Source organism: Piliocolobus tephrosceles, chromosome 3, assembly GCF_002776525.5.
Source record: "Piliocolobus tephrosceles isolate RC106 chromosome 3, ASM277652v3, whole genome shotgun sequence".
NCBI classification, from domain to species: Eukaryota; Metazoa; Chordata; class Mammalia; order Primates; family Cercopithecidae; genus Piliocolobus; species Piliocolobus tephrosceles.
In genome coordinates this window covers 20,665,049-20,737,137 of record NC_045436.1, presented here as the reverse complement: position 1 = coordinate 20,737,137, position 72,089 = coordinate 20,665,049, and the positions used below count along the sequence as shown (strand labels likewise).

General features: G+C 39.3%; 1 protein-coding gene across 3 annotated transcripts; it reads right to left on the bottom strand.

The window, feature by feature from the left end:
- Nucleotides 1–40,640: 40,640 nt before the first annotated feature.
- On the bottom strand, nucleotides 40,641–61,045 carry CBR4 (carbonyl reductase 4). Of its 3 annotated transcripts, none has more exons than XM_026446692.1 (5): nucleotides 60,741–61,045; nucleotides 58,103–58,223; nucleotides 56,893–57,029; nucleotides 52,708–52,842; nucleotides 40,641–40,974 (listed from the first exon to the last, which is right to left on the bottom strand). In XM_026446692.1, the coding sequence occupies exons 1-5, from the start codon at nucleotides 60,880–60,882 to the stop codon at nucleotides 40,796–40,798; spliced, it is 714 nt and encodes a 237-aa protein (XP_026302477.1). In that variant the 5' UTR covers nucleotides 60,883–61,045; the 3' UTR covers nucleotides 40,641–40,795. The 3 variants fall into 3 exon arrangements, with proteins under 3 accessions (XP_026302477.1, XP_026302478.1, XP_026302479.1); XM_026446693.2 differs by lacking the exon at nucleotides 60,741–61,045 and adding an exon at nucleotides 60,157–60,703; XM_026446694.1 differs by lacking the exon at nucleotides 52,708–52,842 and having other exon boundaries at nucleotides 40,649–40,974.
- Nucleotides 61,046–72,089: the final 11,044 nt, after the last annotated feature.

Genomic DNA, 72,089 nt, shown 5'->3' with positions numbered 1-72,089 from the left:
AGCAGTTTTGTCCAATTCTGTGAAGAAACTCATTGGTAGCTTGATGGGGATGGCATTGAATCTACAAATTACCTTGGGCAGTATGGCCATTTTCACGATATTGATTCTTCCTATCCATGAGGATGGTATGTTCTTCCATTTGTTTGTGTCCTCTTTTATTTCACTGAGCAGTAGTTTGTAGTTCTCCTTGAAGAGGTCCTTTACATCCCTTGTAAGTTGAATTCCTAGGTATTTTATTCTCTTTAAAGCAATTATGAATGGAAGTTCATTCCTGATTTGGTTCTCTGTTTGTCTGTTACTGGTATATAAGAATGCTTGTGATTTTTGCACATTAATTTTGTATCCTGAGACTTTGCTGAAGTTGCTTATCAGCTTAAGGAGATTTTGGGCTAAGATGATGGGGTTTTCTAAATATACAATCATGTCATCTGCAAACAGGGACAATTTGACTTCTTCTTTTCCTAACTGAATACCCTTGATTTCTTTCTCTTGCCTGATTGCCCTAGCCAGAACTTCCAACACTATGTTGAATAGGAGTAGTGAGAGAGGGCATCCCTGTCTTGTGCCAGTTTTCAAAGGGAATGCTTCCAGTTTTTGCCCATTCAGTATGATATTGGCTGAGGGTTTGTTATAAATAGCTCTTATTATTTTGAGATACGTTCCATCAATACTGAATTTATTGAGCATTTTTAGCATGAAGGGCTGTTGAATTTTGTCAAAGGTCTTTTCTGCATCTATTGAGATAATCATGTGGTTTTTGTCTCTGGTTCTGTTTATATGCTGGATTACGTTTATTGATTTGTGTATGTTGAACCAGCCTTGCATCCCAGGGATGAAGCCCACTTGATCATGGTGGATAAGCTTTTTGATGTGCTGCTGGATTCGGTTTGCCAGTATTTTATTGAGGATTTTTGCATCGATGTTCATCAGGGATATTGGTCTAAAATTCTCTTTTTTTGTTGTGTCTCTGCCAGGCTTTGGTATCAAGATGATGTTGGCCTCATAAAATGAGTTAGGGAGGATTCCCTCTTTTTTTCTATTGATTGTAATAGTTTCAGAAGGAATGGTACCAGCTCCTCCTTGTACCTCTGGTAGAATTTAGCTATGAATCCATCTGGTCTTGGACTTTTTTTTGGTTGGGAGGCAATTAATTATTGCCTGCTATTGATCTATTCAGGGATTCAGCTTCTTCCTGGTTTAGTCTTGGAAGAGTGTAAGTGTCCAGGAAATTATCCATTTCTTCTAGATTTTCTAGTTTTTTTGCGTAGAGGTGTTTATAGTATTCTCTGATGGTAGTTTGTATTTCTGTGGGGTCGGTTGTGATATCCCCTTTATCATTTTTTATTGCGTCTATTTGATTCTTCTCTCTTTTCTTCTCTATTAGTCTTACTAGCAGTCTATCAATTTTGTTGATCTTTTCAAAAAACCAACTCCTGGATTCATTGATTTTTTGGAGGGTTTTTTGTATCTCTGTCTCCTTCAGTTCTGCTCTGATCTTAGTTATTTCTTGCCTTCTGCTAGCTTTTGAATGTGTTTGCTCTTGCTTCTCTAGTTCTTTTAATTGTGATGTTAGAGTGTCCATTTTAGATCTTTCCAGCTTTCTCTTGTGGGCATTTAGTGCTATAAATTTCCCTCTACACACTGCTTTAAATGTGTCCCAGAGATTCTGGTATGTTGTATCTTTGTTCTCATTGGTTTCAAAGAACATCTTTATTTCTGCCTTCATTTTGTTTTGTACCCAGTAGTCATTCAGGAGTAGGTTGTTCAGTTTCCATGTAGTTGAGCGGTTTTGATTTTCTTAGTCCTGAGTTCTAGTTTGATTGCACGGTGGTCTGAGAGACAGTTTGTTATAATTTCTGTTCTTGTACATTTGCTGAGGAGTGCTTTACTTCCAAGTATGTGGTCAATTTTGAAATAAGTGCGATGTGGTGCTGAGAAGAATGTATATTCTGTTGATATGGGGTGGAGAGTTCTGTAGATGTCTATTAGGTCTGCTTGGTGAAGAGATGAGTTCAATTCCTGGATATCCTTGTTAACTTTCTGTCTCATTGATCTGTCTAATGTTGACAGTGGGGTGTTGAAGTCTCCCATTATTATTGTATGGGAGTCTAAGTCTCTTTGCAAGTCTCTAAGAACTTGCTTTATGAATCTGGGTGCTCCTGTATTGGGTGCATATATATTTAGGATAGTTAGCTCTTCCTGTTGAATTGATCCCTTTACCATTATGTAATGGACTTCTTTGTCTCTTTTGATCTTTGATGGTTTAAAGTCTGTTTTATCAGAGACTAGGATTGCAACCCCTGCTTCTTTTTGTTCTCCATTTGCTTGGTAGATCTTCCTCCATCCCTTTATTTTGAGCCTACGTGTGTCTCTGCATGTGAGATGGGTCTCCTGAATACAGCAAACTGATGGGTCTTGACTCTTTATCCAGTTTGCCAGTCTGTGTCTTTTAATTGGACCATTTAGTCCATTTACATTTAAGGCTAATATTGTTATGTGTGAACTTGATCCTGCCATTATGATATTAACTGGTTATTTTGCTCGTTAGTTGATGCAGTTTCTTCCTAGCCTCGATGGTCTTTACATTTTGGCATGTTTTTGCAATGGCTGGTACCGGTTGTTTCTTTCCATATTTAGGGCTTCCTTCAGGGTCTCTTGTAAGGCAGGCCTGGTGGTGAGAAAATCTCTAAGCATTTGCTTATCTGTAAAGGATTTTATTTCTCCTTCACTTATGAAACTTAGTTTGGCTGGATATGAAATTCTGGGTTGAAAGTTCTTTTCTTTAAGAATGTTGAATATTGGCCCCCACTCTCTTCTAGCTTGTAGTGTTTCTGCCAAGAGATCTGCTGTTAGTCTGATGGGCTTCCCTTTGTGAGTAACCTGACCTTTCTCTCTGGCTGCCCTTAAGATTTTTTCCTTCATTTCAACTTTGGTGAATCTGGCAATTATGTGTCTTGGAGTTGCTCTTCTCGAGGAGTATCTTTGTGGCGTTCTCTGTATTTCCTGAATTTGAATGTTGGCCTGCCTTACCAGGTTGGAGAAGCTCTCCTGGATGATATCCTGAAGAGTGTTTTCCAACTTGGTTCCATTTTCCCCTTCACTTTCAGGCACCTCAATCAGACGTAGATTTGGTCTTTTCACATAATCCCATACTTCTTGAAGGCTTTGTTCATTTCTTTTTCCTCTTTTTTCTTTAGACTTCTCTTCTCCCTTCATTTCATTCATTTGATCCTCAATCGTTGATACTCTTTCTTCCAGTTGATGGAGTCGGTTACTGAAGCTTGTGCATTTGTCACGTATTTCTCGTGTCATGGTTTTTATCTCTGTCAGTTCATTTATGGCCTTCTCTGCATTGACTATTCTAGTTATCCATTCTTCCATTCTTTTTTCAAGATTTTTAGTTTCTTCGCACTGGGTACATAATTCCTCGTTTAGCTCTGAGAAGTTTCATGGACTGAAGCCATCTTCTCTCAACTCATCAAAGTCAATCTCCGTCCAGCTTTGATCCGTTGCTGGCGATGAGCTGTGTTCCTTTGCAGGGTGAGATGCGCTCTGATTTTTTGAATTTCCAGCTTTTCTGCCTTGCTTTTTCCCCATCTTTGTGGTTTTATCTGCCTCTGGTCTTTGATGATGGTGACGTACTGATGGGGTTTTGGTGTGGGTATCCTTCCTGTTTGTTAGTTTTCCTTCTAACAGTCAGGACCCTCAGCTGTAGGTCTGTTGTAGATTGCTTGAGGTCCACTCCAGACCCTGTTTGCCTGGGTATCAGCAGCAGAGGCTGAAAAAGATAGAATATTGCTGAACAGCGAGTGTACCTGTCTGATTCTTGCTTTGGAAGCTTCGTCTCAGGGGTGTACCCTGCAGTGTGAGGTGTGGCGTGTCGGTCTGCCCCTAGTGGGGGATGTCTCCCAGTTAGGCTACTCAGGGGTCAGGGACCCACTTGAGCAGGCAGTCTGTCCGTTCTCAGATCTCAACCTCCATGTTGGGAGATCCACTGCTCTCTTCAAACCTGTCAGACAGGGTCATTTGCGTCTGCAGAGGTTTCTGCTGCTTTTTTGTTTGTTTGTTTAGCTGTGCCCTGTCCCCAGAGGTGGAGTCTACAGAGACAGGCAGGCCTCCTTGAGATGCTGTGGGCTCCACCCAGTTCGAACTTCCCAGGGGCTTTGTTTAACTACTTAAGCCTCAGCAATGGCGGGCGCCCCTCCCCCAACCTCGCTGCTGCCTTGCCGTTAGATCACAGACTGCTGTGCTAGCAATGAGGGAGGCTCCGTGGGTGTGGGACTCTCCCGGCCAGGTGTGGGATATAATCTCCTGGTGTGCCCTTTGCTAAGACCCTTGGTAAAGCGCAGTATTAGGGTGGGAGTTACCCGATTTTCCAGGTGTGTGTCTCAGTTCCCCTGGCTAGGAAAAGGGATTCCCTTCTCCCTTGCGCTTCCCAGGTAAGCCGATGCCTCGCCCTGCTTCAACTCTCGCTAGTCGGGCTGCAGCAGCTGACCAGCACCGATAGTCCGGCACTTCCTAGTGAGATGAACCGGGTACTTCAGTTGAAAATGCAGAAATCACCCGTCTTCTGTGTCGCTCTCGCTGGGAGCTGGAGACTGGAGCTGTTCCTATTCGGCCATCTTGCTCTGCCCCCACAAATATTTACTTCTAATTGACCCCTTAACTAAGGGGATTAAAGTCTCTGATGTATATAAAATACAATCTGCACAGCAGCACTGCTTTTAGAAAAAGTATTCACTCTCTGAGATATGTTCAGCAATATAGATCAGAGTTAACATTTTGTGAACAAACCAGAAATCATACTATTCAGAACCCATATGTTTCAGATCAAAATGAATAGATAAATTTGAAAATAGGACTTGAAAAACAAGGCTCAGAATGTATATCAGCAAAGTGGAAAAGACTGGAATATAAAACATAATGCTTCCAGCACTGGGAGGACACCAGATACAATGCACTGGCATTCCTTATCAAGAGTAAGGGAAATAGGCTGGGCACGGTGGCTCACACCTGTAATCCTAGCACTTTGGGAGGCCAAGGCAGGAGCCCAGAAGTTCAAGACCAGCCTGGGCAACATGGCAGAACTCTGACTCTACAAAAAAAACAAACAAAAATTAGTTGGGCATGGTGGCATGTGCCTATAGTCCCAGCTATGTAGAAGGCTGAGGGGAGAAGATTGCTTGAGCCCAGAGGGTAGAGGTTGTGGTGAGCTGAGATTACACCACTGCATTCCAACCTGGGCGACACAGCCAGACCCTGTCTCAAAAAAAAAAAAAAAGCGGGGGGGGGGGGGGGGGGGGGAATGGAAAAAATATTTACTAAGTACATGCTACATGCCAGGTTTATACCAGTACCTTAATGCTATTTCATTTAATCCTTACAATAAGTGTAGGAAGAGTTATTCTCTTTTCCAGGTGAAGAACAGGCTTAGAGAAAAGATATAATTTACCAAAACCACAATTAGTTACAGAACTGGAACTTGAAACCGGAACTATCTGGCTCCAAAGGCCTTATCTTTCCATTAACCTCCCTGCAAAATATGTGAAACCCTATACTGAGATGTTTGACATCTATGAAAGGACACTAAGAATTAGTGACTTAATCACCTTATAGTAGATGAGTAGTATGAGACATCACTCAAAATTCCAGTAAAAATATACATGAACAAGATTCCTATCTTCCCCCTGGCAAAAGCAGTAGGTATTAATTTCAAATATGCCCACAGATACTTAAATAATATGTGAGTTAGCTAAAATGATTTAAAGATGAGGCATGGATTTCCATCACTCCCAGGAATAAGAAATTGTCTCTTCAGAACATATTCTGAACACCACATCGCCACCATTCATTTGAAGCCTTTATCACTCAAAAGCTTTCAGAGGAGGAAACCAATGTTAAACGTTCTTATTTAGACTAAACTAAAAATGATGTACTTACTCTTAAAGAGGCTTCTAATTAAAAGAGTAAAAAATCACTTTGACAAACATCACACCAGATGACATATGACTAGTCACTACAAGACTATTTAAACATTGTGCCCTTTAGTGTAGGTAGGGGGAAATTTTGTTCTCCAAATGCTGTGTGCCCGAGGTTGTTTCCTCAACCAAAATTCAGAAACCTTCTCCCATCACCACTATCCTCCCTTTCTTTTTACCAGCTTAACTGAGATGTAACTCATTCATTTAAAGTGTATCTGAATTTTGAAAACATATACACCCACGAAGCTGCTACCAGAATCAAGACACAAACTACTTCCACTACCTATAAAAGTTTTCTCACGCATCTTGAAGTCCACCCCTCCCTTCACTCCCAGGCCTACACAATTATTGTTCTGCTTTCTGCCATGATAGGTTAGTTTGCATCTTCTAGAATTTTACATGACTGGAATCATACAATATGTATTCTGATATGGTTCAGCTGTGTTCCCACTCAAATGTCATCTTGAACTACAGTTCCCATAATCCCCACGTGTTGTGGGAGGTACCCAGTGGGAGGTAATTAAATCATGGGGGGTAGTTACCTCCATGCTGTTCTTGTGATAGTGAGTTCTCACGAGATTTGATGGTTTTATAAGGGGTTTTCCCCACCTACACTCTGCACTTCTTACTGCCACCATGTGAAGAAGGACATGTTTGCTTCCCCTCTGCCATGCTTCCCCTCTGTAAGTATCCTGAGGCCTCCCAAGCCCTGCGGAACTATGAGTAATTAAACCTCTTTCCTTTATAAATTACCCATGAGGTCAGTAGTTCAAGACCAGCCTGGCCAAAATGGTGAAACCCTGTCTCTACTAAAAATATAAAAACTAGCCGGTGTGGTGGCAGGCACCTGTAATCCCAGCTACTCGGGAGGCTGAGACAGGAGAATTGCTTGAACCCCAGGAGGTGGAGGCTGCAGTGAGCGGAGATCATGCCACTGCACTCCAGCCTGGGTGACAGAGCAAGACTCCATCTCAAGAAAAAAAAAAAAAAAATTACCCACTGTCAAGTATGTCCTTATAGTAGCAGGAGAACGGACAAGTACATACTCTTTTTGAATCTGGCTTCTTTCACTCAGCATAATTATTTTGTAATTTATCTATGTGTATAATAGTTATTTTGTATTCCTAAGTAATATTTTATTGTATGGATAGATTACATTGTGTTTATTCATTCTCTTATTAATGAATATGTGAACTGCTTACAATTTTGGCTATTACGAAGAAAACTGCTATGAATAATAATATACAAATCTTTGTGTGAACACGTATTTTTATTTATATTGGGAAAATATCTAGGAGTAGAATGGCTGAATTTTATGATAAGTGTATGTTCAACTCTTTAAGACAATGCCAGTTTTGCAGAGTTTGTAACATTTTACATTCCCGCCGGCAACAAAGTTCTAGTTACTCCATATCCCCAATTGGTATTGCCAGCCTTTTTCATTTCAGCCATTCTAATGGGTATCTGGTGGTATCTCATTGTGGTTTTACTTTGCATTTCCCTGGTGACTAAAGCTACTGCGCATCTTTTCATATACCTACAATTACTCAGATATCTTTTGTGAAAGGTGTATTCAAATCATTTGGCCATGTTTTATTTTGTTGTCTTATCATTTGTTTTAAGAGTCTGTTATATATTCTGGTTAAAAGTCCTTTTTCATGTATGTATGTATATATATAGTTTCACCTAGTCTGTGACTTTCTTTTTCATTTCCATTTCTTAATGGTATCTTCCAAAGAGCAAAATTTATTGATTTTGATAAAACCCAATTTACCATTTTTTTTCCTGTATGGTTTATGTTTTTTGTGTCTTATCTAAAGAATCACACTGCCTACCCCAAAGTCACTTTTTTCCTATATTTTCTTCCAGAAGTTCTATAGTTTTAGTTTTTAGATTTATATCTTATCCATTTCAAATTAATTTTTTTGTATAGTGTGAAGTAGGGATTAAGGTCAATTTTTTTCACATGGCTATCCAGTTGTTCCAACCCCATTTGCTCAAAGTCTTTCCTTTTCTTCTTTGAAATTACCTTGGCACCTTTGTCAAAAATCAATTGACCATACTTGTGTGGATCCACTTCTGAGTTCTCTCTTTAGCTCCACTGATCTATATATATATCTATCCTTTCACCAGTACGACACTGTCTTGATTACTGTCACATCATAGTTTGTCTTAAAATCAGGTGATATAATTTCTCCAATTTTGTTCACCTTTTATAAAATTGCTTTGGCTAATCTATGTGGTTTAGTCCCACGAATTTTTAAATCAGCTTATCAATTTTTTTTTTTTTTTTGAGACAGAGTCTCACTCTGTTGCCCAGGCTAGAATGCAGTGGCGCGACCTCGGCTCACTGCAATCTCCACCTCCAGGGTTCAAGCAATTCTCCTGCCTCAGCCTCCTGAGTAGCTGTGATTACAAGCACGCACCACCACGCTTGGCTAATTTTTGTATTTTTAGTAGAGATGGGGTTTCACCTTGTTGGTCAGGCTGGTCTCAAACTCCTGACCTCGTTATCCACCCGCCTCGGCCTCCCAAAATTCTGGGATTTATAGGCATGAGCCACCACGCCCAGCCTCAATTTCTGTTTAAAAAAAAACCTTCTGAAATTTGTATTTGAATTGTACTGAATTTATATACAGATCAAATTACAGAAAACTAACATATTAACAATATTGAGTCTTTCAACCCAAGAACATGATAAATTTGTCTATTTATTTAGATCTTTAACTTCTATCCATCAATATTACCTAAGTTTCAACATACAGGTTTTATACTTCTGTTAAATGCATTCCTAAATGTTACGGCTTTTGATGCTACTGTATAAGGAATTTCTTCCCATTTTTCTATTGTTTGCTGCCATTCCAGAAGCAAACTCTCTGTCTTTGGTACAATTTATCTGGTAAAAGAGGGTAATTTCTACATGGAATTATTATTTCATAAACACATTATAGCCACATATCTCAAAGTTAACCACTTTTGTTTTTGCTTTTAATGCAGTAAACATTTCTCCAGTGTCTACTATTATTTCAAAGTACCAAAACAAGGGAGGAGAAACATGGACCCATATAACAAATACTATATGAGCTCACAATCTAGTGGAAAATATGGGTAAATCATTTTAATATATGCAGTATGTGCTATAACTAGAGAATGTATGAAATATTCAGGAAGTCTTGAAGGATCCAGAGAAGCTCACCAGAGGCATTCAGATAGCAGAAACAAGTTTTTCCACTATTGGATACTATCAGTTGTACTGAAAAGATACACACATCAATTAACAATATTGAGTCTTCCAACCCAAGAACACAGTAAATGCTGTATAGATGCTATTTACTATTTCCTTTTTAAAAACACCTTTATTAGAATAAGTACTACATGAAACTACTCTTGAATATAGTGTAAGCGATCATATTAATATTTACTTTCTTAAATCTATGTACTTTCTAAAAACAAGATTGCCACAAGAAAGAAATATGTTTGCTGAGATTTAAAAGTCTTTATGTTAGAAGAGAGAGTACCTCTTACCAAAATGAGCATGTTTCCTGTTGCTAGATTATGCTGGTAGGGATGTGGTGGCATCTATTTCAACTTAGATAATAACACAACTCTACAAGCACAAGCTCTCTCCAGTCAAAATTATTAGTCATGAACACCAAAATCTGAATGAGCTCTATCCAATCTCAAACTGCTTTCTGAGCAATTCCACAAGAGACTTTCATGGGGACAGGCAACTTTAGAGCCTAGAAAGTCAAGTCTGATTGTATATTACAAGACGGTGGTTATGAGTACTAGGTAACAGGCCGGGCGCGGTGGCTCAAGCCTGTAATCCCAGCACTTTGGGAGGCCGAGACGGGCGGATCACGAGGTCAGGAGATCGAGACCCTCCTGGCTAACACGGTGAAACCCCGTCTCTACTAAAAATACAAAAAATTAGCCGGGCGAGATGGTGGGCGCCTGTGGTCCCAGCCACTCGGGAGGCTGAGGCAGGAGAATGGCGTGAACCCAGGAGGCAGAGGTTGCGGTGAGCTGAGATCCGGCCACTGCACTCTAGCCTGGGCGACAGAGCAAGACTCCGTCTCAAAAAAAAAAAAAAAATGAGTACTAGGTAACAGTATAAAAGCAGCACTGACCAACTGAAAGGCAAGAGATAACACTGACGCTTTTACTGTCCTATCGACATTTTTTTCTATGATTGGCACTAACTCTGAGACATAAATCATATGAATACCTTGTTCAGTTGCAGATTCAGATTTAAACAAGGAGCTAAGTGCCAAGTTTTCATCCCTATGCCAAGTGTATGAAAAGTAAGTTGGAAACTGTAAATCTTACATCTTTTCTACATATATATATAAATTTATTGTCTTGTATGTAAAGAGTTGTCTCAATATCTATAGAATATTATATTATGAACAAAAAAGAATTTCTAGACAGTTCAGAGATGCTTTAGCCAAAAAGAATCTAAAACATCCGTGGTTTCTGGTTGTCTACTATGAATCCCCTAAAAGTGTAAAATTCAATATGTGTACTTTTCTAGGTGGAAAGTCCACAGTTTCCAGTTTCTCCATGAGATCCATGAACTAAAATAGCTTTAAAAACACTATATTAAAAAAAGAAAAGAAGGCCAGGTGCGGTGGCTCATGCCTATAATCCCAGCACTTTGGGAAGCCAAGGCAGGTGGGTAACCTGAAGTCGGGAGTTCGAGACCAGCCAGGCCAACATGGTGAAACTCCGTCTCTACTAAAAATACAAAAATTAGCTGGGCGTGGCGACAGGCGCCTGTAATCCCAGCTACTCATGAAGCTGAGGCAGGAGAATTGCTTGAACCCAGGAGGCGGAGGTTACAGTGAGCCAAGATTGTGCCACTGAGCTCCAGCCTGGGCAACAGAGTGAAACTCTGTCAAAGAAAGAAACGAAGGGAGAGGAGAGGGGAGGGGAAGGGAGGGGAAGGGAGAAGGAAAGGAACGAAGGAGAGGAGAGGAGAGGAGAGGAGGCAGGCAAAAAAGAAAAAGCACTATATTAAAGTGTTAAATGTTTTTAAAGAGAAAAAAGATGTGAACAATTAAAAATTAGGTAATCTCTGAAAGAGTACAGCAATGAAAGAAAACACAAAGGAAAACCATTTTACTATGTATTTCAAATAAAATCCAAAAATTAAAAGATAAGTCAAAAACTGAGGGTTTTTTTTTTTTTCTTTCTTTCTTTTTTGCTACTCTCTCCCCTTCTTGAAAGGGAAATACTTTATGGAAAATACATAACCATATATTACATTCACAGCAAAGTGTTTTTATAAGTCAAGACAGGTGAAGATGTTAAAAAGTAGGTATTCTGACTTACTGCTGATATAATTTTCCAAGTCTAGACCACGTCAATGGATATCAGGATGGAAGGAGTTAGAAGAACTCAAGGTTGCCTGGAAATTAGGCTTAATAAGATATGATTAATAAGTAAATGTGTGGGATGGAAGAGAAGAAAGACTTGAGGATAATACTCAGGTCTCTGGCTTGATCCACTAAATAACTGAGAGTGAATATTAAGATTAAGAACATAGAGGAATTGCTGGTTGGTAGTAAAAGATGATGAGTTCCATTTTGTACATGTTGGATTTGAGGAATCTGTAGGATACTCAAGAAAAATACAGTTAAATATATGAATCCAAACTATAAAAACAAGCTACAGTGAAGATATACTTGGATATTATACGCATTTTTATAAAAACTATCTAGATTGCTAATGGAAATGTGCTGAATAAGACAGCCCAGGACAGAACTTTGAGAAATCAACAGCAAAAAGACCAGCAGAGTAAAGGATCACATAAAGGAAATCAATAAAGAAAATAAGAAAGAGAAAGAAAATAAGGAATGAGATGTCACAGAACCTAAGGGGCAAAAAAACTTTTAGAATTCTTAAAAACAGAGAAGGGCGACTAACCTGTATTAAATGTTTACTAGATACAAAGTATTTCAAACACTTACTTTAACAAGTATAGTCCTCATTTTGAGCATTAGGAACCTATCATTCAGGTAGTTTAAATAATTGTCCAAGTAAAACTATAAGTGCTAAAACAGAATTTTAATTCCAATATTTCAAAATCCATGTTTGTTCCACTAAAACTAATGGAACGGACTGAGGAAGCACTCAGAAAGATGTGGATGGTCAAGCCCTCACTTAAATTATGCTTGGTTTCAGCACAACTGACTGCCAAAAGCCAGTTTTATCCTGAGGTTATCATAGCACCTCAGCTAGGAAAAATTAAAATGCTAATAATTTTTAAAATCCAGATACTTCATAAATTACTCTAGTCAGATGTTCTTTAAAAAGGTAGGTAACTGTTGAAAGCAGAGTTACTTACTCATTCAGAGAAGATAACAGAACACAGATGTCTTATGCCACAGACAATGGATTGACAATTAGAGCACCTGAGTTCCCAAGAACATTAGCAAATTCAGAAACTTCTGTATAAACTTTTTTTTTTTTTTTTTTTTTTGGAGTTGGAGTCTCACTCTTGTCACCCAGCCTGGAGTACAAAGGTGTGATCTCAGCTCACTGCAACCTCCGCCTACTGGGTTCAAGCAATCCTCCTACCTCAGCCTCCCAAATAGCTGGGATTACAGGTGCCCACTACCACGCCCGGCTATTTTTGTATTTTTAGTAGAGTCAGGGTTTCACTATGTTGGCCAGGCTGGTCTCAAACTCCTTACCTCTGGTGATCTGTCCACCTCAGCCTCCCAAAGTGGTGGGAGGCCTAAGTCACCATGCCTGGCCTCCTGTATAAACTATTAATAGCTACTGTACCATCAGCCACAGAATAGGTTGCAGAGGGATACTCCAAGACCAAAGAAACAAAAAGCGCCAATGGGAGTATAATTACTGTGTCTCCATGCACAGTAAAGATTAGCTAGTTATTCAAAAATCTTTTTTTTTTTTTATTGTCATGCCCAAGAACAGTTGGGGAACATCCAAACCCAATCACAGTGAATGGCAGTACTCCCAGGATGGAATGACTAAAATGCAACTGGCAGGAAATATAGTTCATCAGTAGTATAGTAACCCATTAAGCTAAATGCATAAATGGGATCCAGCAGGTGGGAAAGTTTGCTCTGACCAGCATGATCAAGCAAGTAGGTATATTTCTGTGGAAATGGCATCTGAGCCATCACAAACAGTACTCTGACAATTAATATCATTCAACTACATTCCCCTTGCTTGTGTTCCATGATTAGACAACTGTCTGGTTAAAATTTAGGCTGTTATAGAAAACAAAGATCTGAGTATGCATATGTTCTCTCAAACTCTCTTTCCTTTAACCTCAGCTTTCTTGAGGCCATTAAGTTTTGTCAAAATCAATTGATTTTCTTATGCATAATGCCAGACACACAGCAAGGCAAGGAAAATAAAAAATAAAGATGACCTTCAATTGAAGCACACAATCCAATGGAAACAAGTAAAGCCTAAAAACAACATATTTTTCTCCCCACAAGCCAATGTACTGTCTCTCTTTTGGTAAGCAGTGGTAAAAATGTCACAGAATAGTATGCAATACTCTTCCTATCAAAGAAACCCAGCCACTGTTAACAACCACACAGAGGTCACTATCAAGAGAATGGGTATCAGCTGTAACTCCCCAAACTAAGTATAAACATTAATATAAGAAATAACTCTAATGGAGGAGAGGACAAGGAAAACTTCTTGGATGACATGGTATTTGAGAGTAGCCTTGAAAAGTAAGATTTCAATAAGCAAGAAAAACTCTTGTCAGGAAAGAAGGGTCTCCAAGGCTGAGGGAACATTGATTTAGTAAGTCAACAAATATTTATTGTGCACGTATGTGTAGATCACTGTGTTCAGCACTTTGAGTTACCATGAGCCAGATTCTAAGGCTTATATTTCATCGGTCAGCATTCAGTCACATGGCCACACTTAACTTTAAGGCAGTTTGGGACATGTTTTTTGTTTGTGTTTTTGGTATCCATGTATGAAACTAAAAATTTGCAGATTACATGATCGTATATTTAGAAAACCCCATCATCTCAGCCCCAAATCTCCTTAAGCTGACTTCAGCAACTTCAGCAAAGTCTCAGAATACAACATCAATGTGCAAAAATCACAAGCATTCCTATATACCAATAACAGACAAACAGAGAGCCAAATCATGAGTGAACTCCCATTCACAATTATTACAAAGGGAATAAAATACCTAGGAATACAACTCACAAGGGCTGTGAAGGACCTCTTCAAGGAGAACTACAAACCACTGCTCAACAAAATAAAAGAAGATACAAACAAATAGAAGAACATTCCATGCTCATGGATAGGAAGAATCAATATTGTGAAAATGGCCATACTGCCCAAGGTAATTTATACATTTAATGCTATTCCCATCAAGCTACCACTGACTTTATTCACAGAATTAGAAAAAAACTACTTTAAACTTCATATGGAACCAAAAAAAGAGCTTGCATAGACAAGACAAACCTAAGCAAAAAGAACAAAGCTGGAGGCATCACACGTCCTGACTTCAAACTATACTACAAGACTACAGTAACCAAAACAGCATGGTACTGGTACCAAAACAGATATATAGACCAATGGAACAGAACAGAGTCCTCAGAAATAACACCACATGTCTACAACCATCTGATCTTTGACAAACCTGACAAAAACAAGCAATGGGGAAAGGATTCCCTATTTAATAAATGGTGCTGGGAAAACTGGCTAGCCACATGTAGAAGGCTGAAACTGGATCCTTTCCTTACACTGTATACAAAAATTAACTCAAGATGGATAAAAGACTTAAATGTAAAACCTAACACCATAAAAACCCTAGAAGAAAACCTAGGCAATACCATTCAGGACATAGGCATGGGCAAAGACTTCATGACCAGAACACCAAAGCAATGGCAACAAAAGCCAAAATAGACAAATGGGATCTAATTAAAGAGCTTCTACACAGCAAAAGAAACTATCATCAGAGTGAATAGGCAACCTACAGAATGGGAGAAAATCTTTGCACTCTACCCATCAGACAAAGGGTTAATATCCAAAATCTTGTAACTTAAATTTTTTTACAAGAAAAAAACAACCACATCAGAAAGTGGGCAAAGGATATGAACAGACACTTCCCAAAAGAAGACATTTATGCAGCCAACAGACATATGAAAAAATGTTCATCATCACTGGTCATCAGAGAAATGCAAATCAAAACCACAATGAGATACCATCTCACACCAGTTAGAATGGCGATCATTAAAAAGTCAGGAAACGTGGTTCATGCCTGTAATCCTAGCACTTTGGGAGGCCGAGGTGGGCAGATCACGAGGTCAGGAGATAGAGACCATCCTGGCTAACACGGTGAAACCCTGTCTCTACTAAAGATACAAAATATATATATATGCATATATATACACCAATATATAGACCAACAGAGAGCCATCTGTCACCACGCCCGGCATATATATATATATATATATATATATATATGATCTTTGACAAACCTGACAAAAACAATCAATGGGGAAAGGATTCCCTATTTAATAAATGGTGCTGGGAAAACTGGCTAGCCACATGTAGAAAGCTGAAACTGGATCCTTTCCTTACACTGTATACAAAAATTAATTTCCTTACACTATATATATATATATGCGCCAGGCGTGGTGTCAGATGCCTGTAGTCCCAGCTACTCGGGAGGCTGAGGCTGGGGAATCGCGTGAACCCGGGAGGCAGAGCTTGCAGTAAGCCGAGATCACACCACTGCGCTCCATCCTGGGCAACAGAGCGAGACTCTGTCTCAAAAAAAAAAGAAAAAGAAAAAAGGTCAGGAAACAACAGATGCTGGAGAGGATGTAGAAAAATAAGAACTCTTCTACACTGTTGGTGGGAATGTAAATTACTTCAACCATTGTGGAAGACAATGTGGCGACCCCTCAAGGATCTAGAACCAGAAATTCCATTTGACCCAGCAATCCCATTACTGGGTATATAACCAAAGGATTATAAATCATGCTACTATAGGGCTGGGCACAGTGGCTCACGCCTATAATCCCAGCACTTTGGGAGGCCGAGGTGGGTGGATCACGAGGTCAGGAGATTGAGACCATCCCAGCTAACACAGTGAAACCCCATCTCTACTAAAAATACAAAAAATTAGCCGGGCGTGGTGATGGGTACCTGTAGTCACAGCTACTCAGGAGGCTCAGGCAGGACAATGGTGTGAACCTGGGAGGTGGAGCTTGCAGTGAGCCGAGATCATGCCACTGCACTCCAGCCTGGGCGATGGAGCGAAACTCCGTCTGAAAAAAAAAAAAATAATGCTACTATAAAGACACAAGCACATATATGTTTACTACAGCACTACTCACAGTAGCAAAGACTTGGAGCCAACCCAAATGTCCATCAATGATAGAGTGGATTAAGAAAATGTGGCACATATACACCATGGAATACTATGCAGTCATAAAAAAGGAAGAGGATGAGTTCATGTCCTTTGCAGGGACATGGATGAAACTGGAAACCATCATTCTAAGCAAACTACCACAACGACAGCAAACCAAACACAGCATGTTCTCACTCATAGGTTGGAGTTGAACAATGAGAACACATGGACACAGGGCGGTGAACATTACACATCAGGGCCTGTTGCGGGGTGGGGGCTGCAGAAGGGATAGCATTAGGAGAAATACCTAATGTAAATGACAAGTTGATGGGTGCAGTAAACCAACACGGCACATGTATACCTATGTAACAAACCTTTATGTGCCCTAGAACTTAAAGTATAATTTTTAAAAAATAGAGAGTTCTATTATTATGAAGGAAAGGGATCTTGGAAAACACCCAGTAGTCTCTTCAACTTAGGAAATAGGTCACTGAAAACAGAAATAAGCCAAAAGAAATTTCTAGGATGGTGGTGAAGGAAAGTCCCACTTTAAAAATTGTGCAGCACACAAAAAACCATTCAGTCCATACTGGAGCACGTGGATGGACAGTGGGCGAGAAGGGGTACTAAAAAGTATAACTCAAATAAACAAAAACTGATAGACCACGGTATTGAGAGAAATTCTAGAGTTCTGTTGAGTTTGAAGACAGAATAATAATAGACACATTTCAAACTACACCAATATAAAACAAAGCAATTATTAATCCCAGAAAATCTCCAAAAATGAGTATGGGAGGAAACATGATTACAGGATACTCCATGCCTCAACTGTTGTGTTAGCTCATCTCCAAAGATGGCCCTCAATACTACCTGATCTTTATACTGTCTTCTTCTAACCACCTCACTCTCTCACTTTCCATAATGACAAATTCAAACATCTGCTACTCTCCTCAAACACCAGTGCCCTTCCTTTGCCACACCAAAAGCCAGCAAGTAATTTCTCAGAGAAAATAAAAGTCACCATTTGAGGTTGGTAATCGTGAATTCAGCATAAAACCAATCTGCCCTTTTTTATGACTTTATTATTATTATTATTATTATTATTATTATTATTATTATTATTATACTTTAAGTTCTAGGGTACATGTGCATAACGTGCAGGTTTGTTACATATGTATACTTGTGCCATGTTGGTGTGCTGCACCCATCAACTCGTCAGCACCCATCAATTCGTCATTTATATCAGGTATAACTCCCCAATGCAATCCCTCCCCCCTCCCCCCCCACCATGATAGGCCCCGATGGGTGATGTTCCCCTTCCCAAGTCCAAGTGATGTCATTGTTCAGTTCCCACCTATGAGTGAGAACATGCGGTGTTTGGTTTTCTGTTCTTGTGATAGTTTGCTAAGAATGATGGTTTCCAGCTGCATCCATGTCCCTACAAAGGACGCAAACTCATCCTTTTTTTATAGCTCTTACATTTTCCACAGGAAAAAAAATCCAAAGTTTACCATGTAAATTTATGATTTTACCAAACAAATGTGATAAAAATGCAAGGGAGAAAAGGATTGTAGGGCATTGCCAAAGTGTGTTACTGACTAACATGATATCATCAGTAGAGTGGATCATGATGTTTCACTGAACGTCCAGGCAATCAAGGTCCCTTTGGACTATACTGTGACAGAGGGCAGAAGAGTTGACACAGTCCTAAGGCATGACTATAAATGTGTACTTTTGTCAATTCCAAGTGAATGTGAACTCCTTCTGATTCTCTTTCCTGACAGGCAAGAACTGAAAGAAGGCATTCGCCATGTCAATAGCTGCTTATGAAGTATCATAGGCTGTGTTCATCTCATTTAATTAAGATACCATTTCTGGTACAGCAGCTGTGGCCAGGAAATTGCTTGATTAAATGTACTGTAATAGTTCGCCATCACCTAGCACATTCCATCAGTCCTTTACAAGGACAGTCTGATTAAGTAGGAATATGATAGGAATCACCACACTTCAACCATTGAGTCATTGAGACTGACATGAATCTCTGCCATTCTACCAGGATATAGTATTATTTTTGATTTACTATCTTGCACAGAAAGAGAAGGTTCAGTGGTTTCTATTGGTATTTTCCTACCATGATAATTCTCTCTCCATAAGTCAAAGAACCAGTGTGATGGTTCTGCCTGTTATTAAATATGTCCATGCTGATTATGCATTCAGGAAGTGGGAAAATGACCACAGAGTATGTCTAGGGACACAGTAGACCCAACTGTAAACAGACTTGGGCCAGCACTCCATTCATTACCCCATCTCCATATGCTCCCATTAACATGGGAGCCACTATGGTGTTTTGGGTACCCGGGTAACAACGTTAGCTTGACTGTATTCCCAATAATCTTTGAAATATCTGGTTAGATTCCTTTCTCCAGCATACTGTTACTTGTACAAGTGAGCACAGATTCCTTTGAGAAAGCCTGGACAGCCGCTCTGTGTACATTTGCTGTATTATTGCAGGGTTCTTCATCAAGGAGACCCTTTAACTGATTAGGTCTGGATCAGAGAACTTGTCCAAGTCTAGAAACTGAGCGAAAGATCATAATTTTTCATTGTGGTAAACAGAATGATCCCCTAGAGATGCCTATTCCTTAATCCTTGGATCATGTGAATGTTACATGACATGGCTCATGGGATTTTGCAAATACAACCAAGGTTATACACCTCAAAATATAGATTATCCTGGATAATCTGACTAGACCCAATATAATCACATGAACGCTTAAAAGCAAATACATTTTTTCTAGTTGGAATCAGAAAACAGCAGCAGAAGGAGGGAGTTTGACAGATTCAAAGCATGAGTGGGGCTCAACCTGCCACTGCTGGTGGACTGAGCCTCCATGTTGCCCATGGAAACTTGAGAAGGAATGCAGGCAGCCTCTAGAAGCAAAGACTGGCCGCCAGTTGACAGCAACAACAACAAAAATGGACCTGTCATATTTAAGAGATCTTGCTGATCCACATACTCTCCAACTTTGCAACTGAAATTGCAGTCCACAGACCAGTGGAATCAGCATCACTTGGAAACCTGTTAGAAATACAGCATCTCAGGCCCTGCTCCAAATCCTCTAAATCAAATGATGCATTTAAAAAAAGATCCAGAGATAATTCCTGCTGAAGCTAGAGAAGCCCTGCCCTATATCAATTGATATTATCAGACTTATTAATTTTTGTCACTCAAATGTCAACTGAAATCTCACGTGGTCTTGATTTGCATATCTCTAGCGTAAACACAGGTTCAACATATGTTGGCTATGTGTTTCCTCTTCTGTGAAATGCCTGTTTTTTATCTTTTGCCCATTTTCCTATCAGGTTATTCTTAATGATTTATTGTGCATTATATATTCTTGATACTGTTAGTTATCTATATTGCATAACACATTTATCTGTTTGTAATCGGTCTTTGCCATCTTCAAGGGATTTTTTTGATAAATAGGACTTAATTTTAATATAGTCAATTTGACCAAACTTTTCTTAAAAGTTTAAGAACTCCCACCACACCCCAGAATCAGAAAAATATTCACTTCCATATGTTCTACTAAACATCTTATTTTGATATTTAAGTCCTTTTTTCCATCTGGAATTTCTCTTTGTCTATCATGTGAAGAACCAATTTCAATTTCTTCCCTACTTGATTTGTGCTTTATGTCCTCATCAATTCACAAAAGAAAACTTTTTTGAGTAAGCTACTTTTTTTTTCAAATTATTATTTCAAGTTTTTAAGGAACAGGTGTTATCTGGTTACATGGATAAGTTCTTTAGGTGTGATTTGAGATTTTGCCCATCACCTGAGCAGTGTACACTGCACCCAATGTGTAGTCTTTTGTCCCTCATCCCCCTCCCACTCTTCCCTGCAAGTCCCCAGAGTCCATTATGTCATTCTTAATGCCTTTGCATCCTCATAGCTTAGCCCCCACTCATAAGTGAGAACATACGATGTTCAGTTTTCCGTTCCTGAGTTACTTCACTTAGAATAACTGTCTCCAACTTTATCCAGGTTGCTGTGAATGCTGTTATTTCATTCCTTTATATGGCTGAGTAGTATTCCATTTTATATATATACATATCACATTTTCTTTCTCTACTTTTGGTTGATGGGCATTTAGGTTGGTTCCATATTTTTGCAATTGTGCTGCTATAAACATGTGTATGCATGTGTCTCTTTCATATAATGACTTCTTTTCCTCTGCATAGATACTCAGTAGTGGGACTGCTGGATCAAATGGTAGTTCTACTTTTAGTTCTTTAAAGAATCTCCATACTGTTTTCCATAGTGGTTGTACTAGTTTACATTCCCACAAGTGTAAAACTGTTTCCTTTTTACCGTGTCTATAGCAACATCTATTATTTTTTATTTTTTAATTATGGCCATTCTTGTAGGAATAAGGTGGTATCACACTGTGGTTTTGATTTACATTTCCGTGATTAGTGATGTTGAGCATTTTTTCATATGTTTGTTGGCCATTTGTATATCCTTTTTATTTTTTATCTTTCCTGAGACAGGGTCTCACTCTGTCACCCAGGCTGGAGTGCAGTGGTACAATCTTGGCTCACTGCAACCTCTGCCTCCTGGGTTCAAGCAATCCTCCCACCTCAGCCTCCTGAGTAGCTGGGATTACAGGCACACACCACTATGCACAGTAATTTTTTTTTTATTTTTTTTTGTATTTTTAGTAGAGATGTGGTTTCACCATGTTGGCCAGGCTGGTCTTGAACTCCTGACCTCAAGCAATCCACCTGCCTTGGCCTCCCAAAGTGCTGGGATTAGAGGCACGGGCCACTGCACCTGGCCCGTTTGTATATCTTCTTGTAAGAATTGTCTACTCATGTCCTCAGCCCACTTATGATAGGATTATTTGTTTCTTCTTGCTGATTTGAGTTCTTTGTAGATTCTAAATATTAGTCCTTTGTCAGATGGATAGTTTCTGAATATTTTCTCCCACTTTATGAGTTGTTTATGCTGCTGATTATTTCTTTTGCTGTGCAGAAGCTTTTTCGTTTAATTAAGTCCCATCTATTTGTCTTTGTTTTTGTTGCATTTGCTTTTCAGTTCTTGGTCATGAACTCTTTAGGCCAAGGTCTACATGAGTTTTTCCGATGTTATCTTCTAGAACTTTTAGGGTTTTGGGTCTTAGATTTAAGTCTTTGATTCATCTTGAATTGATTTTTGTATAAGGTGAGAGATGAGAACCCAGTTTCATTCTTCCACATGTGGCTTGCCAATTATCTCAGCACTATTTGTTGAATAGGGTGTGCTTTCCCCCACTTTATGGTTTCATTTGCTTTGTCAAAGATCAGTTGGCGATACGTATCTGGCTTTATTTCTGGGTTCTCTGTTCTGTTCCATTGGTCTACCTGCCTATATTTATACCAGTACCATGCTATTTTGGTAAGTATAGCCTGTAGTATAGTTCGAAGTTGGGTAATGTGATGCCTTCAGATTTGTTCTTTTTGCTTAATCTTGTTTTGACTATGCAGGCTCTTTTTCGGTTCCACATGAATTTTACAATTGTTTTTTCTTGTTCTGTGAAGAATGGTGATGATATTATGGCGGGAATTGCACTGAACTTATAGATTGCTTTTGGCAGCATGGTCATTTTCACAATATTGATTCTACTCAGCCGTGAGTATGGGATATGTTTCCATTCGTTTGTGTCATCTGTGATTTCTTTCAGCAGTGTTTTGTAGTTTTCCTTGTAGAGATCTTTTACCTCCTTGGTTAGGTATATTCCTAAATATTTTATTTTCTTTGCAGCTGTTGTAAAAGGGGTTGAATTCTTAATTTGATTCTCAGCTTGATCGCTGTTGGTGTATAGCAGTGATATTTATTTGTATACACTGATTTTGTATCCTGAAACCTTACTGAGTTCATTATCAGATCTAGAAGCTTTCTGAATGAGTCTTTAGGGTTTTCTAGGTATACGATCATATCATCAGCAAACAATGACAGTTTGACTTCCTCTTTACCAATTTGAATGCCATTTCTTTCTCTTGTCTGATTGCTCTGGCTAGGACTTCTAGTAGTGTTGAATAGAAGTAGTGAAAGTGGGCATCCTTGTCTTGTTCCAGTTCTTAGAGGAAATACTTTAAACATTTCCCCGTTCAGTATAATGTTGGCTGTGGGTTTGTCATAGATGGCTTTTATTACCTTAAGCTATGTTCCTTCTTTACCAATTTTGCTGAGGGTTTTACTCATAAAAAGCTGTTGAATTTTGTCAAATGCTTGTTCTGCAACCATTGGGAAAATCATTATTTTTGCTTTTACTTCTGTTTATGTGGTGTATTTCATCTATTGGCTTCTGTATGTTAAACCAACACTGCATCCCCATCATGAAATATACTTGATCATGGTTCATTATCTTTAATATGTTGCTGAATTCAGTTAGCTAGTATTTTGTTGTGGAGTTTTGCATCTATATTCATCGGGGATATTGGTATGTAGTTTGTTGTTGTTGTTGTTGTTGTTATGTTCCTTCCTGGTTTTAGTATAAGGATAGTACTGGCTTCATAGAATGATTTAGGGAGGATTCTCTCTTTATCTTTTGGAATAGTTTCAGCAGGACTGGTACCAATTCTTTTCTTTTCATTTTTTTTCTTTATTCTTTTTTTTTTTTTTTTTTTTTTCCGAGATGGAGTTTCGCTCTTGTAGCCCCAGATGGAAAGCAATAGTGCGAACTTAGCTCACTGCAACCTCCACCCCCTGGATTCAAGCAATTCTCCTGCCTCAGCCTCCCGAGTTGCTGCGATTACAGGCACCTGCCACCACACCCAGCTAATTTTTGTATGTTTAGTAGAGATGGGGTTTCACCATGTTGGCCAGATTGGTCTCAAACTCCTGACCTCAGGTGATCCATCTGTCTTGGCCTCCCAAAGTGCTGGGATTACTGGCGTGAGCCACCACATCCAGCCCCAATTCTTCTTTGAATGTCTGACCAAATTCAGTTCTGAATCCATCTGATCCTAGCCTTTCATTGTTGGCAATTTTTTCATTACTCTTTTAATCTCGCTACTTGTTATTGGTCTGTTCAGAATGTCTATTTCTTCCTGGTTTAATCTAGGAGGGTTGTATATTTTCAGGAATGTGTCCATCTCCTCTAGGTTTTCTAGTTTGTGCCCATAAAGGTATTCATAGTAGTCTTGAATCATCTTTATCCATTCTGAATATTCCGTATCTTTTAAGTGGGCCATTTACACCATTTATAGTCAACGTTAGTAATGAGATGTGAGGTACTATTCTATTCATCATGCTAGTTGCTGCCTGAATACCTTGGGGTTTTTTTCATTGTGTTATTGTTTTATAGATCCTGTGAGATTTATGCTTTAAGGAGGTTCTATTTTTGTGTATTTCAAGATTTTGTTTCAAGATCTAGGACTTCTTGTAATGCTAGCTTGGTAGTGTTGAATTCTCTCAGCATTTCTTTGTCTGAAAAAGACTTTATCTCTCCTTCATTTATGAAGCTTAGTTTCACTAGATAGAAAATTCTTGGCTGATAATTATTTTAAGGAGGCTAAAGATAGGACCCCAATTGCTTCTCGCTTGCAGGGTTTCTGCTGAGAAAACTGCTGGAAATCTGATAGGTTTTCCTTTATAGATTACCTGATGCTTTTGCTTCACAGCTCTTAAGATTCTTTCCTTCATCTTGACTTTCGATAACCTGATGACCATGTGCCTAGGTGATGACCTTTTTGCGATGAATTTCCCAGGTGTTCTTTGAGCTTCTTGTATTTAGATGTCTAGATCTCTGGCAAGACCAGGGAAGTTTTCCTTGATTGTTCCCTCAAATAAGTTTTCCAAACTTTTAGATTTCTCTTCTTCCTCAGAACACCAACTATTCTTAGATTTGGTTGTTTAAATAATTCCCAAATTTTTGGAGGCTTTGTTCATTTTTTAATTCTCTTTTGTCTGTTGGATTGGGTTGATTCAAAAGCCTTGTCTTTGAGCTCTTATGTTTTCTTCTACTTGTGCAATTCTATTGCCAAAACTTTCCAGCGTATTTTTCATTTTGCTAAGTGTCTGTTTCATTTCTGGATTATGATTGTCTTTTCTTTATGATATCTATTTCTCTGGAGACTGTTTCATCCATATCCTGTATTTCTTTTTTTTTTTTTCTTTAAGTTGGTTTTCACCTTTCTCTGGTGTCTCCTTGAGTAGCTTAAATAATCAACCTTTTGAATTCTTTTTCTGGCAATTCAGAGATTTATTTTTGGTTTACATCCATTACTGGAGAGCTAATGTGATCTCCTGGAGATGTTATTATAGAATCTTGCTTTATCATATTACCAGAGTTATGGTCCCTTCTCATTTGCGTAGATTGTTTCAGTGGAAAGATCTGGAACTCAATGGCTGCTGTTCAGGTTCTGTCCTATGGGTGATCCCTTGATGTGGTTCTCTCCCCCTTCCTCTAGGAATGGGGCTTCCTTAGAGCCAGACTGCAGTGATTGTTACTGCCCTTCTGGGTCTAGCCACCCTTCAGAGCTACCAGGCTCCACGCTGGTACTGGGGAATGTCTACAAAGAGTACTGTGATGTGATCCATCTTCAGTTCTCCCAGCCATGGATACCAGCACCTGCTCCATTGGAGGTGACAGGGGAGTGAAGTGGACTCTGTGGGAGTCCTTGGTTGTAATTTAGTGCACTGGTTTTCTTGAATGCTGGTTATGTTAGCAGTGAAGTTGTCACATGGACAGACGCAGGACCTCTAGTTAGCTAGGGTGTGGCAGGTGGTAGAATTACCTGTTGTTTTCTCCTTCTCTGGAGCAGAGTTGTTCTGAGTCGCTGTAGTGGCTTGAGTTCACTGGCCTCTAGCCAAGAGGTGATGCTTTCAAGACCGTGCCAGCTGCAGTAGTAGAAGGGTAATCTTGCCCTACTTTGGCCAGGATGAGTACTCAGGTTTCTCGGGTAATGGGCAGGGCCACAGAGCTCCCTAGAGATTACATCTTTTGATTTTGGCTACCACGGTGGGGAGAGAAAAACCATCAGGTGGGGGCAGGGTTAGGTGGGTCTGAACTCAGACTCTCCTTGGGCAGGGCTTGCTGTGGCCACTATGTAGTGGGGGAAGGGTGGCTCCCAGGCCAATTAAGTTATGTTCCCAGGGGAATTATGGCTGCCTCTGCTGCATCATATAGGTTGCCAGGGAAGTAGGGGAAAGCTGACAGTGACAGGCCTTACTCAACTCCCCCACAGTCAGCAAGACCAGCCTCACTCCCGCCATGCCTCCCTAACTGCACTAGGGTTACACCCAGGCAGCCAGCAAGCAGGACTGAGATCTTGCCGCATGCTACAAGTCTGCCTGCTGAGAAAGCAAGCAGGGTTCTCAGGCCTTGCCTCCCCACCTGCCCACACATTCAGCCACAGCTTCCATGCTCATATATGCACTTCCCATTTGCCCCTCACCCCAGATTCTACTCAGGAAAGTTCATGCTCAGTCAAAATTATTACAAAGTTCAGCTAGGAGCTTCCTTCACCCTGCAGCCCTCCCCAGTTCTGTTGGCTACCTTCCCTTCCCCAAGCACCTCTGTGAGATAAGGCCAGGAATAGCTTCCCTGGGCTCAAGCTGAGGACTGGGAGTGCCTACGGGGCTCTTCCTGCTGCTTCTTCTACTTTTATATTTCACTTGGCTCCTAAATCCATTTTGTCACACGCATCCATGCAAAGAGAGTCCACCAAACAGGCTTTGTGTAAGCAACAAGGCTGTTTATTTCACCTGGGTACAGGCGAGCTGAGTCTGAAAAAGGAGTCAGCAAAGGGTGGTGGGATTATCATTAGTTCTTACAGGTTTGGGACAGGTGGTGGAGTTAGAAGTAATTTTTTTGTGGGCAGGGGGTGGATCTTACAAAGTACATTCTCAAGGGTGGGGAGAATATTACAAAGTACCTTATTAAGGGCAGGGGAGGATATTACAAAGTACCTTCTCAAGGGTGTGGAGGGTGTATCATACAAAGTACATTCACAAGGGTGGGGGAATATCGCAAAGTACATTACCACAAGGGTGGGGAGAGTGTATTGTCACAAAGTCAATTGATCAGTTAGGGTGGGGCAGGAACAAATCACATGGTGGAATGTCATCAGTTAAGCCAGGAACTGGCTATTTTCACTTCTTTTGTGGATCTTCCGTTGCTTCAGGCCATCTGGATGTATACATGAGGGTCACAGGGGATATGATGGCTTAGCTTGGGCTCAGAGGCCTGACACATTTTCCCATTGGGTATGTGTGTTCGGAGGCCAACTTTTCCCCCTCCACACTTCGGGAACTCAAAGTTTTTTGCTGTCTCACAGCATTTGCAGTGACAGGTCACTTCTTACATAGGGTCTGTGAATTCTTGCAGTTTTCCTGATTATGTTCCTGTGGTGGTTCTTGGAGTAAAGGTTCACAGTGTGAGTCTCCAGACCCTGTTCTGTCCATCTAAGCAGGAGCTGCACATTAGTCCTGTCTCCTATCGGCCAACTTTTCCAGCATCTCCCCCACAAAAACAATTACTATTGAAGTTACCAATGATTTTCATGTTAGCAATCCATCTTATATGCCTAGCAGTATTGATACCAAGAACTCCTTCCTTCAAGAAAAGTTTCTTTCATCAGCTTCTAGCACTCAGCTTTCTCCTGATTTTCTACTTACTGCTCCAACTAGTCCTTCTTAGACTCCTTTGCAGGCTCATCTATCTCTAACTTGTCAGTAAATGCTGCTGGTATTCCTCGAGGTTCCATCCTATGCTCACACATAGAACAGTGCCTGATGCATAGTAAATACTGAGTATCTGCGATTATCATCATCTAAACTCTCACTCTAAACTCTCTACCTAAGCCATCTCTTCCATTCCTTAATGCTCAAAACTTTAATAACTGTTTCTACACAGATGATATATTTCTTGCCCAGATTTCCCCCTTCTATCTCCAAAGCCCCTAAAATCAGCATATTTTAAATTGAACTCATGATCTCCCTGCCAAGTATCAACAAACCTGCTCTTACGCAGTGTTTTTTGTGAATGGCACCACCACTCATCCAGATTTATACATCAGAAACACATTTCCTCGATTCAATTCATCAAGGAAGTATTGTTGATTTCCTAAATCTCGTTTGACTACTTGTCTCCATTTCTATTCTCACTATCCTAGACTCAATTTTCCATTACCTCTCACCTGAACTACTACACACATGGGTCTTCCTGCACTAGTTGAGCCCCTTTCAACCTCTTCTCCATACTATAGCCAGAATCATCTTTCCAAATACATCATGTATCCTCCTACTTGAAATCTTTCAAGACTTCTTAGGATAAAGTTCAAAACTCTTAACATGACCTCCAAAGATCTGCATCGTCTAGACCTACAGCCTCATCTCATACCATGCTCTCCTCTGCATGCCAGGCATCATGGCAGTTCAATTCCTGACTCACAATGTTCCTTGCCACCAAAAGATCTTTACCCATGCTGTTCCTTCTGAATGAAAGGCTTTACAGTCAGCCCTCCGTGTCTGTATGATCACTTCCTTGGAGTCAACTAACTACAGATCAAAAATATTAGGGGGAGGGGAGTGGCAAGATGGCTGACTAGAAGCAGCTAGTGTGTGCTGCTCTCACAGAAAGAAGACAGAGTGGCCAGTAGACACTAGCTATTTAACTAAACAGTCCAAGAGGACATGTTGGGATTCATCGAGGAAGCAATGCAACCCACATAGAACAGAAAAAAGCAAGACAAGACAGCTGCCCACCTGGGATTGGTACAGTGCCAAGGGAGGCTCCCCACTGCAGGAAAATGATGAATAAGAGCCCCAGGAACCCACGTTTCTGCCACAAACCTTTGCAATTTCAGGCTCTGGAGACCTCCCCTGACCCCCTTCCCCTGCGGCCTCCAGGCTGACACAGAAAGCGTGTGGAGTGTGCCACTCAGGCACAAATGGAGTGCCAAGGGTCTTGGAACCCTGAGCACTCCTACACCAGCAGCTATAGCTCTGCCAACAAAGGAGGCCAGGTTCTCACACATATCCCCAGGAGAGAGGCTGCATCTACAGTATTGAGAAGCAGACGAACTGCAAGCCTTGACCCAACTACACCTCCCTAGGCAAAGCCCACTGGCCTGGGATCCCAGTGCAGCCACCCGACCCCTGCCTGAGCTCTCAAGCTGGTAGCAGCTCTACAATTCCCTGAAACAGAGCTCCCAGAAGTAAAAGACAGGCCTGCCACTTTTGCTGCTGCACAGCCCCCACCCCAACTGCTATCAGAATCAGAAGGGAACAAAGAAGTTAAAGACTATCTTGAGCCTCCAGCACACCATAGTTGCCTTGCGGAAAAATTGGCCAGACTATTTTCCACTCAGGTTCCTCCTCCTGTTACTCCTCCTTGGGCAGGGCCTTCCAACTTGCCCCCAACAAGCCCCCCTCCCTGTCCCCCACACCCCAAGTACAGCCACCCCACACCCACTGAGCTCTCAGCTGGTAGCAGCTCTGCACTTCCCTAGGATGGAACTCCCAGTGGTAGGAGGCAGGTCTACCATTTTTTGCCACTACTGCAGCCCCTGCCCCTACTGCCCTCTGACTCGGAATGGAAGGAAGAGCTTCAGGACTATCACAGGCCCCCAGCACAGCACAGCTCCCTTACAGAAAAGCAACCAGACTGTTTTCCACACAGGTCCCTGTCCATGTTACTCCTCACTACACAGGGCCTCCTGGACTGGGCCCCCAGCACAGCCACCCAGCCCCTGACTGATCAGTCAGTGGCAGCTCTGTGTTTGCCTAGTGAGGAAATACCAGAGACACTCTTCTGCCATTGCAGCTTCAGCGGTACTGCCCTAGCTGCCCTTGGGCTGAAGAAGGAACAAAGAGCCTGGTTGCTTCACTGGTACCTCTAGCACATCATAGCCACCACAGGGAGAGGAATCAGTCTCTCTTCCCTGTGAGCCCCCGCCACCTACTCTTCACCTGAGAAGGCCTCTGGCTTTGGCCCCCAGAGCAGTTGCCCCACCCCCAGCTGAATATTCCCATTCGCAGTGGCTCTACATTTCCCAGGGACGGAGCTCCCACAGGCAACTGACAGCCCTTCTGCCACTGCCACTGCAGTGGTACTGCCCTTGCCACCTACCCTCAGACTGGGGAAGAAACAAAGATCCTGAGTGCCTTACTCTCACCTCCAGCATGCAGCAGCCGCCCTATGAAGAGGCCAGTCTGTCTTCCCTGTGAGCCTCCAATTCCCCTGCTCATCATCAGGCAGGGCCTCCCTAGCTTGGGCCCGCAACACACTGGGATGATTATTCTGACTGACAACGGCTATGTATATCCCTGTGGTGCAACCGAAAGAGACAAATGAAAAGCCTTCTACCACTGACACTGCCAAGGTCCCCCTCTCTGCTGCCCTCAAGACGGAGAGAGAACAAAAAGTCTGGCTTGCCCCAGGACTGCAGTGCCAAGCCTGGGAATGACAAGCTGAGGTCTGCAGCACCCAAGTGGGAGAGGAGCCCACACCCTCCTCTCCCACTTGAGAAGGGGTTCACTTGGAGCGCTGAGAAGGCACATGACTGCAAATGGAAGGAGACGCAAAAAAAGGAGACGCAGGGCTCAGCAAGAACCTACCTACTGGCCAGTATGCTTCAACACATCACAGCCCTAACTTCAACAACAAAAATACTTTGCTAATCTACCCACCTATGAAAACACAGACAAGAATTCAGCCACAAATAGGTCAGGTATGGTGGCTCATGCCTGTAATCCCAGCACTTTGGGAGACAGAGGTGGGCAGATCACTCGAGGTCAGGAGTTCAAGACCAGCCTGGCCACCATGGTGAAACCCTGTCTCTACCAAAAATGCAAAAATTACCCAGGTGTGGTGGCACATGTCTGTAATCCCAGCTATTCAGGAGGCTGAGACAGAAGAATCACTTGAACCTGGGAGGCAGAGGTTGTGGTGAGCTGAGATCATGCCACCGCACTCCAGCCTAAGCAACAGAGCAAGACTCTGTCTCAAAAAAAAAAAAAAAAAAAAGGAAGAGAAAAAGAAAAAAGAATTCAACCACAAATAAAGACCCTGCACAGACCTGGCCCTCTGAAAACATCCAGAAATGAAAGCAACTGACTATAGTCAAGTTACACCACAGTTAAAGGAACATTAGCACCCACACAGAAGAGAAAGAGCCAGTGCAATAACTCTGGCAACTCTAAAAGCCAGAGAGTCTCCTTATTTACAAATGACCACACTAGCTCCCCAGCATTGATTCTTAACCAGAAGGCAACGGCTGAAATGACAGACACATAATTCAGAATCTATATGGCAATTCAGATTATCAAGATTTAGGAGACAACTGAAACCCATTCCAAGGAATCTAAGGAATCCAGTAGAACAATTCAAAAGATAAAAATATGAAAATAGCTCTTTTAAGAAAGAACTAGGCCAGTTGTGGTGGCTCACACCTGTAATCCCAGCACTTTGGGAGGCCGAGGTGGGTGGACTGCTTGAGGTCAGGAGTTCAAGACCAGCCTGGCCAACATGGTAAAACCCAGTCTGTACTAAAAATACAAAAATTAGCCAGGCTTGGTGGTGCATGCCTATAATCCCAGCTACTTGGGAGGTTGAGGCAGGAGAATTGCTCGAACCCAAGAGGCAGAGGTAGCAGTGAGCCGAGATTGCGCCACTGCACTCCTAGGCAACACAGTGAATGAGACTCAGTCTCAAAAAAATAAGATAAAGAAAAAAAAAGAACCAAACTGAGCTGATGGAGCTGAAAACCTCCCTATAAGAATTTCATAACAATCAGAAGTATTAATAGCAGAACAGATCAAGCTGAGGAAAGAATCTCAGATCTCAAAGAACAGTTTTTCAAATTAACTCAGTCAGATAATAAAAAGAATTTTTAAAAATGAACAAAACCTCCAAGAAATATGGAATTATGTCAAGATGCCAAATCTATGACTCATTAGCATCCCTGAAAGAGAGGGGCAGGTCCCGCACAAAGGAAACTCCATCAGGCTAACAACAGACCTTTCAGCAGAAACACTACAAGCCGGAAGAGATTTGGGACTTATACTCAGCATCCTTAAAGAAAAGAAATTCCAACCAAGAATTTCACATACAGCCAAACTAAGCTTCATAAGTGAAGGAAAAATAAAATCCTTTTCAGACAAGCAAATGCTAAGGGCATTTGTTACCACCAGGTCTGCCTTACAAGAGGTCCATAAGAGAGTACTAAATTTGAAAATGAAAGACCATTACTGACTACCACAAAATGCACTCAAGTACATAGACTATTAACACTATAAAGCAAATATATTAATACAATCAAGTCTACATAACAATCAGCTAAAAACATGACGACAGGATAAAACCCACACATATCAATATTAATCTCGAATGTAAACAGGTTAAATGCCCCTCTTAAAAGGCACAGCATGGCAAACTGGATAAAGAAGCAAGACCCAAGACTGTATGCTGTCTTCAAGAGACCATCTCACATGGAAGGACACTCACATGCTCAAAGTTAAGGGATGGAAGAAGATCTATCAAGCAAATGGAAAACAAAAAGGGGCAGGGGTTGCTATTCTTATTTTAGATAAAACCAACTTTAAACCAACAATGATCAAAAAGAACAAAGAAAGGCATCACATAATGATAAAAAGGTTCAATTCAACAAGACTTAACTATCCTAAATATATATATACACACACTCAACACTGGAGCACCCAGATTCATAAAACAAGTTCATAGAGACTTACAAAGAGATGTAGATAACCACAAACTAACAGTAGGAGACTTCAACATCCCACCGAAAGTACTAGACAGATCACTGAGGCAGAATACTAACAAAGATATTCAGGATCTAAACTTGATACTTGACCAAATGAACCTAACAGACATCTACAGAACACTCCATTCAAAAACAACAGAATATACATTCTTCTCATCTGCACAAGGAACATACTCTAAAACTGACTACACACTCATTCATAAAGCAATTCTCAACAAATTCAAAAAACCAAAATCATACCAACCACACTCTCATACTACAGCACAGTAAAAACAGGAATCAATACCAACAAGATCTCTCAAAACATACAATTAAATGGACATGAAACAATCTACTCCTGAATGACTTTTAGGTAAACAATGAAATTAAGGCAGAATTCAAGAAATTATTTGAAACTAATTAAAACAAAGATGCAACATATGAAAATCTCTGGGACACAGCTAAAGCAATGTCAAAAGCAAAGTTTACAGTACTAAATGCCCACATCAAAAAGTTAGAAAGACCTCAAATTAACAACCTAACATCACACCTAGGGAACTTGAAAAACAAGAACAAACCAACTCCAAAGCTAGCAGAAGAACCAAAATCAGAGCTAAACTGAATGAAATAGATGAGAAAAGCCACTCAAGAGATTAATAAAACCAAAAGTTGGTTCTTTGAAAGAATAAATAAGATTGATAGACTGCTAGCTACACTAATTTGTTTAAAAAGGGAAAAGATTCAAAGAAACACAATCAGAAATGACAAACGGGACATTACACCAACCCCGAAGAAATTTTTTTTAATCCTCAGAGACTATTACAAACCCCTCTATGCACATAAACTGGAAAACCTAGAATAAATGGATAAATTCTTAAATATACTATCTTCCAAGATTGAACCAGGAAGAAACTGACACCCTGAACAGACAAATAACAAACAGTGAGTAAATCAGTAATAAAAATCTTACCAGCTAGAAAAAGCCCTGGACAAGAAAGATTCACAGCTGAATTCTACCAGATGTAAAAATAACTGGTACCAATTCTACTGAAACTGTTCCAAAAAGTCAAGGAGGGACTCCTTCCTTACACATTCTATGAGGCCAACATCCTTCTGATACCAAAACCTGGCAGAGACATAATGAAAAAAAGAAAACTTTAGGCCAGTGTCTCTGATGAACATAGATGCAAAAATCCTCAACAAAATACTGGCAAACCAAATCCAGCAGCACATGAAAAAGTTAATCCACCATGATCAAGTAAGCTTTATTCCTGGGATGCAAGGTTAATTCAACATACACAAATCAATAAATGTGATTATCACATGAACAGAACTAAAAACAAAAACCACGTAATCTTCACAAGAGACAGATAAAAGGCTTTAGGTACAATTCAACATCTCTTCATCTTAAAAACCCTCAACAAACTAGGCATTGAAGGTACATACCTCAAAATAAGAAGCCATCTAAATAAACCCATAACCAATATCATATTGAACAGGCAAAAGCTGGAAGCATTCCCTTTGAGAACTGCAACAAGACAAGGATGCCCACTCTCACCACTCCTATTCAACATAATATTAGAAGTCCTAGCGAGAGCAATCAGGCAAGAGAAATAAATAAAGTGCATTTAAATAGGAAGAGGGGAAATAAAACGATCTCTCTTCACAGATGATGTAATGCTATACTAGAAAACCCTATCGTCTATGCCCAAATGCTCCTAGGTCTGATAAACATCTTCTGGAAAGTTTCAGGATACAAAATCAATGTACAAAAGTCAGCAGTATTTCTCTATACAAATAACATCCGAGCTGAGAGTCAAATAAAGAATGCAATTCCATTCACAGCAGCCACAAAAATAAAATACTTAGCAAAACAACTAACCAGAGAGGTAAAATAACTCTACAATGAGAATTATAACACACTGCTAAAAGAAATCAGAAGCAACACAAACAAATGAAAAAAAAAAAAAAAAACTCCATGCTCATGGATAGGAAGAATCAATATTGTTAAAATGGCCATACTGCCCAAAGCAATTTACAGATTCAATGCTATTCCTATGAAACTACCAATGACATTTTTAACATAATTACAAAAAATCATTCTAAAATTCATTTGGAACCAAGAAAGAGCCCAAAGAGTCATAGCAACAGCAATCCTAAGCAAAAAGAACAAAGCTAGAGGCATCACACCACTCAACTTCAAAATATACTAAAAGGCTACAGTAACTAAAACAGCATTGTACTGGCACAAAAACAGACACACAGACCAATGGAACAGGTTAGAGAACCCAAAAATAAAGCCACACACTTAAAACTATCAAATCTTCAACAAAGTCAACAAAAAAAGGCAATGGGGAAAAGACTTCCTATTCAATAAATGGTGCTGGGATAACTGGCTAGACATATGCAGAAAAATTGAAACGGAACCCCTGCCTTTCACCATATACAAAAATCAACTCAGGATGCATTAAAGACTTAAATGTAAAACCTAAAGCTACAAAAACCCTAGAAGAAAACCTAAGAAATACCATTCTGGACATGGACCCAGGTGAAAACTTGATGAAGATTCCAAAAGCAAATGTAATAAAAACAAAAACTGACAAGTGGAACATAATTAAAGAGTTTCTGCATAGCAAAAGAAACTATCAACAGAATAAACAGACAATCTACAAAATGGGAGAATATATTTGCAAACTATGCATCCAACAAAGGTCTAACAAGCAGGATCTATCAGGAACTCAAATCAACAAGCAAAATACAACAACATTAAAAAATGGGCAAGGACATGAACAGACATTTCTCAAAAGAAGACATAAGTGCAGCCAATAAGCATATGAAAAAATGCTCAACATCACTAAGCATTAGGGAAATGCAAATCAAAACCACCACGAGATACCATCTCACACCACTCAGATTGGCTATTATTTAAAAAGCCAAGAAACAACAGATGCTGGTGGTTGTGGAAAAAAGAGAACATCTATACACTGCTGGTGGAATATAAATTAGTTCAGCCACTGTGGGAAACAGTCTTGAGATTTCTCAAAGAACTTAAAATGGAACAGCCATTTGACTCAGCAATCCCATTACTGCATATATCCCCAAAGGAATATAAATCATTACACCATGAAGACTCATGCCCTCATTGCAGCACTGTTCACAACAGCAAAGACATGGAACCAACCTAGATCCCCATCAATAGTGGACTGGATAAAGAAAATGTGGTACATATGCACCATGGAATACCACACAGCTACAAAAAAAAAATTAGACCATGAGATCATGACGTTTGCAGCAACATGAATGGAGCTGGAGGCCATTATCCTAAGTATCCTAATACCACACATGAAAATGTGGCATTTGGTTTTCTGTTCTTGCATTAATTCATTTAGAATAAGTTGGAGCTAAACACTGAGTATACATGGACACAAAAAAGGGAACAATACACACTGAGGCCTACTTGAAAGTGGAGGGTGGGAGGAGGGAGAAGATTGAAAAACTACCTATCAGGTATTATGCTGATGACCTGGGTGACAAAACTATCTGTACACCAAACCCCTGTGACATGTAATTTACCCATATAACAAACCTACACATGTACCCCTTAAATCTAAAATAAAAGTTGGAAAGCAAAAAACGAAAATATCCAAAAACAATATTTTGGGGGGAAAAAAACAATAACAACAAAAATAATGCAAATAAAAAACAATATAACAGCTATTTTCATTGCATTAGATATTGTAAGTAATCTAGAGATGACGTAAAGTATACGGGAGGATGTGCATAAGCTATATGCAAATACTACATTTTATGTAAGGGACTTGAGCATCCACAGATTTTGGTATCCTCAGAGGATCCTGGAACCAATCCCCAAACATACTGAGAGCCAACTGTAGTCTAACTTTAGTTCAACAATCCTTGCCTCAGAGAAGTCATTCCTGACCTTTTAGAATAGGTCAAATTCCCCTAATTACTTAACAGCAACAAGAGCTTCTCATTTTTGTAATGCCTATTTTGGTTGCAATTTTACATGTATGTGATTAAGTCTGCTTGACCCCACCATACTGTATTACTCTGTGAGCTCCAGAAACTTAAGAATTCATTTTTTTGTTGTTTTTTTTTTCTCACCATTTTACCTCCTATGACAAGGAGTGTTACATATGTAGTATGAATGAATAAGTATTTTGTGAATGAATAAACAATCTGAATCCTTAAGAACTTTTCCTGGCCAGGCCATGGTGGCTCATGCCTGTAATCCAGCACTTTCGGGGGCCAAGGCAGGGGGACCACTGGAGGCCAGGAGTTCAAGACCAGCCTAGGCAACACAGTGAGACCTTGTCTCTACAAAAATAAAATTTAAAAATTAGCCAGGCATGGTTTACTAAATGCTTTAATGCTTGCTTTCACTTTATAACTGAATTTGCAAAGTGAATCAACTATTTTCTCCTAGGCAGTAGGCTTTTAGTTTGAGTAATTGTTAATACCAGCAATTTAATTAGAAACCTTTGGCCTAATAATCCAAATGGATTCCTAAATCCATGGCTTACTAAATATTTTACTAAATATTTTTTTCTCACCATTCTAACCTCCTATGACAAGGAGTGTTACATATGTAGTATGAATAAATAAATATTTTGTGAATGAATGAAGAATCTGAATCCTTAAGAAATTTTCGGCCGGGCGCGGTGGCTCAAGCCTGTAATCCCAGCACTTTGGGAGGCCGAGACGGGCGGATCACGAGGTCAGGAGATCGAGACCCTCCTGGCTAACACGGTGAAACCCCGTCTCTACTAAAAAAATACAAAAAATTAGCCGGGCGAGGTGGTGGGCGCCTGTGGTCCCAGCCACTCGGGAGGCTGAGGCAGGAGAATGGCGTGAACCCAGGAGGCAGAGGTTGCGGTGAGCTGAGATCTGGCCACTGCACTCTAGCCTGGGCGACAGAGCAAGACTCCGTCTCAAAAAAAAAAAAAAAAAAAGAAATTTTCCTGGCCAGGCCATGGTGGCTCATGCCTGTAATCCAGCACTTACTAAAATATTTAGTAAGCACTCAATGCCTGTTGTCTCAGCTACTTGGGAGGCGAAAGCAGGAAGATCATTGGAGCCCAGGAGCTGGAGACAGCAGTGAGCTGTGATCATGCCACTGTACTCCAGCTGGGGCAACATAGCAAAACCCTATCTCAAAATAAATCAATTTAATTAAATAAATTAAAAAGATCTTAAATGTATCTCTACATTTCCCTCACCCTATCACTTATTAAAATTTCCAGGGAGGGGGCTTCTGACATATGTTTAAAATTTATTTTAAAAAATATTCTCCAGGTAATACTGATACCATCTCCATTTGGATTATTAGGCCAAAGGTTTCTAATTAAATTGCTGGTATTAACAATTACTCAAACTGAAAGCACACTGTCTAAGAGAAAATAGTTGATTCACTTTGCAAATTCAGTTATAAAGTGAAAGCAAGCATTAAAGTCGCATAAAAAGCCAGAGGAATGTGACCAAGAAATATTCCAAGATACGAACTGAGAGTCAGAACAGAATTATCTCAATGATTTCCCCAACCATGGCACAATGTAATGACTAATGAATATTTTACTGCATATATCCAATATATTCAGAGATAAGTAGGCAAGGTGTGGGTATCAAAACAAATACAAAATATTTAGTAAGCACGCAATATCTGTTGAATTACTTAATTAATTAAATGAAGGAAAACAGTACGGTCACCTCCGTCAAAAGTTTTACAATGTAATTGAAAGACAAATTTTTAAACTCTTATAGTTGCAGACAAAGATAAAATTAACATTAGAAAGTTTAAAATCATTAAACACTTTATTTAAGAACAGTATGTTTATCAAGTTAGGACAGTGGCATCATTTCTCAATTTATACATTCCTTTTGAAAATCTTAGAAAAAATGTTTCACCAATGTAAGGCACAACTCTTGAATATGCAGCGTAGTCTTCTCTCTTTATTTTGAATAACAGAAGCATGTAAATTAAATTATCCTCTTTGCACAATTATTCCCCCAAAACTAATTTATAACATATAATTATCTCCCTAAAAAGCAGTTATAAACCATAAATTGAATATGAATAAAATATGAAAAAGGGCACAAATTTTAAAGCCCTCCATGCAAAAAAAAATTAATTCATTGGCTTTACCTATAAACCTTATTTTGTTAATGCTAAGCACAGAACCCTTATGGGCTTATAAGAGTCTGCAAACAGCTACAGATGAGTCTTCTTGTTAAGAATTCATTCAATGCTTCTCAGAATAGCAGATTTTAAAAAACGAATTCACTGAGGTTTTCTCAAACCTCTGAAAATAAGGCAATAGTTCACAACTGATTTCAGAAATAGAATGTAAGTATTAAATTACAAATTCTACTAGGTCAGTGGGAGTGGATGGATTCACCTGGAGTGGAGCAGTGAAGGTTTATTTCACCTCTTTCAAGATCTCTCCATATACTCCACCAGTTTGAGATAGGCTGGGGGAGGAGGTGGAATAGCGTAAAAGTTTATATTTCTTATTTTAAAGTATAAAAACATACACTTAAAGGCTAAACCTATCTATAATCTACATCTTAATGTCAGCAGAAGATACTGCTTTCTACCCCAATCACCAGTTGAATCAGCCTTGCTCGTGATTTCAGAGCATAAGGTGTCCAGAGAAGAAAACTCAAGACTGAATGGACTGCCATAATGGGGAAGTACAGGTAGACAAAGGCCAGTAGGTGAGACAGCATTAGGGAAACTATCTACTATGTCTGAATAAGCTCTCCTACCTTACAAGCACTAGCTACTACGTTTGAAACCATCCTGAGTGCTGCATTTCCTATATGTGCCCAGACTTGGTAATGCCCAATAAATTCTGTATGTTACCACGTCTTGCATTTAATAGACAATTTGTTTTTTTTTTTTTGTTTTTTTTTTTTTTTTTTTGAGACGGAGTCTCGCTCTGTCACCTAGGCTGGAGTGCAGTGGCCGGATCTCGGCTCACTGCAAGCTCCACTTCCCGGGTTTACGCCATTCTCCTGCCTCAGCCTCCCGAGTAGCTGGGACTACAGGCGCCCACCATCTCGCCCGGCTAGTTTTTTTGTATGTTTTAGTAGAGACGGGGTTTCACCGTGTAGACCAGGATGGTCTCGATCTCCTGACCCCGTGATCCACCCGTCTCGGCCTCCCAAAGTGCTGGGATTACAGGCTTGAGCCACCGCGCCCGGCCGATAATTTGTTTAATGATACTCACATTTAATTGACTTTCTCATATCCTGAGTAGATTAATCTTAGAAAACTATTTCAAAGATAAATTTAAAATAATTAAAATAATTAAGGAACCCAGAATCTTGATTTAGAACACTGCTTTGATTTTTATTACTTTGCGTTTATTAGTATATCCCATTCATAATTTTGCACTTTCAATATGAAATTAAATATTTACACAATTACACAAAATAATTGTCAACTCCAAATCAACATGAATGGAGTGACACTGAAAATATCATACTATTCCCCACAAAAGAGTTCAGTGCAAAATAATCATTACCTGGTATTTTACATTCAGTTTGTGTCTTTATTTCTACTCCCAGGCAAATATTCTCACTTAGGACCCAGTGCTTTAACTGCTTCTTGTAAAGACATTTAATTTATTGTTATTGCAAATTTATTTATTACTTATGGTTATTCATACAGAATTTATTACTTTCTAGAATTTTGGGATAAGAATCATAATCACTAATGCAAAATACTCTTAATTTTTTAAATGTTATATTTCTGTTTTTAAATATTAATAGTTCACTATTCTAAGTTCTTCATGAATAAAAAACACGTCCCAAGTTCATGAGATCTATGCAGCTCACTACTGTACCAGGTATTAAAACCTTAAGATAAGGGCTAATCCTCATCACTTATGAGAATTTCTCAAGAATGGGTCAAATGCACCACATTTAAATTTGCAGAATATTTTGTCCAGTTGCTCAATCAAGAGAAATATCACTCAAAGAAATCAATTCTAAATTCATGTCTTTAATGAACACTATGTTTTGCAACTTGTATAAAAACTGATCACCCAAGCACAGGCAAAAGGAATATATTTATCGTTAGTTGGCTCGCTAAAGTATTGACAACGAATCAGTGTCCTCTAAATACTCTTATTTTGGTAATAGCCCATAAGCTTAACTTTTAGAAAATTCAGCTTGATACAAGAAAATAATTCATCATAATTAGACAATATAATATTTCCCCTTTTGAGGCAAAATATATAAATCAATACTTGTCTACATGACTTGCAAAATGTCTATACACTAAGACTGCTACACTCTGTAAGGTAACCAAAGTTAAGGGATCCACACCCTTTAGAAAACACAATTTGTCTGGGGGATGGTTGCACATATATTTAAATATGTTAAAACCACCGAATTGTATATTTTAAATGTGTGATTTATATGGTATGTGAATTGTATCTCATGAAGGCTTTTTAAACAAAACAACACTGCTGTAACTTAGACCAAAAAAAAAAAAAATTTGTCACACATTGTTCTTTTCAGACATATTTTTATAAAGACAGAAATTAACATTTGTAGCATCAGCAAATTTGATTAGCAAATGTTACCCATGTAGGTATAATTGTCTAATCTGCAGCCAAAGTGTGCCCCTGATGCTAACCACCCCTATAACTGAATAATCTATAAATTACAAAATGAGTTGTAATCCCCCATCCACTACCAGAACATGCCCTGTAACATACGGTGATTCTAAAAGAAACACAACCGCATGTGCCACCTCAATAGTTTCTCCAAACCTTCCAAGAGGAATTTTTTTCTTTAAATGTTCTTCTTTCAAGTCTTTTGTCATATCTGTGTGTACGAATCCTAAAAGAGAAACGTTTGTTTAGTTGAAAATGGTACACACTAACACATCTGCTGAATTTCAAAAAAACATAATAAATTTGTTTCTGAACATTTTAATTTGAAATTTTTTTTTTTTTTTGAGACAAGGTCTTGCTCTGTCACCCAGGCTACAACACAGTGGTGCAAAGACGACTCATTATAGCCTGGACCTCCGGGGCACAAGTGATCCTCTTGCCTCAGCCTCCCAAGTAACTGGGACTATAGGTGTGCACCACCACACTCAGCTAGTTTTTGTACTTTTTGTAGAGATGGGGTTTTGTCATGTGGCCCAGGCTGGTCTCAAACTCCTGGACTCAAGGGATCGGCCCACCTCAGCCTCCCAAAGTGCTGGGATTACAGGTATGAGCCACCACACCCACTCTATAATTTGAAATTATTAAATAATTTTAATAGTTTTGTTGGCTGGGTGTGGTGGCTCAAGCCTGTTACCCCAGCACTTTGGGAGGCCAAGGCGGGCAGATCACCTGAGGGCAGGAGTTCGAGACCAGCCTGCCCAACATGGTGAAACCCCATCTCTACTAAAAATACAAAACACTAGTTGGGTGTGGTGGCAGGCGCCTGTAATCCCAGCTACTCAGAAGTCTGAGGCAGGAGAATTGCTTGAACCTGGGAGGCGGGCGGAGGTTGGAGTGAGTCTAGATCGCGTCACTGCGCCCCAGGCCTGGGCGATGAGCGAAACTCCATCTCAAAAAAAGCAAAACAAAACAAAATAGTTTTGTTAGTAATCAAGACACCAAACCTATATTTTTATACAAGTTAACTCAATGAATATTTACTGGACACTAAAATATCTGACCCCCAAGTATCTGGCCCACCTAGCAAAATGTAAGTAAGTAGATACAAACATGAATGAAACAAAATTCCACTCTTTGGGGAACCTATGATTTGTGGAGGAAATGGTCACTTGAACACCCAATTATGATGTAAGAAGTCTGGTGAATATCCTGATAGAAGTATACATAAAATACCACAGAAGAGATTAATTTTCACTAAGGTAGGGATAGAAGAGAGTGGAAAGTAGTGTCAAAGGAAGGAAGGCATCACAAAAGTGGACACATGAACTGATTTGGTAGCTGATGATTAGAAAGGCCGGCATTTCCCATATACGTGTTTTAAAATCTTATGATCATATCGAATTCTGATACAAGTAAACACAGAAAATTCAAAATTTAATATAGTATTGGTGTATTCAGTAAAGCCTGACGAGAATATGTTCTAAAGAATGTATTAAGTTCTATAGTATAAAGAACTAACTACGTATTATATAACCAACTAATCCTAAATAATTGCAAATATATACCAGGGAGAACTGTAGACTTATGAAGAAAATCTTATAAGATTAATACAAGACATACAAATACACATTATTAATAAAATGCTTAACTTAAAATCAGTATCCTGTATATTACTCAATCATTTGGGTTATTAAAAAGAAAGCAATACTTAACCTCATGAAAAGAATAGTTAGAAAAAAATTTTTTTAAGGTCAGGAAAAATAGATGGACTAAAAGTTCAACATGACATGTGAAGTAAACATTTAACGTGCAATCACAAAAATATAGTTTCCAAATTGCCTTATATTAAAACTAAATCATTTATAGCTCAAACCATAGATAAACCTAAATATATTGCCTTTTAAAGTACCATAATAAATGTGAAGTAAACAATGAATTAAGAATTAACATTAGGCCATTGGTTTATTACGCAATACTGTGCAATTACTGAACTTCCCTTTCTTTAGGTTTGCATATTCTATGCATATAGAATAGAATATATATCTATGCATATTCTTAAAAGTCTTGTGAAAAATATTCATAGATTTGTCTATCACGAAGCTTATGAATGACACTTTCATTAGGGAAAAACTGAAACAAGCTAAATGTCTTTCAATAAGAAACTGGTTAAATAAGTTATGATACATCCATACAACAAAATAATGCAGGTATTAAAAATAATGCTATATGTTCTCACTTGTAACTGGGAGCTAAAGAATGTGTATACATGGATGTGATGACAATGGAGATTTAGAAGGGTGAGAGGGTGGGACGGAGGTGAATAAGAAATTACCTAATGGGTACAATGTGTGTTATTCAGGTGACAGACACCCTAAAAGCCCTGACTTCCCACTATGAAATCTATGCGTGTAACAAAACTGCATCTGCACCTGCATTCATTTGTATTTATACAAATAAATGAATAAAGATAAAAATAAAAAATTAAAATTATGCTAGAGAAGGATATTTAAATCTAAAAATAACATTTGTGTATAAAATGTAGGTTACAAATGAATTGTTATACCACTATTAAAAACACAACAAAAAACTTATACTAATGACTGAAAAAAGTATTATTATACCAAAATATTAACAGTGATTATCATTAGATACTAGAATTACAGGTAATGATTTTTATTTTCTTTATATTTTTCTGCTTTTTGCAAACTATCTACAACAGATATATATATTACTTTTGTATTCAGATAAAAAGTTGTCGAAAAAATACACACAGTACTACCTTCAGATAGTTTGTAATGAAGGCCTGGAATAACAAAACTAATTTTGTATTATGTGTGTTTCACTGTGAAATTACACTGTGAAATACAGTCTTCTCTGCCATAAAATCTTACCGCATTTATTTTAAAAGTCAGCAATATTTCCTTCATATCCTCTCATCTTTAAGAATGAGAAGGCCAGAAGGAATGCAAGAATAAAAGGAGGAGCAGCTAACACAGATATCGATACTAGCCTCTGTAGAACTTCCAACGAACTGTAAATGAAACTTAATTTACAGTGAAGAGTCACAATAATCAACAGGCAATCCAGTCATCTTAACAATATCATGGGGGTTCTTGCTATCCAAAGTTTCCTGCCTTTAGACACACGTATCTTCCTTTTTATTTTGTTTTATTTTATTTTATTTTTTTTGACAAGAGTCTCACTCTGTCACCAGGCTGGAGTGCAGTAGTGCGATCTCGGCTCACCACAACCTCCGCCTCCTGGGTTCAAGCAATTCTCCTGCCTCAGCCTCCCCAGTAGCTGGGACTACAGGCATATGCCATCACGCCCAGCTAATTCTTGTATTTTTAGTAGAGACGGGGTTTCACCAGGTTGGCCAGGATGGTCCTGAACTCCTGACCTCAGGTGATCCACCCACCTCAGCCTCCCAAAGTGCTAGGATTACAGGCGTGAGCCACTGTGCCCAGCCAACAAAAGTATTTTTAAAAGTGCCTCAGAGAGTATCCTAGGAAGCAAACCTCATCTCATAATAAAAGCAGAATGAATAAAAATTGTCAAAAACATGTAAAAGTTCATGTTATTTTCTCAAAGACAGACACAACTATCCTTTAAGTTCTTTTCGAACTCTAGCAAAATTAGCATAGAATACTTCCCAGTAACTCTCACAAACTCTCAGCATAAAAATTGATGCATTTTAACCTAAAAAACAAAAACTGAAAAACACGATAAACTACAGTAGAAATGGTTTGCAAGAAAGACCTTGTGACTATGCAAATCCCAGGCTCAACTTCTGACTCTGCTGGCCTGGCCTTTTCTCAAAGGCAGTATTTTGTGGTTAAAAAAAACCACTGGATTAGGATACATTAAACTAGATTCTGTTTCCTGCTCTGCTAATACTATTAAAGCTATAACCCGAGAAAAATCATGTGCCAAGACCAGCTCAGTCATGGAGACCCCAACTCAGCAGCGCTAGAGGAATTAAAGACACACATACAGAAATATAGAGTGTGGAGTGGGAAATCAGGCGTCTTACAGCCTTCAGAGCTGAAAGCCTCGAACAGAGATTTACCCACATATTTACTGACAGCCAGCCAGTGATAAGCATTGTTCCTATAGATTATAGATTAACTAAAAGTATTCCTTATGGGAAACAAAGGGATGGGCCGAAATGAAGGGATGGGTCTGGCTAGTTATCTGCAGCAGGAGCATGTCCTTAAGGTGCAAATCACTCATGCTATTATTGTTTGTGGTTCAGGAACACCTTTAAGAAGTTTTCCACCCTGGGTGGGCCAGGTGTTCCTTGCCCTCATTCCAGTAAACCCACAACCTTCAGCATGGGCGTCATGGCCATCATGAACATGTCACAGTGCTGCAGAGATTTTGTTTATGGTCAGTTTTGGGGCCAGTTTATGGCCACATTTGGGGGCCTGTTTCCAACAGTCATATACTATTTGCAACTGAATGACTGTTTCTGTATCATAAAATGAATGACATAGATGGAAAATGACAGATCTCTGAGGTTTCTTTTTTCTTTTTTGCTTTTTTTTTTTTTTTTTGAGACAGTCTGGCTCTGTCACCCAAGCTGGAGTGCAGTGGCACAACTGTGGCTCACTGCAACCTCTGCCTCCCAGGTTCAAGCGATTCTCCTGCCTCAGCCTCCCCAGTAGCTGGTACTACAGGCGCTTGTCAACATGCTCGGCTAGTTTTTGGTTTTTTTGTTTTTGTTTTTTTTTTTTGAGACGGAGTTTGGCTCCTGTCACACAGGCTAGAGTGCAATGGCATGATCTCAGCTCACTGAAACCTCCACCTCCCGGGTTCATGCCTTAGCCTCCTGAGTAGTTAGGATTCCATGCATTCGTCACCACACCAGGCTAATTTTGTATTTTTAGTAGAGGCAGGGTTTCTCCAGGTTGGTTGCGCTGGTCTCAAACTCCTGGCCTTAAGTGATCAGCCTGCCTTGGCTGATCCCAAAGTACTGGGATTACAGGCGTAAGCCACCATGCAGCCTGGCCTGAGGTTTCTGTTAGCCCTGCAACCCTATGATTCAAAGATTAAAAGTATGCCTCATTAAGTACCCTTCATGACAACTTTACTTGAAATTTAGGAAAGTAAGTTCCCCTAAAAGGGCCCTCAGTTCTCACATTGGTAGGTACATAGAGGTTAGAATACTTCCAATTCAAGAAGCACTAATGCTAACCTGGGTTTTCATCCATGCTGTGTTGAAAGGAACTGATTGGCCCTTCTTCTGGGTAGATGCTAGTTCTGATATGTTTGTCCTTTTGGAGACAAAAAGTAAGGCCACAAAAGTTGTGAGTGACCATTTGAACATGTTTTTTCACCTCGGGGAAAAAAGCAGATCTAGAATAAGGCATGAGATACTGGAAGGTCTCCAAGCCTTAGACAGGCAAGGAGACCTAAGCAGTGAGACACTTTCAGGGACAATCCCAGAGAGATGGAAAGATAACTTCTACCACACAGACACAGGCTGGCACCCTTCTTTCTGCTTGTATTACTTTCTAGTCTGTGCTCTCTCTGCTTGGCCCCAAAGGACTCTCCCCCATATCATCCTTTCACTTCATTTGTAAAACTCTGGAAATTTTGCTCGACTCCCCTTTTTGCTAGGTATACATTTACAATGCCTTTCACACTAGGCTATAAAAATTACAAACTACCAGTAGGTGCCACTGTCCACAAATAATGCTACTGCATCTCCTGGAGAGTTAGGGGTTTCCAATTTGGAGGACAGACATGTGATCCCCCAAAAACAACCAAGTAAGCTAGATATGGAACAGATAAAGGCTGACATCTTGAAGCTTTTAATAAGGTCATGTTAAACATTACAGCCTGGATTCACTTCTGCTATGGTCTATGTCTATGTTAGGTCGGATCTGTACTTTCTGAATCCAACATGATTACAAGAAGTCCAGAACAGGAATGATGTTCAGCCACCCACCTCGAATGAAGAGTCTCCCTCTACTGCTCAAGCTTAGAAGACAAGGGTGTGATTTATTTAGGGAAAGCTTGCCACAACCTCTCCCGAGACCTATGAATGGATACTTGGGATAACAAATATCAGGGGACAGCTGCTAGCCATCATTGAACTGTGCACTAAAAGTAAAGTGGATGAAAGAGGCCAAGCTGAAAGGAAGGGATGAATTCACCAATGCTAGTTTTTCCTCTGTGATTATGTTATTTTCTATGGAGGACAAGCACATGTCCAAAGAGCCTCTCTTCATTTTCTGTAGCTTTTTAAAACATGTATAAACTTTACATTTTTGAGGAATTTTAGGTTTACAGTAAATTGAACACAACGTTCAGATAGATCCCATGCACCCCCTTTTCACCCCTCCTTCCCATTTCCCCCTATTACTAACATCTTACCTTAGTGTGGCACATTTTTTACAACTGATAAACCAATATTGATACATTATTAAGTAAAGCCCATGGTTTATATTAGGGTTCACTCTTTATTTTATGTATTTATTTATTCATTTATTTAATACCATTTTGTCTTCACAAGCTAAGAGGTCACTCTTTAAACTGTACAGTTCTACAGGTCTGGACAAATGCATAATATCATGTGTCCACCATTATAGTAGCATACAGAATAGTTTTACTGCCCTAACAATCTGTCTGTAGCTTTTTAAAACTCATGTATCTGTCCCCACTTTATCAGAAATTAAAATTTATCAGAAATTAAAAATGTAAAGCTAGTCTCTAATGATAAATTACTCTGGGCTCTATGGAACTTCCATGTCATTTTACATTAAAGGTTATGAACCACATGATCTTCATTTATAAATATATTCACAACCTAGGGCATGACATATAAATAGTCTCTTGGATTCCATATCATGTATCACAGACTTGAAGAGAGAGATTAAGAGTAGAGTCCTTAAACAACTCACACACCCTTCTTTCTGCTTATATTACTTTCCGGTCTGTGCTCTCTCTTCTTGGCCCCAAAGGACTCTTCCCCCATATCATTCTTTCACTTCATTTATAAAATTCTGGAAATTGTGTGCTCTACTCCCCTTTTTGCCAGGTATATATTTACAATGCCTTTCAAAATAGGCTATAAAATTTACAAACTGCCAGTAGATGCCACTGTCCAACAAATGATGCTACTGCATCACCTGGACAGTCAGAGGTTTCCAATTGGCTACAAAGTAATCACTTCTTAAGTCAATGAAAAGATAACTGAAATGACAAGCACTAAACCAATTTAGAGTAAAGATACTTCTAGTTTAGTTCCATATATGTGATTAAAAACCCAGTACAATTTTTACAGGAACTCTTTAGGAACAGGGATACTCTTGCTCATAAAAGTAAATGCATGGCTCCCGCCCAGTGAGAATTTATATTTGATAAATTCTAAAGATACAGGCTAGGCGTGGTGGCTTATGCCTGTATTCCCAGCTACTACTGAGGCAGGAGGATAGCTTGAGCCCAGAAGGTCAAGGCTGCAGTGAGCCAAGACTGCACCACTATACTCCAACCTAGGCAACAGAGTGAAACCCCATCTCAAAAAAAATTTTTAACAATTTTTTTTAAAAAGATTGTTTCCTTTATCTATTTCTGACTAGCTATATAGTATAAATAGAAACACTTCATTTCCATATTCCTAGGTCATTATTTTAGTTTTCAACATTTTTATATACAGCAGAGCCTTTATATTTAAAAAGGCATCAGGATTTTAGCTTATCACTAGTACTAACGATTGTGAGATGGGGCACTATTTGATGTATCTACCAGCTCAGATGTCCACTCTTTGATTAAAGTTTCCAGGACTCAAAAATAACAAAAACAACCACAGACACTTTTCTAAGGGAGAAGAAATAAGGCTCTTACCAAAAAACCAAACCAAGATTTTAACCAGAACAAATTTCTGTCTTAATATTATGTTTGTAGAAGGAAGCAGAGTGAGAAATCTACTTCATTCCAAACAGCACATAAGAACACTTAGAATATCTGCTCTGAGTAGCTGCCAAACTCATGCAAATCTTTGTCACCAAGATTTTCTCCAAGCAGTAAACACAAAAGCTCTTCAACTTAAAAAATAAATAAATAAAAGTGCTGAAACACTTAAAGTATCCTCTAGAAATAAACACAATACTATTTGTCAAAATTAAAAATGCATATACCTCTGAGGTCTTGGCAGTTCCAGTCCCAAGATTACACTCATATACTTGCAAATGTGTAAAATAAACTATATACAAGTATTGTCACTGCAGTTGTAACAGAAAAAGTTCAGAACAAAATAAATGCCCATCAAAAGACAACAGGTTAAATAAGTTAGGCATACCCTTAAAACAAACATTATTTTCTGTTTTCATTCAGCCATTAAAAGTGACACAACAGTCACAAAACACCAATTATTACATGATTCCATTTATATGAAATGTCCGGAATACGCAAATCTGTAGAGCCAGAAAGTAGTTTAGTGGTTACCAAAACCTGGGGAGATTGGAAAGAAATAGGGAATGAATGCTAATGGGTTTAGGATTTCTTTAAAGATGATGCAAATATTCTAAAATTTACTGTGGTAAAGATTGAACAATTCTGTGACTTACTAAAACCACTGAATTGTACAATTTAAATGGGTGAATTGTATGGTATGTGAATTGTATTTCCACAAAGCTGTTATTTTAGAAAGTGAAGCAGCTCTAAATGGAAAAACATAGAAACATCACCAAGGTATATTGTTCTATGAAAAAAGGAAGATACAGAACACTGTGAATTGTATGATACGATTTGTGTTTTCTTACACTCACGCCTAGCCTGCTTTATTGGCTTATATGAAATACAAAAGAAACTATGTAGTTAACAGCAATTACTTTTAAGTAACTGAATGTCCAGAGGAGAAAAGATTCTTCATGCTTTTTGTACTTTTGAATTTTATACAATATTATCTATTCAAAACACATTTTTTTGAAGTAATATAGCCATTATAGGTTCCATTTATCAAATATTGTTTCTAATATTCAACATTTTCCAATCAGTAAGATTTACCATGAACAGTTTATTTCATATTTAAAGTAATACCAAAGATTAGCAGCTATTGATCTATAAGAACCGTCAACAGTATTAGGCAATGAATGGCAGCCTAATGTATTATTTTCCTTGTTCCTTGCTTTTCCTGTTATAATTTGCTTTTAAACTGTTTTCCTGCTAATTGGAAACTCTATTTGAAGGTGACCAGGAAAACTGACATAAAAGGACACATATTTGTTAACTCTGATGTTTGTTAGCTCTGTTAGAAGATCTGTTGAAGAATCTGGTTGAAATTACTATCTAAAATAAAGTTGGTAAATAATCCATAGAACTGATGTAATTCTACTATTTCAAGTTGCACTTTGCTTCTGACTAATGATGCATATTCATACCATCAAATCTGCTAAAAACACATAAAGGCCACCCTATTAAATGGCAACATGTTCAGCTACAGGTCGTTATCTGTAGTATAAATTGCACTGGAAATCCATAATATATAAATATATATTATGCTCTATAAGGGTTCTATGCTCAACGAAAAAGGGGAGTGATAAATCAAACCACCACTTTCAAAAAAAAAAAAAAAAAGACTGCACTGGAAAGTAAAATCTTTAAGAAAGAAAGACTACAACCACACTTCCATAACAAGCTTAAAACTTCCCCTTAGTATGCAAACTGGATTCCCACTATTTAGTCTACTGCCTTCACAACTATTTACTCTTAACTAGACAAAATTAAGCATTCTTTCCTTCTTCAACATTTCCATAGCACCATATATGTACCTCTATTTTATATGTATCATAAGACATTGCAATTATTTGTTTACATGTCAGTCTTTTTCACTATACTTAGCTCCTTGTGCAGAAATATCTATTCATTCCTGTATTTGGGGAGCTAGCACAGCCCCTGCACGTAGGAGACATGCCAGAAAGTTTACTTCATGAGTTACTGTTAGCTAAGAACACTTGCATTTCCTGTAAACCATTCAGCTTTTAAATTATCATGAACTAAAATTAACCCTTCATTACCCACAGTATTCCAATCCTGAAAAGAGAGGGAAGCAAATACATGTAGTTCCAAACCACAAATAATTTATTCCATAGATGGTTCATCTAGGCTAACGCTAAAAATCAATCAGCTTGCATAAAGCATACACAAAGAGAAAACAGCACTAAGATAACAAAAATGCTGCTTTTGGATTGCTTTTTCTTTTTCTTTCTCTTCCTACTCCCAGAAAATAGATGTATCTGAACCACAGTCACTTATCAAATATTCATAGATTTAGAATGTCTGAATGTAGCTAGTCGCTGTGCCAAAAAAAAAAGAATTGAAATAAAGACACACTATAGACCAAAAGGGTTAACAGGATATTCTGATAAATCCCTGATACCTGCTGGCTCAACCTCAGTGCCAAAGAAAACACCAACTGTAAGGTCCAAGCTGGAGCCGTTAGTGACTGGAAAGGGAAAGGTGGCAAACATCTACTTCAGCCCTCTCTTCCTTACAAACGACCAACGAACCAAAATAAACTGCCTTTTCTTATATAGGTGATTAATTCTTAAGTACCTACAGTAGGCTAGGACAAAGATTCCACGGCTAACTGGCAGAGGTAGATAAAAACACTTGTGTTACTCAGAAACCAAGTAAATACCTAATCAAAATTTCTAGCACACCAGCTAATTAGTGATAACGTATTTTTGAGTTTTAGCACCTTTTTATTACCCTTTTCATTAATCCAGGCAATTTTATCAACTAGTAACCTGGCAAAAGGCAAATAATGGAAAAGTAAAAATTAGGAAAATGGGAGGTTCCAGATAGTTTACACAGACCATAGTAGTAAAAGAACAAAACTATCTAAAGTTTGTGTAATGATATAAAGGAAACCTAAAAAGAAATTTTTTATTTGTATAGAGACAGGGTCTCGCTCTGTCACCTAGGCTGGAGTACAATGGCATGATCATAGCTCACTGCAACCTCCAACTCCTGGGCTCCAGCAATCCTCCTGCTTTAGCCTCCCAAGTAGCTGGGACTATAGGTATGCACCACTATGCCCAGCTAATTTTTTTTTCTTTCAGTACGGACAGCATCTTGCTATGTTGCTCAGGCTGATCTGGAACTCCTGGCCTCACAATACTCCTGCCTCAGCCTCCTGCATGAGCTACCACACCTGGCAGGACATTATTTTTAAGCTTCCATTAGGTGGAAATCAAAAGACAAAGCTTTTAGTAACAGTTCTTCCATAAACTAGATGTATAACCTTAGGCAAGTCACTCTGAATCCCAGGTACAGTTTTCTAATCTACAAAAATGACTGGAAAAAATGATCTCTAAGACCCTCTCCACCTTAAGTTATTCCATTAGTGCAAAATTTAAAAATAAAGACTCTTATGTTTTGGATGTTTGTCCCCTCCAAATCTCATGTTGAAATGTGATTCCCAGTGTCGGAGGTGGGCCTAGCGGGAGGTGTTTGGGTCATGGAGGCGGATTCTTCATGAATAGATTGGTGCCGTCCACATGTAACAAATGAGTTCTCGCTGTTCACACCAGAGCTGATTGTTTAGAGCCTGCCACCTCCTTTCTCTCTTGCTCTTGCTACCCCCATATGACTTGCCTGCTACCTCTTTACCTTCTGCTATGATTGAACAAAAGCTTCCTTGGCCTCACCAGAAGCTGAGCAGATGCTGGTGTCATGCTTGTACAGCCTGCAGACCCGAGAGCCAAATAAGCCTCTTTTCTTTATGAATTACCTCAGATAGCCCTTTATATAAATGCAAACAGGCTAATAGATAGACTTTATATAGAATATGAGGTACAAGAAATTTTTTTGAGTCTCCCAGTTATTTCATTCTTTTCACAATCATTTTACAAACTATTCTACCAAGATGTCAATTACTAATGTTCCAAATAATGGTTTCCTGATAAAACAATAATCATAATCAAGTTATTTTAATAAAGTTTTCACTAACCTGGTGCAACTACATTCACTCTAATTTTCTTTCTTGCTACCTCTTTAGCAAGAGCACGTGAAAATCCAACTAATCCTCCTTTACTGGCACTGTAAACAGACTGGCCAGAATTGCCTTTTAAGCCAACAATGCTTCCTAGGACAAAAAAAAAAAAAAAAACAAGCATATTAAATTCAATTAATGGGGTTACTTGAAAATTCAGAAAATTTATAGTAAACAAAAAGGTAAAACCCACTTCACCTTGTCCTTTGTTAAAATTAGAAATTCTAACCATTGTCATCAGTCATTTACGGAAGATATAAGAGTCCAAGTCTGCTCCAGATACATACAGAAAACAGCATCTGAAAGCAGCTGATATAAAACTGCTAATGCAGGTGCTTGCAAATTGATCCATTATGTGAAGGGGACATACTCTAATTTGTGAGTATGTCAGATATGATGAAAACTCTGTATGAAAATTCTGTGGTATTTATAAAGGCTTCCAGCAGGTAGAGGTTAAAGCCAAAAAAAAATTAGTCAGACAAAAGCTGACTAATTTTATGATTCTACAACACAGACATAAGGCAGAAAGCTCTCATTTTCTCTTTAAAAACTAGTTCATTTAAAGACAAATCTCACTAAAATTGAATTATGTGCATAACTCATTTTATTGTTCTGCTTCATTGTGCTTTGCAGATATTGTGGGGGTTTTTTTGTTTTTTTTTGTTTTTTTTTTTAACAAATTGAAGGCTTGCAGCAACCCTTCATCAAGCAATCCTATTAGCACTTTTCCAACAGCATGGCTCGCTGTGAGCAGTGCTCACTCTGTGTCTCTTTGTCGCATTTTGATAATTTTCACACCATCTTAAACCTTTTCATTATTATTATGTCTGTTATAATGATCTGTGGTCAGTGATTCTTGATGTTCACTGCTGTTGGGGTGCCACAAACAAAATATTACTCCTCATTGACAATGCATCTGCTCACCAAAGAGCTCCGATGGAGAGATGTGCAAGGAGATTAATGTTGTTTTTGTGCCTGTTAACACGATATCCTTTCTTCAGCTCATGGATCAAGCGATAATTTTGACTTTCAAGTCTTATTTAAGAAACACTTTATAAGTCTATAGCAGTCATAAATAGTAATTCCTCTCAGGAATCTGGGCAAAGTAAATTGACAGCCTTCTGGCAAGGATTCACTGTTCCATATATCATTCAGAACATTTGTGATTCATGGCAGGACGTCAAAATATCAACATTAACAGGAGTTTGAAAGAAGTTATTTCAACCCTCATGGACGACTTTGTGGGGTTCAAGACTTCAATGGAGCAGAATTACAACTGGAGCCTGAAGATGTGACCGAATTGCTGTAATCTCATGATAAAACAAATGGGTGAGGAGTGGCTTCTTATGTATGGATAAACAAAGTTGTTTCTCAAGATGGAATCTACTCCTTATGAAGATGTGAATAGTGTTGAAATGACATAGGATTTAGAATACCCTACAAACTTAGTTGATAAAGCAATGGCAGGGATTGAGAGGAGTGGCTCCAGTTTTTAAAGTTCTACTTGGATAAAAAATTTTGTCTTAAGAAATTGCCACAGCCACCATTATCAGTCAGCAGCCATCAACATCAAGGCGGGACCCTATGCTAGCAAAAAGATTATGACTTACAAGAAGCTTAGATGATCATTAGCACTTTTTAGCAATAAAGTATTTTTTAGCAATATTTACTTTGTTTTTTAGATATAATGCTACTGCATACTTAATATATCATAATATAACTTTTACATGTACTGAGAAACTAAACAATTGGATAAGACAAAATTTGACACATTGAATGACTCTTCATTTCATGAAAGATTTCTCTGCAGCATGTGATGCTGTTTGATAGCATTTTATCCAAGTAGAACTTTAAAAATTGGAGCCACTCCTCTCAATCCCTGCTATTGCTTTATCAACTAAGTTTATAGGATATTCTAAATTCTTTGTCATTTCAACACTATTCATATCTTCACAAGGAGTAGATTCCATCTTGAGAAACAACTTTATCCATACATAAGAAGCAACTCCTCACTCATTTGTTTTATCATGAGATTGCAGCAATTCAATTTGTGTGACTTACATTCTTGAGATATTCGCTTTATTCTGGTGGAGTAGAACCAAAGCTACAATATCTGCGAGACATGCTTGTACTGTCGATCTAAATTGGCAAAGCTTCAATTATAAACATTTTGTAAAAGTGCAATTTCATTACATTCAGTGATGTATTGTAAATTGTACTGCCTGCTGAAGATTCTTGAGTGACCATCTCTAATGAATATGTAATAATTTTTAATTCAAGTATCAACTATATGCAAATAAATTCTTGCAAAACAGAAGTGGGGAAGTAATTTTCTGCACCACTGACCTGTACTTATGATATAAAAATTAATCAAGGACCTCACAAAATTTTTTAAAAGTAATTTTAAAAAAAGAAAACATTCCAAACATCTATTAGAATCAACAAGTTCAGTATTAGAATATTTATCTACATTATATATTGTTGGCCAGTTAATAATAAAGGAAGAGAACTATGCAGTACACAGACAGAAAAGACATCAGACTGAAGAAATGCATATGGAGAGAAAAAGAAGTGTTTATCAGAAAAAAATAGAGAGAGACACAAAAAAAGAAAAATACATGCACAAAAAAAATACCAAACAGGGCTGGTCAGATCGTAGCAGGTTATCAGAACTTACTAACAATAGTGTCACTAAAGTTGGTGGCTAAATATGAGTGGCTTTAAAAAAAAAAAAAAAAGAAATACCAAACAGAAGCTTTAGCAGCTTTGATTTGTGCCACGCACTACTTTTCATCAGGTCAAAAAGTGATAATTTCTGAAATATCAATGAAGTGTCTGGCAGTTTAAAGTAGTCCTTTCTGCAGTAAGATTCTCAATTTACTTTTTATTATCTATTATTTACTTTTAGCTCAATTCTAAAAGTTTTGCATGCATAAGGAGGACTGATGGGTTTTTTTAAATACACCTAAAAACAAAAAGAATATTTTAGAGTTAAATAAATATACCTCAGGTTATCAGGTGACAGATACAGGCCTGTCTGCCTACTTATAAATATTCCAAGTCCTTATCTGGCTGTGTTAAAAGGCAAAGGTTGACTCATTGACTAATCTCTTATATAAGAAAACAGATCCCTTAAATCTTTAACGGTAAATGTCCAAAATGCTCTCATGTCCCCTCAGTTTATTAGCATAGTATTCTTTCCTTTTCTCGTTTTCAAAACAGAAAAACCCTAAATTCTGGCTTGAAAAACCATTTCCTACATTTAAAAGAACAGGGTCGTTTACTTGTATGGAGCAGCATCCCCCTTTTGTGGCCTTTTAAGGTTTTACCATTTGAAAATAAAAACAAATTGTATACTAGTATTTCCAAATTACCAAACTGAAATAAAATTTCAAGTCTTTTTGCATTTTAAGTTCTACAGGCATATACTCCACAGTTTATCTGCCCTGTGGGTTAGATGAACTGAAAACTAAGGGTTACTTACACCCATTCTTAAAAACAGAGAAATTTTATCCTCCTTTTAACCTCTACACAAGATTTAATAGTAACCCACGCAACTGCTGTACACAATATTACTTAGCCCCTACTGTCTACTTTAATTCCTTGTCCATGTTTTAAAAATTAGGTTCCTGGCTAGGCACGTGGCTCACGCCTATAATCCCAGCACTTCAGGAGGATCACTTGAGCCCAGGAGTTAAAGACCAGCCTGGGCCACACAGTGTGACCTTGTCTCTATTTAAAAAAAACAAACAAAAAGTTTCACATAAAAATCAGGATGGTCCAATTTCTCTTGAAAAATCAAAATTGCTGGCAAAACTGGGACCACATTCTTGCACACCAACAATCTACTGAATCTGAGTAGTGGCCTCCACCATTCCATATGGGCGCTCGATATCATTTATCACATGGCTGGTACTGTCATTTTTCTAGTACTCAGTGGTGTCACTCATTTAACACCGGCCTGACTCCTACAGGGATGTGAATGTGTGACTCTTATTTTACTCATTAATCAATTAATTAAATCTTTTCCATAGATAATATAAATTTCATTCATGTTTCACAATAAATTACAAATTAGCGGATTAAATATTTTATGGTAAGGTATTATGGGATAATTATAAATTCACAAAGGTGAAGACTCACCTACATTAACAATAGACCCTCCTTGTTGTTGAATCATAGCCCTCATGGCAGCTTTACACGTCAGCATGGAACCCAAGAGGTTAGTATGAAGCTGAGATACCATATCTTCAGTTTTCGTTCTTACTAAAAGACTATCCCTACAAAATGAAACAGCATATAACAGTATATAGTAAGATAAAAACAAACAAAAAAAGTCAAGACTAATGACATTTTTACTGAAAGTAGAGTGCAAGAAGTGCTTCCTATCTGAGCTAGAATAACTAGAACACCTAGAGTCCCATTTTGAACTTGGCTTGAGAAACATTAAAATAACAACTGATAAACCAAAAAGGATCCACTTGGAAGACAGGTTCTTACCCCGTCTCAGCTTGAGTGGAAATATTCTTAACCCCTAAAAGTAGTACCATGTAGCCAAAATAGTTTGAATGACCTGAGCAACTGTCATACTAAGCCTTGTTTAGCAAGAAAATTAATGTTATTCTAAATATTCTCTCATAAATTCATCTTTTAAAAAATAATATCCACTCCATGATTCTATTAGTGTTAAGTTCACAAACTGGCAAAACGTATATATGGTGACAAAACTCATAAAATACTTACCAACAAGAAAGTATTGAGAAGACACTGCCTTCTGGAGCACTGGAAACATTCTACACCTCAATATGTGTGATGACTACAATGTTAAAATCGATTAAGCTGGGCCGGGCGCGGTGGCTCATGCCCGTAATCCCAGCACTTTGGGAGGCCGAGGGGGGCAGATCACGAGGTCAGGAGATCAAGACCATCCTGGCTAACACGGTGAAACCCCGTCTCTACTAAAAATACAGAAAAATTAGCCAGGCGTGATGGCAGGTGCCTGTAGTCCCAGCTACTCGGGAGGCTGAGGCGGGAGAATGGCGTGAACCCGGCAGGCGGAGCTTGCAGTAAGCCGAGATCCCGCCACTGCACTCCAGTGTGGGGGGACAGAGCGAGACTACGCCTCAAAAAATAAAAATTAAAAAAAAATAAAATAAAATTTAAAAATCGATTAAGCTGGACATTTATTATATGTTGTATCTCAATATAAAAGAATTATGGATTGACAAGTTTTAAAATAGTTTTTACTCCCAGTTAGAAATAAAATAAACATATTAACTTATACTAATCAAAGACATATTAGGAATAAAAGTTGTAAATATATATCAGAAATTTATTTAAATCTGTGACCAACCTGTTAATACCAGCTGCATTTACCAAGAAATTTACTCGACCTAAATGTTTCTCCATCTCTTCAAATGTATTTTGAACATCATGTTCTTTAGCAACATCACAGCTAAATGCCAAATGATCTCCTACATAACAAAGTCAAATAAGAATTAATTATAAGTTATAACTCAAATTTTAAATGTACTCAATACACATTCGTTAAGCATTTACCTAAGATGGCAGGCCTGTGCTAATCTAGAACCTAGAGATTAAAAAAGTAATGTCATGAGGCCTGGCTTTCATAGAGTTGGTCTAATCAAACTGGGATGGGGGAACAAAGAGGAAATAAAGTACTACTACAGAAAGTTAATTTTAAAATTTTCTTTTTAATCAACAAAGAGGGGAGGGCTTTTTCAAGTTATAAAGCCTCTGTAAGATTCATCTAATAGTATTTATAGCTTTAACACTGAACTCACGCTACCCAATCAGACAGTCTTCTGGGTTTTATATTCTTTTTTGAAATTTATGTCTAATTCTGTCAGGTTTTTGTTGAATTAGTTTCTTTGGCCCTGAACAGGAACTCTGAGGTTTCTTCTTTTTAAGTGCTACGGATGCACTATGGCACATATATTATAACGACTATTATTCAAACCTGACCATCAGGAGAGACGAGACAACACAGGAAGCTGTAAAAATGCTAAAACTATAAACCACAGGGGGGAAACACTTCTTACTAAAAGCAACTGTTACTTACCATTTTTAAAAAAATGGTTAAATGCCAAAAAACACTTCAAAGGAAAATAAAGCATCATTCCCTATGTAATAATCTACCATTTTAATACTCTAAAATGTAGAATTGTTTTTAAAAGCTAAAACAATTGCTTATTTCCTGTCTGACCTTGACAAATATGCTTACACCAACATTACGACATCAAGTTTTTGGAAACAGTAAGTGACCTGGGGAATTATACTTTCTACATGAAAACGAATCACTCATGGAACACGATTCAGAGGAATGCAGGGCCCAAAAGCATCCTGTGTCTTACTCTTGGTTTTCACCTGAAGACTTGTGGTGTCCAAAATCACCTTTGAAAGCTCAACTAATGGCATCAATCCAGTCCAGCAAACACTGAAGGCTTGGGGTGACTCGGTAAGGGTCACCACTCTTCCCCTCCTTTGTTAGAATGGCAAGGAATATGAGCTTCAAGAAGCATTCACTGGCACTCTCCCTGAGTTATAACTTACAGGATTTTTTTTCTTTTAGAGAGCCCAATACTCTCCCAACCGGCACTGAACAGGTGATACCAAACCGATCAATAATGTTAACTTAAAAAAGAACAGCCACACCTGGCGCCTATAGTCCCAGGTCCTTGGGAGGCTGCGGTGAGAAGATCTCCAGAGCCCAGTAAATCAGGAGTTGGAGTCCAGCCCAGGCAACATAATGGGAAGGAAGACCTCTCAAATAAAAAAAAGGCCGGGGCGTGGTGGCTCACACCTGTAATCCCAACACTTTGGGAGGCCGAGATGGGCGGATCACGAGGTCAGGAGATCTAGACCATCCTGGTCAACACGGTGAAACCCCATCTCTACTTAAAAAAAAAAAAAAAAAAAAAAAAATTAGCAGGGCTTGGTGGTGGGCGCCTGTAGTCCCAGCTACTCCGGAGGCTGAGGCAGCACAATGGCGCGAACCCGGGAGGCGGAGCTTGCAGTGAGCCGAGATAGCGCCACCGCAATCCAGCCTGGGCGACAGAGCGAGACTCCGTCTCAAAAAAAAAAAAAAAAAAAAACACAAACCACACACACACAAAAACAGTAAGAGCCACAAGACGCACCCCTAGGCTTCTATTCTCCCTATGCCTCCCTGATAGTAAATGAAGTATAATTTTGTCCAGTCTAGTAATTAAACAAATAGCATCTTCCGATCTTTCTAACGTCCTTTCTCCCTAAATTCAAGGAGAGTTAAATTCACAAAATGACTAATCCACTATTAATAACCCGGAAATAAAAAATCCTGAAGTTTAAATGCAATAAAAAAGAATTTGGCAGAACAAAGTTCAATTGTCCATTTGCAAAACTCACCAAAACAATTTAGTAACATTAAAAGCAAACCAGGTATATCTCAAAACTGGCTGGTACTCAAAAGGGTTTCTTCATGAAACACTGCTTTGTGCATTCGCGCAGGGCCAAAGCACCGCCCTTGGGCAAAACTGAAGGGAGCCCTTTAATACCTGCACTCCCACCTTTCCTGCCTGAAGTCCTTTCGGCCCAGCCCTGTCTCCGGGGGCCGAGAACTCGCCCTTTTCCCTACATTAAAAGTAAACGGTTACGTGGCTCTCTCCCACAACAGCGACGTTCCTCAGGGTTAGCACTAGCCGCAGGGCGGAGTGTGCTTATTAGTGGGGCCTTATAAGACTACGAGGTCTCAAAGAAAACCCCAAGTGTTCAGCCCTCGGCGGCAGGCTGCGCTGTCGGCGTTCTGCAAGGCACAGGGAGACCGGGGTTTTCTGCACGAGACGCATTCTACCCTTGGAACGGGAAAGCGCCTGCACGCGGTTGCATCGAGAAACCTCAGAGCCCTGTAAGACCATACCCGCTCGCTTCACAAAGATTTTAAGCGCCTGGACCGCGGCCATACAACTGGACAACTCCAGTTTGGTACCTACCGCCGAGGGCACCGGCGGCGGCTTTGGCCCCTTCCAGGTTTCTGGCAATGATCGCCAGGCGGTAGCCTTTCCGGGCCATTAACTGGGCCACAGCCCTGCCAATGCCTCGGGAACCTCCAAAAATAGCACACACTTTGTCCATCTCGGAGTCACAAACTCGACGGAAGGAGGGAGGGGAGTGGGAGTCCCTTTCCAAGTTCCGTTAAGCTTTTGAACAACCGCGGTTTCAAAAGAAAAACAAAAGACAACCCGCAGGAATAAATACGCCGCTCTACACCGACACCTCCTGCGGCCGGACTCTGGTAGTGCAAGAGGCGTAAAGAGGAGGGAAGACCTCGGCGACGCCGCGTCGACGTCATCGCGCACGGACTCTTCCGTGCCGCGCCTAACAAGTACGCCGGCGAGAGCTCCCCCCGGCGGAAGAATGGCCTGGAGGGGGTGCCTAGATGCATGCTGGGACCTGTAGTCTTGACGCAGGAGAGCAACTGGCGCAGGCGCGTTGCTCGGTGGGAAATGTACTTGTGGCACCCAGGGGGATCCTCTGTCTCCGCTGGGTCGTATCAGTCGGTGACCAATTAACCCGGTTTGTTCGGAATTGACAGGGTTGTCAAGACGCTGGGCTTTCCCTGGCAAACCGAGACGACTTGATCACGTAGTTAGAACCCAGAGCAAGCATTATTGGGCTTGAGCCGTTCGGGGCTCCGGTATTTGCCCTTCGCCCAGGTTTTGTTTTGCCTACAGACTTGATGTCCTACCTGTTGAAGAAGTCCCCAAGTATCGCACCCACACCAAAACCTACCCTATCTGTTCCTCCTCCAGGATGCTGCAGAAATGGACCTCTACCCGCCCAGATGTTTCCATTCATCGCGAAGGGTGTCCTGAAGATGAATGCCCTGTCGAACATCATCCAGCAGGAGGTCAAGGAATTTGAATGATTGAATAGTTTTGCAAGATCTATGAAACAAGCTGCGGCTGCTGTAGAGAAACAAAAATGGGTTCCTGGAATTCTAAAGATGTGCTGGGTGCTCTGACAGTTAATAAGCTAAAAAATTCAATGTTTGTTACAATCATAATGTAAAAAGAAAGCATTTCTTGATACAATATTATTTTACTAGATGATTCAGAAAAGTATGAACCATGGTCCCTACCACTAAAAAAAAACTACACCCCAGAACTACAGGACTACTACACATGAAACACTAGGAGGTATCCAAAATCATACTTAGTAAAATGCAAAATTATATTAACACAAGAGCTCCGAGAAAACGGAGATCAGTGAAGAATGAAGGCATGCATGGAAAAGCTGGATTTGAGGGCTGGGTGAGGTTTGAAAAAAGGAAAATAAGAGCAAAAATCTATAAAAAAGCAAGTTGAGCATTATTTTAAATTTGTTATTCCTATTCCATTTAAAGCCAATAAAAGATTTGAAAGGGTTTGCAAAAATACATGAGTATTTGATTTTAAAAGGCAAAGAGGACCACTGCCCCTTCTCCTGCAAGGCCAGAATAATAAGTCAGTGGAAAAAGTACGAATAAAGTCATGCTATAAGAATCTATTTAGTATTAAAGAAGAGATTGATAAACTTAGAGTTTCCTGCCAGTGAAAGCAACAAAGATAATATAATTACAAGTGTTAATTTGTGCAAGAAATAAGCCTCCTGGTTATGCAGCAGAGAAGCCTGAGCAAAACTCCCTCCTCATAGGTCCTCCTAAGTGGCATACTAAGCATTGTAGTAGACAGTGTGCTTCATGAAAAGAAAAAGAGATTGTAAGGCTGTTTTTATAGCATCTATTAGACTTTATTAAAAGCAAATACAATAGGAAGTTAAATAATATAAGCAAACAGTCACACATAAAAAACGTGTCTTTGAAACAATATATGTTTGAAACAATGAGGAAACAGGCCTGAGGAAATTTGGGATGGTGCTATATTATAGTCAGCTTTAAAGTCAGGTGCCAAGCATTAAACAGGCCTTTAACTGCAGAAGTAACAAGATAAGAGCTGCATTTAAGAACTATTAGCAGGCCACGCATGGTGGCTTATGCCTGTAATCCCAGCGCTGTGGGAGGCTGAGACAGAAGGATTGCTTGAGCAGAAGTTCAAAACCAACCTGGGAATCATGGTAAGACCTCCTCCTACCCCCATCTCTACAGAAAATACCAAAAAAATTAACTGGACATGGTGGCGTACGTGTGGTCCCAGCTACTTGGGAGGCTGAGTGGGGAGGATCATGTAAGTCCAGGAGGTTGAGGCTGCAGTGAGCTGTGATTGTACCACTGCACTCCAGCCTGTGTAACAGAGCAGGACCCTGTCTCAAAATAAAATTTTTCTAAAAAAAACAAACAAACAAACATTAGTTTCCCTGTGATGTAAAAATGGGTCAGATCAAATTTGTCTATTCACTTTCCTACTATACACTATGCAATCTTGGAAAGAAAAAACTGTTTTACATAAATTACCAATATAAGGGTCAGCCTAAATGCCAATTGTATTTCTGCACCTTAGGTCAAACCAGAGAGGTTCATCTTTTGAACAGTTCTCTCCATTTTCTAGGAAAATGATTGTTGTTTTCTACACATTGTTATTTTAGCAAAAAAAACCATGGTTTTTAGATCTATGCCATCTATCACAAAGATCACTAACACATGATATGAGGTGACATTCAGAATTGTGAAAACTTTCCAACTTTTCTCACTGTATATATACAGTGAATGGATAAGTTGGGCTTTTTCTTCAACACATACCTCAGGTTAAATCCCAAGGTAATTAATTTTTTTTTTCCCTCTTAATACAATATCACCACTATCCTGGGTGAGAATACATCTATCACAGCACATCACCCATTAGCTGAGAAGGTTACAGCAGGGGAAGTTTCTCTGTAAGCCCCTAATAGTGAAGCGAGGATCTGTAAATTAAACCGGGTCTCCCTACCCAGCAGGACATTGAAGAAAGCCATTAGAACAACTCACCTTTAGTCTTTCCTTCTAACTAAACATGCCACTTTTGTGGTAATATTTTAACCATATTTTATACTTTAACTTAAACTCACATAAGATATATTTTCTCTTGTCTCCAACAATCAAAGGAGAAAATTCCTTATGTATAAGGACTGTTATACAAATTTTTAAATATGCATACTTTGTATTATTTTTCTGATTACAAAAGGAATACCATTTAATTGCTAAAAGTTAGAAAACATAAATTTTTTAAAGTAAATAAAAACTCATTGAAAGCATTGTACCACTTTAAGCGAGTGAATTGCATGGTTTGCAAATTATATCTCAATGGAACTGTTATTAAAAAAAAATTTAATTTAAAGCCTAGTGTCCTGTTATATGAAATCTGAATCTGCAACTAATTATAAGGGGGTTGTACCTTTCATGAATATTTTTTCATACGTCAAGATTTATAATGCCTAAGATTCCAAATACGCAGGAAAATTTATTTATAAGGAATTTATGAATTATGACTGAATATTCATTGAGAATCCTCTTTACAAATGCACCATACTAACCACATTCAGCTTATCAGATCCATAATTGAAGTGTAAACCTTCCTGCCAGCAAGCAGTCTCCCAGGATTCTTCAGGCAATGATGATAATCTGCATGACCCAAATTGCATGTGGCCAGCATAGCTTCTCATACAGACCATGCTCTTCTTTCAAGAAGAAAGATTAGAAAGCTGCATTAGTGTGGCTGCACAGATATAACTTTTATGATTAAAAAGCGTGTTGATTTCCTCATTGGCCTTCTTGTATCCAATCTGCTGGGTAATCTAAATTGTAAGGAATGTACTTTTTATCACTTTCAAAAGCTTATTTTATTTTGAGTGGAAAAAAAAAATGTGGCCTTTGAGCATGTTATTTTGTTGAATTGGCGTTTATGCCTCTGAGGCTGCCCACCGAGACCTAAACCTAGTACTCAGTTGCCTAAGGCAGAAGTATGGAATTTATTCCTTCCCTCTCTCACACATCCCACATCCAATCAGTCACAAAGTCCTACTGATTCTCCTCCCTAAATACCATTCCCACTTCTACACATCCATGCTTTCCCAAACACTGTCTTCTCAACCTCGAATGCTCCCACTACTTCCCCTGGTAACATAAGATTTGTCCTTCAAAACGTGGCTCAAACATCTCTCGCAGTGGAAGCCTCTCCTGACCCAAAGGAAGACATGCTGATGTCCTTCTTTATCCATCCTCTTACCTTGTATGTGTCTTCAAATCTGTATTTCATAGACTTACTGTGACCTCAGAATCCACACAATTTTAGGAAGACAGTGAATAGATTCTCAAGGATCTGTGAACCTTCCAAGCTGAATACAAAATCTCATGTGCTTTTTAGATGAGTAGCTTCTTGCAAGAGTCCACTTCCTTCACTGGATTCTCAAGGGGAACTTTCACCTAAAATGGTTAAGTGCCAGGTGTAGTGGCTCACGCCTGTAATCCTAGCATTTTGGGAGATGCAGGCAGCAGGATGACTTGAGCCCAGGTATTTGAGACCAGCCTGGGCAACATGGCAAGACCTCATCTTTTAAAAAAAAAAAAAAAACATAAAACATAAAATAAAATGGTTAAAAACTTTCTGTACTAAATTGCCAACACTTCGAATCCAGAAATGATCACATTGGTTTTTGTTTCCCTGTTGTAGCACAGTTCCTAAGGCTCGTGAATGCTAAATAAATGAGTTAACAAATGAATCAATGAGTGAATGAAATAACTCATTTAAAAGGAATTTATTGCTATAAGGAAGAACCAGTGTCAATACAGCTGTGATTAACATAGACCTGGCTCCTGTTTTCACTGGGAAAATAATCTGGCAAGGAAGACCGACATTAAACAATTAATCATGCAATTACTATTTAATTCCAATGGTGGGAAGACCTATAAAGGAGAAGTACAGGCTGCTAGAAGGGATCATAACTAGGGGCTTTGATCCAATGTGGGGGCCTGGGGTCAGAGAAGGCTTCTTCTTTCGGGACATAATGTTCTATAAATAAATGAATAATAACAAAGAAAGATTGCAAAGAATGATAACTACAGCTACTATCCATTTATTATGTTGCAAAGCCAACTAGGTGATAACATAATGTATACATGAAGAATAAAAATCCGAATTAAAAATTCACTTTTAATGATGAAAGAGATTGTTAGTCAAAGTAGAGTTAGTATTACGCCTAGATGAGAACACTTAGTTGGACATTTCACCAGGAGGTACCATGGGAGAGCATAATGCCTGAACTGTTATGAAACTCTTTTTTTTTCCCAGCCAAAAATTTTCTAATGGTGTAAAGCCAGCTCTGGATACTTAAAATCAGGCCCCAAATGCAGCATCCTGCCAAGCCACATAGAAGAGGAAAACTCAGTGTTCCTGAACTTAGTTCTAAGACTGGCCTCAATCCTCTGACTCCAGCCTCCTACTATTCCATTTCCATCTCTTTGTTTCAGGGCCTTCCCAGCTCTACCCTCTGGTTGCATAGTCTCATGTGGCTCTCAACTCACCTGCTGCATTTCCCAGACTTAAATGAGCCTTCCCCATCCAAGCCCTACAGCTACTCAGACTCCTAGATCTGTATCAGAGGCCCTGGCCTGGCAGCCTCCACTGTACTTGGGCTCTGCAAGACGTTCTCACTCTTCCAAGGTCACCTGGGAAAGCCAGAATCGATACTGTGTAGTTTAACATTTGAAACTGACTTGCATGTAATGGCTTCTGCATTTCCAGATGGCACCTGTGTGATTGTAGGAATCTCATTTTAAGGATCACTGCTTTTTGTTTCTCATCTACAGGCTACAGAGACCCATCTCTCAGCTTGGATTTTGATTAAATAGTTATGCAGAGTAGAATACTTGGGTCATACACAAAACTTAATTAAAATAGGCCTCCACTTGGGATGAATGTGTGTTATTGACTGAATAACACACATTGACTTTCCCCCTCTTCCCCCTTCCCCGCCATATTCATATGTTCAAGTCCTAACCTCCAATGTGGCTGTATTTGGAGATAGTGCCCTTAGAGAGATAATTAAGATTAAATGAGGTTCTAACAGGAGGGCCCTAATCCAATAGGACACCAGAGAGCTTGTGCTGGAAATCTCTCTCTCTCTCTCTCTCTCTCTCTCTCTCTCTCTCTCTCCCCCCCCTCTCTGTTGCCTCCCTGTACAAGGCCATGTGAGGACACAGTGAGAAGGCATCTATCTGCAAGCCAGGAAGAGAAGCTTCACCAGAAACCAACACAATTGCACCTTGATCTCAGACTTTCAGGCTCCAGGACTGTGAGAGAATTAATTTCTGGTGTTGAAACCACCCAGTCTGTGGTATTTTGTTACGGCAGTCCCAGCAGACCAATAGAATGTGACTGTTCACTTTCTTCTCTACTACAAGCAAGCTGCAACGTGCTGCTAGGTAATACCATGCAGCCACTGCTACTTGTGTGAGTTGGGTTGGGGAGAGGATGTTACTACGAGACCTATTCCAGAGCAGAAATAGGAAGACTGTGAATTTCATCCTCTTCACTTGCCCATGGCCCGCAGCATCCAGACCCCTCGAGGTCCTCTCCTATCTTCTCACCAAAGCTTACTTTCAGGGAGGACTTGGAAATTCATTCTCTCTGTGTGGTAAATAATGTAACAGCATAAAGTGTTATGTCACCTAGGGACATGTAAATTGAGCAGAGAGTCAAGTGTTAAGCTAAAGGGATGACAATCTAACAGTGAAATATCATCTAGCATCTTCCTGTCCAACAATATGAATCTACTGTGAGCTCAGGAACATCCCCAGTATCAGATGTAAAGCTCTGGGGATAAGAGGGCAAAGAAGGCAATTACCTGAATTGTGGAGCTCACGTGTGTTGAGAGAAACACAAATAAGCAGATTACAATACAGTGTGATAAAGGCTGTAAATGTGAATGAAGTGAGATAGGAACATAGAGCTTCAGGCTCAGGCCAGATAGGTCAGGGGAGGGGGGGGCAAGTGTGTGTGTAGACATCTATATACATATATACACTCATGTATATTTTATTATACATATATATTATAGGTATGCGTGCATTATTATATGTATGTGTATACATATATGTGTTTGTGAGAGTGTGTTGGTGGGTGGGTGTGTAAAAGTAAGCCCTTACTGGCCAGGCACGGTGGCTCATGCCTGTAATCCCAGCACTTTGGGAGGCCAAGGCGGCTGGATCACTTGAGGTCCAGAGTTCGAGACTAGCCTGACCAACATAGAGAAACTCCGTCTCTGCTAAAAATACAAAATTAGCCATGTGGTGGCATATGCCTGTAATCCCAACTACTCAGGAGACTGAGGCAGGAGAATCGCTTGAGCCCAGGAGGCCGAAGTTATGGTGAGCCAAGATTGCACCATTACATTCCAGCCTGGGCAGCAAGAGTGAAACTCCATCTCAAAAAAAAAAAAAAAAAAAAAGTAAGCCCTTTCCAAGATAACAGCAAATGCTCATTGGGTAACTTAAATGCTATGTGCCAAGCACACTGTCTATATGTGTTTAATTCTCACAACAAACTATGATGTAGAAAAATATTGCTACCCTTCTGTTTGCAAACAAGGAAGCCAAAGCACAGAGATGTTAGATTGTCCAAGATCACACAACCAGTAAGTGGCAGAATTTCTAGAATTTCTACTCAAGCAGTCTCGCTACAGAGCCTTCTCCCCAACCACTACATTGTATTGTCTCTCCCTCATCTTCCCAGGAACGCTGAAAATGTACCATATACACATAAATCCAAATCTGGAAACTGACTTTAGATAGTTGTAATTGTAGTTGAGATTTTTTTTGGCTGCAAGAAAGAGAAGGCCTCTAAAGCAATTCAAATATGTGTTTATGATGCAGAATATGACATCAACAAAAAGCAAGCTGGGACCACGTGGAACTGGAGATGGACTTCATTGGGAGCCTCGGGGACCACAGCAGCACATCCCTCTGCCCCCTTAATGCTCTCTGAGGCCATAAGAGCCGCCTTCTCTGCTGTCCTCTGTTTCAAATTTCTCCTTCTTCCTGCAGACCCACTTTATTTACTAATCACACAGTTGAAAATGGCTGAGCCCCATAGGACTTTTCAGTTCAAGGGACTAAACTCTGACTCCCTTTGTTCAAGACAGAGAATTAGATTGGTCGTTAATGAGGGGATGGATTAACGCCTGTGGAGAGCAGTTGGCAGGGGAGGCAGGTTGCTGTGTGAGTGAGTGGGGTGCTCAAAGGCGGAAGGTGCACCCACAGCCAAGCACCATTGCCACAGGGGCTCAGAGTGGGCGGCCTTATTAAAGGAGGCTTGGCTGGGCATGTGCTCCACAGCAGATCAGATACACCATACAAGCAGCATTCCCCTAGGAGATCTTTGCTCAAAATAAACTCTGTTTTACGTGCAACATGTACACCATTTAGTCTCCTTAACAGACTACTGCCTTTTTCTCTTTTTCAAATATTAATAGCTGAACTCAATGTCCCATGAAATCTGTAAATGTTTTGTTCCAAGTAACCAGTAGTGAGTCCCAGAACCAGCAAGCAACATACAATAATATGAAGAGAAATGGAAAAGGAGGTGATAACGTATGAGGAGAGAGACATGAATTTTTAAGAAGTGAAACAGACACCAATCCTATAAGGAATATGAATCAGTCCCCTCTGGCAAGTAGCACTTATAATTTTTCTTAAGTTGCTGAATTGAGGAGTACATATCTATGGGTCCCTATATAACCTATGAATGGGAAAAAATGGGCCAGAATTCATCTTATTTTTAAAAATGACATATTAATTTATTTGGCTAATTTACTAGGCTAACCATTAAACCACAATAATTTTAAATAAATGAGTATAAAGTAGATGATCCTTAACCAAAACTATGGAAAGTATCCTTTTTCCCTTCTACTAAATAGAGATGGAATAAATAAATTGAAAGAATTGGCTTAGAAGACAACAGAGGCCAGGCACCATGGCTCACGCCTGTAATCCCAACACTTTGGGAGGCCAAGGTGGGAAGATCACTTGAGCCCAGGAGTTCGAGACCAGCCTGGGCAGCACAGAGAGATCCTGTGTCTACAAAATTAAAATTGAAAAATTATCTGTGTGTAGTGGTGCATGCCTGTGGTCCTAGCTCCTTGGGAGGCAAAGGTGGGAGGATTGCTGGAGCCCAAGAGGTCTAGGCTGCAGTCAGCTGTGACCATGCCACAGCACTCTAGCCTGGGTGACAGACAGAAACCCCCTGTCTCTAAAAAAAAAAAAAAGTGACAGATGACATCATTCACAACACAGACTCTAACTGTTTCAGGTAAAATTTCATAAACATATATAAAACTGGCAATATAGCATCATATATAACCCTGGATTTAGTCTACTGAATTTGAATTCTGGCTCTACCACAAGCTGTGTAATCTTGGGCAAGTTATTAAACTCTCTGGGTTAAGATTTCTTTATGCAAAAAAAAGGGAAAATAATATTGGCATGAGGTTATTGACAGCCATAAGATAGGTTGATCCTATATAAAATGCTTAGCACAATGTCATCGCCTTACAATTATTAATAATTAGTAGCAACTCCTTTCAATGGGAAATAGGAATTCTGGATTTATGCATCACACAGCCATAGTTCAGCCATCACTACTGACAGACTTGCCTTATATTATTATTCTGATTTCTCAGGTCAGAAAACATCTTCTGTTTTTGTTCTTCTTCTGATATTTCTTACTTCTTGTATCTCACACAAAATATGTCAGTCACAATTCTGGGTCTAGTATGGTGGTTCACGCCTATAATCCTAGCGCTTTGGGAGGCCGAGGAGGTGGGTGGGTCACTTGAGGTCAGGAGTTTGAGACCATCCTGGCCAACATGGTGAAACCTTGTCTCTACAAAAAAATACAAAAATTAGTTGGGCGTGGGGCATGCACCTGTAATCCCAGCTACTCGGGAGGCTGAGGCAGGAGAACCTCTTGAACCTGGGAGGTGGAGGTTGCAGTAAGCCGAGATCGCACCACTGCACTCCAACCTGGGTGACAGAGCAAGACTCCATCTCAAAAAATAATAATAAAAATAAAAATTAATTAATTAGTTAATTAATTCTGGCTTCTAGCTTCCATTTCTTTCAAATCAATGTATTAAAAAAATATATCTGAGGCCTGAGGGTTCAACCTGGGCAAGTTTCTTTATTTGCAAAAGATTATCCTCAAATATGTTTCTAAAGTTCCAGTCCTCAGAATAACATAATAAAGTATATTTCCCTGTTAGCATCTATTATATCCTCAATTTCCTTTTTAGCACAACTCTGGACCTATGTGGAATTCTGGGAGACGTTTCGAAGCTACTGATGAAGTAGTGAATCCAACAGAAATAGATACACATGCAAAGCAGTTGTATTGGACATGAATGACCATCGGGGTGTCTCATCCTCATCGTATCTATGAAGAAGAGATGTTAACACACACCAGCCTCACAGTAACAGCATAGATGACACATGAAAGACATGGAATTTTTTTCTTTCCTCTCTTTTTATTTTTTGTTTTTGTCCTATTTATTTATTTGAGATAGGATCTCACTCTGTCACCCAGGCTGGAGTGCAATGGCTCAATCTTGGCTCACTGTAGCCTTGACCTTCCAGGCTCACACAATCCTCTCATCTCAGCCTCTGAAGTAGCTGGGACCCCAGGCGCATGCCACCATGCCTGGCTAATTTTTTGTATGTTTTGTAGAGATAGGATCTCACTGTATTGCCCAGACACATCTCAAATTCCTGGACTCCAGTGATCTGCACGCCTTGGCCTCCCAAAGAGCTGGGATTACAGGTGTGAGTCACCGCATCTGGCCTATTTTTGTGTTTAACAAATACCTTTATTTTTTTCTTTTAGGTTAGATAAAATGTCTAATGTATAATATTAATATATTCACCTTTATACCAATACAGTTGTGAAATATAATTTTCTTTCTTCTTTTTTTAAATAAGTCCAACTTTTATTTTAGGTTTGGGGGGCACATGTGTAGGTTTGTTAAGTGGGTATATTGTATGATGCTGAGATTTGTGATACAAATAATCCCATCCACCAGGTAGCGAGCATAGTAGCCAATAGCTTTTCAACCTTCATCCCACTTCTCCCTCCCAACCCCCACAAGTAGTCCCCAGTGTCTATTGTCTCCATCTTTAAGGACATGGAATTTTTTGTGGAGCACCATAAAATATGAATATATTTAATTTCATCACATGATCTAAGAATAACCTTAGTAGCAGAAAATGTGTACTTCATATTGTAGATATTTCGTACTTAAAAAAAAATCACAACACAGGTCCACATCAGTAAGGAGAAGACTAACTCTGAAACTATGTGATGGCCAGGCACAGTGGCTCA

Coding starts and splice junctions, on each gene's coding strand:
- CBR4 (XM_026446692.1), bottom strand. CDS start 60,882: ATGGACAAAGTGTGTGCTATTTTTGGAGGTTCCCGAGGCATTGGCAGG. Junction 57,030..58,102: donor AATGCAGCTGGTATTAACAG/GTTGGTCACAGA, acceptor TTCATTTTGTAG/GGATAGTCTTTTAGTAAGAA. Junction 52,843..56,892: donor AGGGTCTATTGTTAATGTAG/GTGAGTCTTCAC, acceptor TTTTTGTCCTAG/GAAGCATTGTTGGCTTAAAA.